Source organism: Lactuca virosa, chromosome 9 (genome assembly GCF_052849685.1).
Source record: "Lactuca virosa cultivar CGN04683 chromosome 9, Lactuca_virosa_CGN04683_v6, whole genome shotgun sequence".
Lineage (NCBI taxonomy): Eukaryota > Viridiplantae > Streptophyta > Magnoliopsida > Asterales > Asteraceae > Lactuca > Lactuca virosa.
Window position 1 is genome coordinate 4606359 of NC_136434.1, and position 72089 is coordinate 4678447.

Here is a 72089-nt window from a genome sequence, read left to right on the forward strand (position 1 = left end):
TTGAGTGTTTTGTAACGAGAGTAGATTAGGTGGTTTGTAGTGAGGTTTGATCTGTATGTTCTTGAAAACCACCTGTTTCTTTGTCCTTAAATGATATGAGAAATGGTGATGTTGGGAAAGTTTATCTTGTATGTTTCAACATGGTATCAGAGCTCTAAGGCTCGTGTTTTTTGATCCTGACGTCTCGTTTCGTGTTCGTTAATCTCCTGTTGTTGACGATCTGTTGAAAGGTATTTCGTCTTCTTCCTCTTTCTACAGTTTTTTGTTCATTTGGTTAGACGATTGAGAGTTTTAGGGTTTTTTTGGTTATTTACCCTAAAACTTGATTCTATTTGTTAAGATCCTGGTATTGCGAAGTTTTTTGTTCTTGATCTTTCAGGTTTGGTGAGGATCGGATTCTTAACCAAGCACTGCTGTTGAGAAATCAAGCTTTCGTGGTGTAATCGATCAATCCCTTAAATCTGAAATAATCCTCTTGGGGTCGGATTTTATCACCGATAAACCCTTGAAGGAAACAGATTCATGGAGTCGGTTCTGTTAATCGGTTCTAGCCTATTGCGCTGTGAGGTTTTCTTGTTCTCTTCTTTCTTTTTCCTAGCTGTAGATGTGGGAGATCCTGGTGTCTTGAGTACACCAGTTACTTGTTGGTTGTTTTTTTTACACTGTGTTGATTTTCTTGGGCCCCGACATACTGTGGTGACCATCTGGACTTTAAGTCAACACAGGTGTGTGTGATTTCTGATTTCTTGGTTGATCTGTTTGCTATTTGTTTTTTTCCTGTGTGTTATTTTTTCTGTGATCTATTATGGCTGGTGTTACTTCAGAAGGAAGTGGTAGTGCTAAAGATAATCCAGTTGATTTTGATGATCCTTTTGATAATACTGTAACTTCTATTATAACAATTAAGTTGACTGGTAATGAAAATTATCGTCTGTGGCGTAGTGCTATGTCTAGAGGTCTTAAGGCTAGAAAAAACTGAAGCATCTAAAGCATCTAAGTGGGAACGTGTTAATGCTGTTGTTTGTAATTGGATCTTAGGGTCAATTTCTGAAACTATATATGCTAGTCATGTATATTCTGATAAAGCTAAAGATATTTGGGATGAATTATTTGAGACTTATAATAAGGCTGATGGGTCTGTCATTTTTAATATTCATCAACAAATTAACAACTAAAGCAAAATGGTTTTTCTCTTTCTCATTATTACAATAAGCTAGATTCATTATGGTCAAGTTCGGTTCGGGTTGTAACTGTGATTGATATCCAGGATATAAAAGAAGAGAGAGAAGACTGTTCGAGATATTATTCATCTCAGATCAGTTTAGGGTTTTCTCTCTGTTCTCTCGTTGATTCTTTCGTTCATTTGTTCATCTTCATCTGTATAGACTAGGATAATTTGTACAAGAGTCTTATTGATTAGTTCTTGATCATGATGTCTTGGTTGATATAGATTAGGTTGAGTGTTTTGTAACGAGAGTAGATTAGGTGGTTTGTAGTGAGGTTTGATCTGTAAGTTCTTGAAAACCATCTGTTTCTTTGTCCTTAAATGATATGAGAAATGGTGATGTTGGGAAAGTTTATCTTGTATGTTTCAACAATATATATATATATATATATATATATATATATATATATATATATATATATATATACACTTGACGTAATCATGCACGTTGCACATGAATACAATTATACAATTAAAACTATCGCGGGTAAATGTTTATGTGGCTAACAAAACAAACTTAGACTATCATATTCTGATTAAAAAAAATATGAAATGTATTATATGTTTATGTGAGATTGCGATAAAACCTCCATGGACGATGTTTCAGTAGAGAGAGAAAGAGGAAGTGAAATTCATCATCGTCATCAAATTCCCTCGTCTTTAATCTTCCGTAAAACTGGCGACATTGTTAATGACGACCTGACATTCAACGTTTGAGATTGTAATTTGATATTGGTGTATGCTTGTGATTCAAAAGATGTTTTCTTTAATGGCAGGCATTTTGGATCCCAAAAAACTCGATGACAAAAGCAGAGTGAGAAAGCGAGCCCTAAATTCTTCCGTAGAACGATTGACTAAAATCAATGTTTGTAACGAAACGTTAGGTTTACTTAAAATCGTTGGAAAATATGACCATAAATTTGTGCATGTGTTTGTGGATAGAGGAAGGGGAGTGTTGATGGAGGCGGTGGTGTATTGGGAATTACACTATATGGATGCAATATTTTGTGGAAGCGGTTGGAAAACCATACGGAAGGTCAATGGTAAGGAACGTTGTGTCGGTCAGTACGTGACATATAGTTGGAAGGGGGTTAAATTTGATATAGAAGGAACAAAGTAAAAGTGTTTATATATATATATATATATATATATATATATATATATATATATATATATATATATATATATATATATAGCGGGAAGATCAATAGAAAATGCATAAACCTAAAAAAACCTTAGATACCAAAAAAAAACTAATAAAAATACATAAAAAATACTTTGAAATATCTAATTTTTTTATTGACTTTATAAATAAAAAAATCACATATATAGCTATATTTTCGCTGAAAAAAAAATTAAAAAAGAAGATTTTTTTTCTAATTTTTTTAGAAAGAATTTTTTTTCAAAATTATTTTCAGCTATATATATATATATATATATATATATATATATATATGTGTGTGTGTGTGTGTGTGTGTGTGTGTGTGTGCGCGCGCGCGTTTGTGTGTGTGTGCGATTTTAATGTTCATAAAGTTCAAAGAAAGATTAAATATCTCAAAGTATATTTTCTATATATTTCTATTGATTTTTTAGGTTTTAGGGTTTTTAAAGGTGTATGCATTTTCTATTGATCTTTCCATTATATATATATATATATATATATATATATATATATATATATATATATATATATATATATATATATATATAAAAGTAAAAGTTCAAATGAGAACCCTTAAAGATTTAGAAGTCTAAGAACCACTTATTTTTAATTTATATTTGTTTTCTTTTAATTGTTTTTTGATCAATGCCAAAACCAATAGGGTTAATACGGTCATTCTAAAACCTTAACATTAAAACAACAACATCATTTATAAAAGTAAGATCTGGAGATTTCTTCCCCTCAAACTTTCTTTCAAACTTCCACAAACTTATATCAAAACTCTACCACTGTCTCCTCCAACTACCACCATCGTCCACCTTGTCGTCGCCTCTTGCCACCGTAGTTGGTTACCATCGTCATTACTGCCACTCCAATGCCTCCTACCGTCAGCCAAAATCGCCACCAACGACCTCCGATCTACGAATCCTAACCTCCAAAAAGATCTAAGCTCTAGCATGTCAATCTCAGATCTAAAACTTTTGGCGACTCTAAGCTAGATCTAGCCTTTTACATCTTCAAATCTGGAACTTCCGGTGACTGTAAGATAGATCTGACCTTATTGGGATTAGAACCCTAATTGTGATTTGATGAACAAGATGCGGAAAATAAGAACAAACACAAATAAAGAAGATATGTCGAATGATCACTCGATTTATTCAAAACATGAGGAATAAATTACACTTTCAGCATAGACTAAAGAATCTAACACTACATAAGAAACCTCAAAAGTGGCGACTATATTTTGCCTCACTCTTAACCCTAATAATGAATAATACATGACTATTTATAGGGAAAAGACAAGTCTTGGGCTTTTAACCTACACTTCATCAAGGGGCCCATTGCCATCATCCATGGAGTGCTTTGAAACCCTACAATCTCCCCCTCAAAGTATGGAATGGATGACAATGCTTCAACTTCCAAAACAAACATCTAGCAAATAAGAAATGATCTTGCAACGAGGAATATTTGAAGCAATCCACGAATCTTGATTCTTCAATAGTCTTCAAAAACGGGCTCTAGGATATATAAACAAGGCATTGAAGTAATGTCTTTAAACTTCATTTTCGAATGTAATCCCAAAGATCTTCAATAAAGCCAAACCCGCCATAAAAACCCATTTCAGAACAAAGAAACCAAATCACTTCTCGTCTTTGAAGAGCTCCCCCTCCAAGTCACAATGATGTACAAATAACCTAATGATATAAGCCACCAAAAATTATCATGTAACAACCCAAATTTTAAGATTCGTAACGCCACTTGATCGAGAAAATACTAGAAGTCGGAGATGTAAAAAGTCCTTAGATGAGCTCGATGAAGAACTTCTACTGTAAAGGATACTTCTCTGTAAAAGCTTTAGCAGAGCTCGATGAAGAACTTCTACTGTAAAAGCTACCTTCATAATTCTACCACAAGCTTTATAAAAAATCTTCAACTTTGGAAAGTCACAAATCCAATTTCGAATGGCCATATCAAATTCTCCCCCGATTTATAATAAAAAATGTGATTATAAAGCCTTTAAATGGTCGTGAGAATGATCTTGAATGGATAAATAATTATCGTGCTCCCCCGTGACAAAATGATATACACAATGAAGTATAAAATCTGAAAAAGTCGTGAAAATTTGACATTATCACAAAAAACGACTTTCCGAACTGCCAAGACTTGATGGAATCTTTAATTTTTCTGTTCACGAAAAAATATGTGCGTTAAAAAATCCAAAACTGTTCACCGACCCTTAAATTTGTAAACTTTTGTGAATATAGGGCATAAACTGTCACTTGCTGAAAGACAGGGGCTGGAATGGTAATTCAGCATCAATATACCCCTTTATTTGTAACAAAATCTGGAAATGGTCCAAAACTACCAAGGCATGAAAAGTATAGGGACCAGATCGTCAAATTCTTGAAGTTGCAGGGACCAAGTGGGAAACTTTGAGTTATCTTCTTCCCCACAGCGACTGATACAAGAAGAAATCATACCACCACGATTTGTTCATTCAGTCCGAGCACAAGCAGCCGAAACCAAGTTCGGTCCAAGATTGTTGATACAAAAACCATGTTCGGTCCGAAATCCAACTTCATGACAAGCGAAACCTTAGCCAAACCGAATCACAGGTTCGCTTTCCCCTCTTTCGTTCCAAGGCAACAGCCAAACCCAATCATAGATTCGCTAACGAATCAAACGATTTTAGGAGAAGAACGAGCGCGAACCCAGAATCACAATCACCGAACCCTTGATCTTTCGCTCTTGTTCACTCGGTTGAGTCACGATTCAGATTTCATCCATTCTCAGGTAACGCCTTTTCTGACCAGTTTAGACTTGGCAAAGCGAACTCAATTTCATTTGAACCAATGTATTAAGCCCCGAATGTAAAACCCATTAGGCGATTGAGAACCTGATTCCAATTTGATTCCAGATCAACAACCCATTTTCAATCAAATCCAATATCATATTCAACTGTTCTTCACCTGTTCTTCACCTGTTCATCATAAGTCGACTATATTGGCATTCAACAAGCACCCAATCGCCACTTGCAAAAATCAATTTCCAGATTAAACTTGTTGGACAAAGTTGATACGATCAATAATCATCACCATAGTTATCTGTTCTTGATGTTCGTCAAATCACACACGATCAAAGATTCACGAAAATTGGTTCTCAAACAACTCGATTGAAACAAATCGGTCATTCAACCACAAGATCGTACAAGAAATAACACGATCGAACAAATATTGATTGCAGAATGAATCCAAACAGGAAATACGCTATAACACAAACTCCATTATCAAGAGGATTAAATCGATTGAAGGAGTTTGTAATCGAAACTATGGAAAACACAAAATTATTTTTGAATCGATCAAAATACATGAACACTTAATTGTCATATAGATAACGCATCATTTGAATAATGAATTTTGATTTGTGAATCCAGAACTTGCGACATCGACACCAATATATTTTCTAAACGATGAACAGTGGACGAAAAAGTGGGCTTATTGAGTGAAACGAATGAACAGTAAAGAACCAGATCTATGGTCCAAAACGAATGAACTTGATCACGAAGCAAACAATTGATTTTGGACTAAGCAATGATCAGATCCAACTATGAGAATGAATAAAAAATACGAGATGGATTAAAAAAAATACCCAGATGAACAGAGAAATACACCATAAGTCTTTATGAACAGTAAGTTGAACAGAAATCTTGAATCCATACCGCCAAAACACCAATAATCTTTAATATATGTGCAGAAAATCACCAAATCAAGAACCGATACTTCAAAAATCAATAGATCTTCAAAGACCCGCTCTGATACCACTTGTTGGGATTAGAACCCTAATTGTGATTTGATGAACAAGATCCGAAAAATAAGAACAAACACAAATAAAGAAGATATGTCGAATGATCACTCGATTTATTCAAAACATGAGGAATAAATTACACTTTCAACATAGACTAAAGAATCTAACACTACATAAGAAACCTCACAACATGGCGACTACATTTTGCCTCACTCTTAACCCTAATAATGAATAATACATGACTATTTATAGGGAAAAGACAAGTCTTGGGCTTTTAACCTATACTTCATCAAGGGGCCCATTTCCATCATACATGGAGTGATTTGAAACCCTACAGACCTTCTACACCTTCATATCTATTATGAACCACAACTATCACCGCCAAAATACCCGATCTGTCCTTCTACACCTTCAGATCTGTTATTTGTGCTTTGTCTATGACGTCCGTGCTTGCCAAAACACCAAAAAGCGTCGCCTATCGTCGTTTTTTGTTTTATCTGGTGCTCTAACACCGACGATCGCCTTTCTCTAGATCTATAACTCAGGCGAGCGATGCGGATCTGCCAAACTCGCCTCCATATAGATCTGAATTGTCTCTGGTTCCTTTGGATCTACTTTTCTCTGACCATCTCCAACTATCTTGTTCATCTTTGACGACCAAGGGACTTTATATTTCACAACTTATGCTCAGATCGATATCTTTCCCACTGTTTTCGTCGATGCACGTACTCTCAACCTCTCCTGATCTGAAATTATGTCCTTGGCAACGAGCATTCTTTAAATCCAATGGAGTTTCACTCAAAGCGAGGTAATATGACTTCATATTGGTTTTGTTCTTGAAGTTTTTGTGTTCTGATTCATATTTTGAACATAGAGTTATGATTTTTCTTTACCTGTGGTTTTATGTATCAGGATATACCTTTAGCGAAATAATATATTTTTTCCCATGGAAATGTGTCAAGTTGTTTTGATTTTTAGGAATTGTTTGTGTATCATATTTCTATGATGCACGTTTTTTTTTGATTTTTTGTTTTTGTTTTTTTCTTTCTGTTAAAGTGTGAGTTTGATGTTTTAATCTCTCATTTGTTGTCTACTTTTGTTAATCTTAGTTTTAACTGTTTTTTAAGTTGTGAATGTAGATTGGTTTTGAATTAAACTGTGAATTTTGTGTATTAATGTAGTAAGAGTTTTAATTTGATAATATGGCTATGAATGCATGTTATTTTGTGTAGTAAATTGTGAATTTATTGTCTTAAGCTATGAATTTTGTATATTAAGATGTGATTTTTGTGTTTTAAATTGTAAATTTATTGCATTAAGTTGTGACTTTTCTGTTTAAACTGTGAATTTTGTGTATTAAACTGTGAATTTATTTTATTAAGTTGTGAATTTCGCGTATTAAACTGTGAATAATGATATTAAGAGTTTTAAGTTGATAATATGTGTAACACCATGAATCCCGAAGGCTAATTAAGAAAAGAAAATTTTCAATAAGAAGCCAACTCGTCAAGTTCAAGGATGAAAACTCGACGTTTTGGAATGCTGGACCGCGCAATTTGGAAGACCAACTCGACGAGTTGGACTGGGTTTGGAAAACCCTAAAACCGGGACTTTGCACCCTATTTAAACACCTTAACCTCCAAAGGCTGGCCTCATTTCCAGCCTCCAAGTCCCAAAACCTAGATCTCGAAACCCTAATGCATTGTGTGAGCTTGTCAGCCATTTTTGAGAGAGATCTTGTGTATGTGAAGCTTAAGGAAGAATGAGAAGCTTGATAACTCAAGAAGGAGATTATAGATCCAGAAACTCCACTCCATTTGCAGCATTTTCTGGTGAGCAAGCCTCAAACTTGCTTAATGATTACTTAGATCTATTCACTTTCACTTTTATTGGGTTTTGGTCCAAGAAGCATGGTCCTTGGGAAATGGACGTCCCAAGTGAGTATATATCCAGATCTAGGACCTTAAAGGGCTTTCATGGCATAAAGGTGCAAACTTTATGGCCATAGAAGACTGATGCAAGCTTTAGGATGTCATTTTGGCCTTTTAAGCTCCAAAAGGCCATGCATGGAGAGAAAGTCAGAGGATTTACGTGTTCATGTAGTATCTAGGGTCTAGATCTCAGTTTGTATGCCTTAGCTTGAAGTATTAATGGCTTTTGGATACAGATCTAGGTCTTAAAGAGTTAGGTTTTGAGCTAAATCCATTAAGGAAGGGTATTAATGGGTAAATTTGGAAACTGTACCCTTAAAAGGACATTTTCAGTATGAATATGAATTATGGAGCTTAGATCTGAAGGATTGGAGCTTAATCCTTTAATAAGGGCTTAACAGACTGAAAAACTCGACGAGTCATGAAGGAACTCGACGAGTTGGAAAGATTTGTCCCGATCCTGTAAAGGGCAGGACTCGACGAGTCTGAGGAAGTACTCAACGAGTTGACTCGTTTTATCATAATTCTAAGAAGCATGGAAACTCGATGAGTTAGAAGATAACTCGACGAGTTGAGTCAACTCGGAGCGTTGACAATGACTTTGACTTGGATGTTGACTTTGACCTTGACTTGACTTTGACCAAGGTTGACCCCTGTAGGGTTATGAAGTACATAATGGGTTCTAAAGGGGTAGTTTCATGTAAGAGTTTAGGCCCAATTTGGAAAATTGGTCCATATGTTGGGCTTTGGTTCATTGCTTGACTTTTGGGCCTTTAGAGTGTGATTTTGGGCCTTGGATTTGAATCAAGCTAGGTTGGGGATAAAGTAGCCTTTTTACCCCAAGTATGGACTTATGGTTATGTATTGGAACCCAGTTATTAATTGGGTGTTGTTTTGATGTTGACAGTTCGGGAATATGTCATCCAGCAGCTAGAGTTTTGTCCCCGGGACTTCAGCAGTGTGAGGTGAGTTACCTTCCTATAGGAGTGGGTCTAAGGCACCAATGTTGGCCCACTAGTAGGAGTATAGAGTGGAGATGATTGTCTTTGTGATAATTGTCTGGTTTTCCACTATCTGATGTGGTTTATATGTTATATGCCATGTTATATGTGATAGTGGTAGGAGGGGTGGTTAGACCCCGTAACCGGTTGTAATAAACCGGAGGGTAGGTCGGGCACCCAGATATGCTTGGCAGTATGTTTACGATATGATATTATGTGGTAGTAATAGGGATGAAATAGTCCCCGTAACCGGTTGAGATAAACCGGAGGGTAGGTCGGGCACCCAGATATGTGTAACATCCCGACTCCCAGGTAAATTTAATTATATTATATTCATTTTGTTAGGGCAACTCGACAAGTTGGAGACCCCAACTCGCTGAGTAAAGATGGAGATGCCCGCGCGAGTTTTAGAGTCTACTCGACGAGTCGGTGGACCCAACTCGACAAGTAGGTGCTGAGTGAGAAAACCCTAATTTTCAGGGTTTGTGTCGTATTTAAAGGACCTTAAGCCCTCATTTCAGCCTCCCTTATCACTTTAACACCCTAAGAGAAACCCTAAACGAGCTAGTGTCATTTGTGAGAGAAAGAGAAAGAGGCTAAGAGAGTGTATCTTGGTGAAATCCTTGATGGAGATTGAGGAGCAAAAGGCTTGGAACAAGAAGGAGACCTTGGATCCAACATCTACACTGTTGTAGCAACCATCTAGAGGTAAAAAGTCGCCACCTTGATCACTTAGTTGTTAGATCTCTTCACTAGGAAGTTATGGCCATTATTAGCATTCTTTTTGAGCCTTTGGGTTGTTTGAGCATGCCATGAAGTTGAAACTTCAGATCTGGACTGTATAAGGTCCCTTGAGCATAAAGATACATGCTTTATTAAGCTATTGGCCAAGTTCCAAGCATTAAACCTCATATAGAGCTTTATTTTGGCATTTTGAGCCCTAGGTTCCATGCATGGACGTAAAGCTTGCAGCTTTACGTGGTAGTTCATTCTTGGGAGGCTAGATCTAGAGTTTGGGACATTATTTCTGCTTGGAATCGTCTGAATGAGAATTTGACTAGAGGGACTCGACGAGTGCATGATCAAACTCGATGAGTCGGTTAGGGTTTTCCCCTGATAGACTGGACGTGCTACAATTCGACGAGTTGAGTTGCAGTTTTCCCGATTTTTCTGAGAACAAGAGGAACTCGATGAGCGCATAGGTGCACTCGACGAGTTGGGTCAACATGGATTGTTGACTCGAGTGTTGACTTCCGTTGACTTTTAGGGTTTGGTCAAGTGATAGATTTGAAGACCATGGAAGGGTAAAATGGTCTTTTCACCCTTTTCAAGACTTAGTAAAGGGGTTAGCTTAATAAATTTAGAGTGTTTATTTCAAAGTGTTAATTAGAGATGGTTATGATATGTAGGCGGAGTCGAGACCGATCGTTGAGTACGAGACATATTTACTTTGCTTACGAGGTGAGTCTTCTCACTATACTTACCTGCGTGGTAATACTGTGCGACCAGAGGGTCTTATTTGAGTTATTGACCGGAGGGTCTTATGTGCTTATACTGAGTTATGTGATATTATGCATTTTGTCTGTGTGATTTATACTAAATATTATATATATGCTTTATTGAGTTAGGACCAGAGGGTCCAAACCGAGCTGTGAGACCGAAGGGTCCTCACTGAGATACCAGACTGGAGGGTCCGATCCAAGCTATGAGACCGGAGGGTCCTCACTGAGACACATGACCGGAGGGTCCTTATTGAGATTTAGCCATGAGAGGCTAATTGTTTGTGCATGGTATTTTGGGGAACTCACTAAGCTTCGTGCTTACAGTGTTGTGTGATATGTGTTTCAGGTACTTCTCAGGATTGCGGGAAGGCGCCGGCTTGATTGTACACACGAGTTGGATTTTATGTTTTTGAGGATTATGGGATATTATCAAACAATTGTTGACTTGTGTTTTGATAACTTATACATTGTGGTTTTTGAGAAATATGACTTGAGCTTTATGTGATTTTAAAAATGAAAAAATTTGTTTGAAAATTTAGAGTGTTACAAGTGATGGGTTATGAGCACTACATCATTCCTATGGTGTACATGCAAATCCTAAAGCTTTGGATCTAGTTTGTCTAATGAACATGCAATAATCATCCAAAGCCATAAACCCTAGATCTAGCATGTGATAATCAAATAACATATGAATTAGGGTTTAGATCTTACCTTGATTGTTATGTAGCAATAACAATCTATTCCTTCTTGTAATTGGCTTCTAAAAGCTTAGAGTCACAAATGTCACTCCTCTAATGGCTCACAAACACCAAGAGCAAGAGGATGAAGAAGGAGAAGAGGAGAGGCACTCAAAAGCGTCTAGAAACCCTAAGGAAACTCTTAGCCACGTTTTTGGTGCCCTAGGGGTCCTTAAATAGTGAGGCTATTAGGGTTATCTAACAAGTAAACCCTAATTTGACTGCTTAGGCCCTAAGCAGCCCATGGACTCCCTCCTTAGAGGCCTTGGACGATTTCTAATGGGTTTCCCCATAGAATTCGTCCACTCCTCTAATAAGGAGTCCATTAGCCCAATATTCAACTATCACACAATTGACAGTTCTAGTCCCCTAAGTTTAATTAATCTCATTTAGCCACAAAATTAATTCTCAATTAATTATTGGCTAATATTAATTAAACAATATGATTTCTCCTTTAATATATTATTCATATAATATATTAATAAATCATAATTAATCTCTTTCTCCATAAATCATCCTATCAAGTTGCTTTGGTGAAGGCAACCCAAAAGGACCATGCTTGCAATCGGGTCAAGTACATACCAAAATAGTTATGGACTTAGACACTAATCCAACAGTCTCCCACTTGGATAAGTCTAATAACTATTCTGCGTATGACTTCAGATCCTGATCCGCAATCGTAGCTTTCAAAAGCCGCTGTCAACTCTGATCTTATCGGATACGCGTCCTTTAGATAAGGGATCATATATTCCTCCATTCTAGATATCGTATAGACGTGAGACATGGATTAAAATCATTCTCTCAGTCTGTGTGTCATTTCTTGATTTCCGATTTATGACGACTGACTAATTGAACAAATCAAATCAGTCCTGGCCCGGCCGAGCACTTTCCTTTGTCATCACTAAATCATCGAGGGGCCCACATATATTTCTTTTATCCCACTTTGGGTAAAAGGAATGGATAAACTTCGACTCAATGCTCGCTTGTACTCACTCACCGAATCACACACAACAATACGTTTTATAACACCAAGTTACTGGTGCGTTTACATATTATCAATGTATAACCGACTCGCAAGATACAACTCACACATCTCGGTTTCAAGAATATAAGATATTATCGTCTCACCAATCACTCGTGATAAAATCCATGAAGCGATCCAAGTGAGCGTGGGTTTAATCCAATGCTCAAATCATATTCGTAAGCACTCATGAACGTTGTAGCAAACTTTTTCTATGTCTAATACACTTTAGACAATCTACACACCAATTCATGACAATCTTCTTTCATACCTACTCCCAAAGTATGAGCGACTGTGGAACGTTCAAATAATTCGATTATTCTCAAATAACTCAATTATTTAGGAAGTCAAAACATGCAAATTGAAACACAAGAATAATACTAATCTTATATGGCCCCAAACTTTTGAGTACAAATAAAACACTTTTATTTAATCACCATATTGATTACTCATTATTTGTTGTTTCGGGTAATCAACTTCTTACTTGAATTATAACAACAATTGTCCCATGCTCTTAGCATGCACACTATGTTTAGTTATGGTCCTTACTCTGTGAAATAGTATAATTGAATAACATTTTCAATCACACTCATTTTACAATTCCCAATCCTTACCACAAGTGTAAGAATACCAAATTCTTGCCACTTATAGAATATGTTAGATCCTAACACTTTATGCAACATTCCTTTCGTAATGTCATGGCACAAAAGTCATCAAGACTCGGCCAATGAAATTACAAAATGCTCTATTGGAGATTGTTACAAGACAATTCCATAGATGTGAAGTCTCATATTCAAAGTACATTCCTTTGAACATCCTTCTTGCATAAAAGTTTCTAATCTAGACATAAATTCTTAACGTTCAACTCCCAATATGGAAACATTTCCATATTTTCCATATGACAAATCATTCTAAATAGAATCATATCTATTTATAATAATGTCAATATGTTCCATCCATGACTATACTTCTAACTGTCCCCAAGTGACCAATCCTTGGCGAACCTTAGATTATCCTTAACAGTTGTTTAACTAATTCAGTCAAATCCGATTCTAGTCCTCTTTCCCTCTTAATGTCCTAGGCATTTGGAAAATTTTAGAACGGTCGAATATTACAACGACATGATACTTTACCAGTCTTTTGCTATAATATTTCTATTTGCCATGTTCTCACGATTCGAACTATGAAGAGGGATGTCGTAATCATAATCGAGTGTGAGAACGCAACAATTATTTCCATATATAGAATTCTCTTACGTTGAATCCGTTCAACATAACATTTATATATCTTTTTGACTAAATTTGTTCAAAATTTATTGATCTAAACCTTTAGATTTGAAACGAAGTATAATATTCTCTCCCTTAATTATAGCAAAACAACTTTTCAACCTATGCAACTTTGCAAAGTGAAACTTTTGTTTTCTATAATTAATATTGCTAACTTGCAATAATAATCATGCTCCCACTAACATGATGATTATATCCATACCAGCATAATCATGCTCCCACTAACATGATGATTATATCCATACCAGCATAACATTTATGCTCCCACTAGCTTTGACACGTATTCAGAAAACAGTTGGACTTCTAAAAGACAATACTTATTGACTTCCAAAGTTCATATTTCCAATACGATGTGCTTCGATAAGCCTTTATCTAAGCTTCTCAAATTCACACACCTTTCCTTAGATAGCTCACATGTGTGTCTAAACTAATTCAGAACTTATATTACTAAGTCCTAAATGTTCAGACTAACTGCCAAATCTCACAATTCGAACTATAAAGAGGGATGTCGTAATCATAATCGAATTTGAGAATGCAATTTACATAATCGCTATCTCCTTAAAATCTCTCTTAGTGAAAGCGTTTCCTCACAATCATTTTCATGAAGGAGAGAAACCTTATGACACTTAGATTTTATGGTGCATGTGTTCCTATCCATGCAAATTTGTCATAAGCATAATCGTAAGAAAATGTTTGTGACAAATTCAACCTCTTATGGACAGAACTTGTTCATTCTTAATTTCTTGCCATCAAGGGTCCCACCACTGCTTCCAAGTTATTTAGCAGCTCACCTATGCCAGTCAATGTACTTTCATTGATCAAGGTATTTGCCCTTATGCATTCAATTGAGAACTCGTAGAACTCATATGCATAATCACTCAACTGGATTGACACAGAAATAAAATTTTGCCAACACGATAGGTTACAATCCTCAAGTCGTGTGCTAGTGTTTATTAGTTTTACTTCTTGATTTGTTCTTGAAACTTTTCAAGATCTTTAGACTCCCACTGACCTCTTGACATATAAGATTCTCTTGTCAAGAAACATTTCTTGACAACCAAATACTCAAGAGTTAGTGTGTGTCTTTATCAAGACAAACCTACACACAATTTGGTACTAGTTGGTCTTTATCTTATCCAAGACATCACAACTTACCAAAATGTGCTAGTGTAAGAACATTCCCACTTTACAATTGATGAGTGTGTTAAATTTATTAAGATGATGTCACTCAAATCACAATTTTGGAGTACGACTCTAAAACTTGATTTTGGAACGAAGTACGATTCATCTTATTGACTTAAACCATTTTTGACAATTCTCGACTCCTCTTCTTAGCCATACTAGTGCACTAAGGTGTCCTTAGAGGATGAATTGTAATATGGTTCTTAAGACGATCATAAACATGATACAAAAGTACTCTCCCTTCTTCTTAGATTGGAGAAACTTTTATCTTTCTTGCCTAATTGATTCTTCTTATTCGTTCTGCCATTCATTGAAACTTTTCAATGATTCAGAATCATACTTAATCTTTTAAGTATAATCATATTTACTAATCTTTTAGCAAATCATGACGAACATTTTATCGTTCTTTGTGGTGGACTTGACTAGTGCACAACATTGTGTACCAGATCTCATTATCGTTCACTTGACTCACATACTTATGTGAACAAGGAATTAGTCTCAATTTTCCAAATACAAAGGTTCTCATTCGTCACACAATACCAGTTGCATCATTCCAAGTTTCTGTCCTATTGAAACTTGGGCGATGAGAATCTTTCTTCATTTGGTAAATTTCTAACATTACCACAAATAACATAACTAAGAATCAAATCCATTCACAATATTGCTAACAATAGAACCATTCAAACACCAATTTTCATAAAATCCATCGCAAGGAAACATAAATAAGATAAATCAAAATTTATTTTATTGCGGAAAAATATTGTCCTTACAATGCGATTAGAAATGAAAACTATGTAAATATTACTTAGCAATCTTTCCTAACTCTAAAGTAGTAGCTTTAATATCTGATCCTTGAATCATGCGATCGAAATCCATTTCTTCGCGATCAGACTCAGCTTGCTCCTTCCTCTAAGCTTCCTTTCCTTTCTTTGATCCTTCAAAACATCAAAATGTAATCTTATCATATCATGTATTAAGAATCTCCAAATAGGAACTTAATAGAGTTAGATAGTGGATTTTACCTAAAGCAGAGTCATACATCTTGACTCTCCCATCTCTTAGATCTCTCAGGTAGTTAGGGCAGCTTCGTAACCAATGCCCCTTCTTTTGCAGTAGAAACACATGGATTCTCATGGAATGATACACAAGACTATCTCAGACTCAACCTTTCTCTTGCGTAGAGAAAACTTTTCTGGACTTCCAATGTTACCATTGTCCATAGAGAGTTGGGATATTGATTTACCAGACAAATTTGTTGACCAGTGTGCCAAATCATTTCTGATTTAGCAGCAACAAGCAAATAAGTCAAATCAATAAGGGTCATGTCGTGGTCCATCATATAGTACTCTCTAACGAACTTACCATATGATTCGGGAATTGAATGAAGAACCAAGTCAACGGCCAACTTCCTTTAAACATCGACACCTAACAATCCCAATCTATCAATATGTAACCTTTTATCCAAGACATGAGCACATATAGACTTTCCATTTTCATGTATTTTTCCAATAGGGCTTGAGTGACCTTGAACTTTTCAAGTTTTCAAACACGTGGGTCAGGGAGAATTATTGGAGGAGGTGGAGAAAATGAAGCATGATTTCCATTTCCACAATGCAATCGTGGAACATCATCTTCACGTGGAAAACTTTTTCCAACGGATTTAGGAAGACCATAGTTGTCAGACTTTGACATCTATGAAAGGGGAGAAAATTCAAGTTTAGTTGATTGAATCCTTAATAAAACACCCAAATGAGATATTAAGGCTAGGACCCAACACAATGTCCTACAAATTGGAAGAGGGATGTCGTAATCCAACTCGCAGAACATTTGAAGGTAGGTAAATGACGATTTACCAATTTCCACCATGAAAAACGAAAAGAAGGTTAAGTTTTAAATGAATTGAAACTCCTAGATCTTTTGAGATTCATTGAACTTTTCAATGTCATGTTTAATCTCGATTATGCCCTTAATTTGTGACTGGGATGCCGAGGATCACAAATAAGGTGTGAATAACCATGCGAATGTACGTGGTGCCCTCAATGTTACATTCACCTAATCGACGTGCCGGTTAACCACACACGCTCCATCGATCTATGACAAACATTGAGTCACACTTCGCTACCAATGCCAAACCCAACTTGGTGTGCCGGTTAACCACACACGCTCCACTAATTGTCTCGACAAGGGTACAAAGTGTAATTCCATGGAATTGCATCGATTTCACTTTTTCCTAAAGTAACTAACATTGGGAATTTTGTAAAACATTTAGTTACTTTATTCATTATACTTTTAATGAGGAGAGGGTTTGCCCTATCCTACCCGTTCGGCTAACGACCCTCCACCAATCAAGGAAGCGGTGGGTGAGAGTGGACACCCATTAAACGGCCATTTTATAGGCCATAACCTTATACCCCCCTTATAGATCGGCTTCGTGAATGAGGCCTACTAACGGTAAGACTAGCACTTTAAGTTATACATATATAATATTAGACTTTTAATGTTATATAGTATAAGAGTGTATTTTACACTTTTAAAATACTAGGTGGTTTAATTTTATAAATTACACTTTTAATTTAATTAAAAATAAACCATATAATTATGGATTTATTAACTCTCTTTTAATTATACTTTTAATTAACTTAATAAAACCATAAGGGTGTAATTTGAATTTTTCAAAACTAGGGTTTTAGAATTTAAAATTTCAAAAATTAAACTTTTAATCAAAAATTTAAATTCCAAAACTTGAGGACAAGTTTTGAAACCTTTCAAAATATTAGGGTTCAACTATTTAAATTTCAAAACAAAACTTTTAAGGTTCAAATTTAAACTATAAAACCTAAGGGGGAAAAATTGAAACTTTTCAAATTTACTAGGTCAAATATTTGACTAATAATAATCCTATATTATCCATATTTAACCAAATCCATCAATTTTGATGAGGATAATCATTCCAAACTTAAAAATTCAGATTTTGGCAAGAAAAACGAGTTTTGGCAATTATCCTCAACAAAATTGTCACACCCCCAAACCTAGGATGGCGGAAACGTCTGGGGGTGGAGGACTTCATGTATAGTATCATAACAACAATTTCGATAGTGATCAAAGTAAACACAACCAACATAAATATAATTGAAAAAGTTACATCATAGTATATGTTTACATGTTTCCAAATCAATTACATTATGTTGACAAAAATGAAATGTTTGACGCCTTAACGTCCCATCCTCAAAAGCGCTTGTTTACCTGATTATTTATTCCCTGAGAATACAAGTAGTTTGAAAGAGTGTCAACAATTAAGTTGGTGAGTTCATAAGCTTTTGAATGTAGTGATGAAAACCTTTTCCTTTGTATAAGTAATGTTTGTTCCAAAAAATCTAATATTTTCCTTAGAGTGTAAATTGCAGCCTTAAATCCAAAGACCAAAATGTACAAGTAATTTTCAAAATTATAGTAAAACAATGCAAGTTTAAATTGACATAAACTCGTTTGATTCAATGAAATTCTCGTAAATTCCTATGAGTTGTTAATACTTTTAGTGAGTTATTATAACCATACTATGACCTAGATGGCCTGAAACGACGTTCTTCAGGCGTCGGAAATGTTATGACATCTGTCACCCGTAGACCTCGAGGCCCTACTGTAGCTAGCAGCAAGGTGTGGGGTGTCAATCCCAATATAGATCTATACACAACTATCACGCTCTCCCTCAAAGAGACTCTGGTTACAATACAAGACTTATAGTGAATTACTTGAAAAGTAACATGAAGCGAATGTCTCACAATTTAGTCATTAACGGATTTACGTGAAGTGAATGAAAAGCCCTTTTTGTGTAAATGAAGCCTTTAGTAATGAACTTGTTGTGTAGTGAATCATAAACTATACCTATTATATTTTATCCAATGATTGTAGTTGTAGTGAACCTAAACTATACTTACAATAGTTTATCAAAATGTTTGTATGCAATGGATATAAACTTTGTTTATTTTAATTAATCACCATCCTTGTGGAGGTAAAAATCCATTTGTTTTCTGTTTGTATGTCTATTTACCAAGACAAAATAACATATAATATAACACATATATGCACATAATGATACACACCTTGCTCAACAAGTTACAAGGTGTAAGTGAAATAGGTAACATTTTTCTAGTGTTAATATTTCTATTTCCTGATATTAGAAGATTTATAGATAAATCATCAAAAGTCCAAATCAGAATCTGTAAATTCTGAGAGTTTGGAAAATGTGTGTAGTTTGTTCATAAATTTTATTATGATTTTTAGTGACCTCTCACTTGTGTGAAAAAGTCCATATTCACAGACTGGTCCGGATTTGTTCTTGTAATGATAGGCAGTTTTGTAAAAATCACCATAACTTGTAGCAAAATCGTATGGAGATGTGCAAGTAGTCATTTTAAAGGTATGAACCTGAACTATTTGCATCTAATACAGTTTTGAAAACTAAAATGTTTAAGTTGACCAAAACAGTCCGTGAATGGAGTTAAACTTTTCTGATGAAAGATGTTGTTTGAGTTTAGTTAAGTTCTTGGTGTTTTAACTTGTATTCCCCCCTTTAAAACTTGAGAAAACTTGAAAAGATAGGGGTATGAACTCACCTTGTGTGATTTCAGTGGGTGGATGTTGAATAAAGGTAGTGTTCAACTCAAGAACACTTAGAAGATTGCTTGAAGATTCGAAGAACTAACACAAATATGATGAAGTTTGTGTAAGCAACCTATGATTTGAGTAGAAAGAGGTGGAATAATCATATGAAGGATAATAATACTTACCAAAAGTAGAATAAAAGATTGGAGAATAGCCTTGAATCTCGAAATTTAGAGAGAGAAAGTGAGAGAGAATGAAGTTTGTTCTTTGGTGGAAAATGAGAGAAATGTGAGGAGAGAGGGGAGTTTTCCAGCCGTTGATCAAGGATGTGGCTGGAAAAATGATGGAAAGAGTACAATGAAAGGACTAGGTATGGTGGAAGGACAAGGGCTGGTCATGGAGTGGGCATGGGTGGTTGCTTGTGACATACACTAAAGTAAGGTCAACACTCCACCTATAATATCCCACCCACTCTTCTTGGATAAGGATTATACCCCAAAAACGTGATTAATTATGAAGTATGGGGTTCTATATGTTAAAATATGATTTTGGGTGAAAATCCCGCGTTAAAATCACGAAAAACGGGCTTAAAACGCTAAAAATATTGAAAACCGGGCAAAAATTGCCAATTTCCGAAATTCAGGGCCGGAGGTTCGGTCCCAGCTCTTAGAACCGAAAGTGGATGGAGAACCGAGAGTAGGGTTTGGCTGAGTAGTGTCGCATCTCGGACCGAAGGTGCAGTCTCGGACCGAAGGTGGCCTCTCGGACCGAAGGTTACTTTCGGTTCAGGAGATTTCGGTTCCTAAGAAGGTTCGACTCCTAAGAAGGTTCGGTTCCTAAGAAGGTTCGGCTCCTTAGAAGGTTCGGTTCCTAAGAAGGTTCGGCTCCTTAAGAGGGTTTTTCGCGTAAATTTCCGTTTCCGAGCGGTTTTCGATTAAATTAAGGGTCGGGATGCCCCGGGTGATTATAAGAAGTTGAGAGAGATTTGGAGAGAGATTTCACATACTTGGAGAGATTTGGGAGAGATTTCACATACTTGGAGAGATTTCTCATTCAGAGAGAGATTTGGGACAAAGAGAGATAGAGTGAAAGAGATTGGGAGAGACTTCTTTTGTGACCTTATTGAGTGTTTGGCTTTGTAACGCAAGGTCCGTAAACCCCGTTTAGCCATGTTTAAGGGTCTTACACACCCCCGAAGGGTATGTAATAGTGTTTTATCGCTTTGCTACCCCACTTACCCCGATTAGGGTTCAAGAAATCTAAAAATACAAACTTTTCAAGTGATGATTTCTTATTAAAATAGTGAGTTGTACAGTAATTACATAAAGTAAACCCTAGTATATAAGGGTTAGTAGAGTTGACCGGTTTGACTTGTTGACTTTATTTGACTTTGACTTGACCAGAATTTGACGGTTGTTACAAAAATCAGGCAGAAAATTCGAAAATCCCGGCACCAGAGCCCTGGACTCGTCGAGTCCACAATGGAACTCGTCGAGTAGGACCTACTCGTCGAGTCCATTCATGGACTCGGCGATTCTGCCAGTCAGAACCCAAAAAATTCGATTTTTCAAGTAAGCAATGAACAATTAAGCATCAATTCATCAACAAACAGCCTAAGGCTCTGATACCACTGATGCGTTATGAGCACTACATCATTCCTATGGTGTACATGCAAACCCTAAAGCTTTGGATCTAGTTTGTCTAATGAACATGCAATAATCATCCAAAGCCATAAACCCTAGATCTAGCATGTGATAATCAAATAACATATGAATTAGGGTTTAGATCTTACCTTGATTGTTATGTAGCAATAACAATCTATTCCTTCTTGTAATTGGCTTCTAAAAGCTTAGAGTCACAAATGTCACTCCTCTAATGGCTCACAAACACCAAGAGCAAGAGGATGAAGAAGGAGAAGAGGAGAGGCACTCAAAAACGTCTAGAAACCCTAAGGAAACTCTTAGCCACGTTTTTGGTGCCCTAGGGGTCCTTAAATAGTGAGGCTATTAGGGTTATCTAACAAGTAAACCCTAATTTGACTGCTTTGGCCCTAAGCAGCCCATGGACTCCCTCCTTAGAGGCCTTGGACGATTTCTAATGGGTTTCCCCATAGAATTTGTCCACTCCTCTAATAAGGATTCCATTAGCCCAATATTCAACTATCACACAATTGACAGTTCTAGTCCCCTAAGTTTAATTAATCTCTTTTAGCCACAAAATTAATTCTCAATTAATTATTGGCTAATATTAATTAAACAATATGATTTCCCCTTTAATATATTATTCATATAATATATTAATAAATCATAATTAATCTCTTTCTCCATAAATCATCCTATCAAGTTGCTTTGGTGAAGGCAACCCAAAAGGACCATGCTTGCAAACGGGTCAAGTACATACCAAAATAGTTATGGACTTAGACACTAATCCAACAACAAGTTGGTATAAGAGCCTTGGTTTGAGGGATTCAGATTTACTCTCGGGTATGTTTGGACTCAAACTGAGGATTTGAGAAAATTTTCTAAAAAGAAATGATTTTTATAAAAACGAGTAAGAGCTTTTAAGAGATTGCGAGACAGAACAATGTGTACAATCAGCCATAGCCCGAACGGTGATTTCCCAAAATACCATTACTTATTTGTATCATGAGATATTTATGAGATATTAGAGCTTCATGCTAGAGGATAGGCTAGGTATTCCAGAATTTAGAGCTAGAGTTTCCTGATTCATGATGCCTTAGCCTAGGGTATGCTATTGATTGATCTTATCTGCTATTTTCTATGTGTATGTACTGAGTAGGGGAAACATAACAGGAATCTTTTAGAGAGAGTTTTGAATGATCTAGGAGAGATACCTAGATGACCATTGAGGAATCTACCGAGAGAGTAGTTTGATATCCGTGAGGGATAGAGTACTTTTGAGTTAGGATCCTTGGAGGAGGACTTAGGACGACTACAGGTTGGTGTGGAAGGTAGTATTGGGCTCGTACTACTGAAAGCACCGGATCTGTATGCGACCCAAGTAAGAACCTTAGGATACTAAGGAACATGTAGGGGTGGGTAATGGCGTGAGTGCTTGAGCTAGTCTCTGATGATTTTCGTGTTTGTGTTTCAGAGGCACTATGGTTGTTACCCGCAACAACCCCGGGGGCAGTGGTACCAGTGACGAGGAGATCTGCATGATCATTCATAAGGAGGTGGCCGTAAGTATCAGAGAGGCCATAACAGAGATGTTTAGGTCTATTAAGACCAAACTGATTGAGACATTTGATGAGTGATACACTGCTGTCACAGAGGATGCTGCTGTCACAGCCACCACAGCCCTAGCTGCTTTGAGGCCACAGGGGGGTGACTCATTGTTGTTTCGGGAGTTTAGAAACACGAAGCCACCAGATTTTGATGGGGCCCAGGACCCGATTATTTCCATGAGATGGATCTCCGACATTGAGGGGTGTTTCTATATGTGTTCATGCCCAGAGCATCTGATAGTTCGATTTGCGCTGAACCAGCTTCGCTTGGGAGCGAAGGACTGGTGGAAGTTTGTGACGATTGATTTTACCCCTGCAGATCATGGTGCAGTGAATTGGGAGAGTTTCACCAAGTTGTTCAGAGATGAGTATGTTACCCAGGTGGAGAGCGAACGTTTGGAACAAGAGTTTCTTTCTCTCAAGCAGAAGACAGATTCAGTGATAGAGATTACGAGGATGTTTCATGAGAGGGCGCTGTTCTGCCCTGAGCACGTGTCTACTGAGCAGGAACGTGTGAGCCAATATTTGAGCATCTTGAGGAGAGATATACGGGAGTTCATGGCGAACTCTTCATAGCGGACATTGGCCGATCTGCAGACCAATGCCAGGAAGAGAGAGATTGAGCTGGAGATTCAGACCAGAGAGGAGGGAGAGCAGCAGGGGAGAGATCGGAGACCAGTGCAGTCGCAGCCGGCGGCAAAGCGAGCCAAGCCCGGTGATCCGAGAGCGGGAGGCTAGAAGGGCCGGACTTAGGGAAAGTGCGACAAGAGCCACGATGGATCTTGCCGAGCGGGGACTTGCTACAAATATGGCAAGGAGGGGCACGTGGCGAGGGACTGCCCCAAGGGATTTTCGGTTTGCTTTCATAGCAAACAGATTGGACACAAGAAGGCCGAATGTCCTCAGCTCACTCAGGGATCAGCCTAGGCTTCTGCTCCTATTGCTTTACGTGTTACTAATGGTCGGTCGGGGAAGGCCGAAGCTCCGAGAGTTCGTGGGAGAGCATTTCAGCTCACTGCGGAGGAGGTCCGCGCAGCGCCTGATGTTGTTGTTGGTACGTATCTCCTTTATTCATGTTATTTTGAGATTTATTTATGCTTATACTGTGCTGCATATAGGCACTTTTCTTGTGAGTTCTGTGCATACCTTGGTGTTATTTGACTCGGGTGTGATTCGATCTTTTGTGTCTTTATCCTTTAGTTGTCACATTAGTGTTAGACGCGAGGCATTGAGTCGACCACTGACGGTTTCTATAGTCGATGAGCATACGGTTTTTGCCACTGATGTATTTCGAGGATGTGTTTTAGAGATCTTTGGTGTTGAGTTCCCGATAGATCTGGTACCGATAATGATGGGTGATTTTTGTGTCATAGTGGGCATGGATTGGTTGAGCCGGTTTGGAGCCGTGATTGACTGGGATTGTTAGATGGTGACCATACGAGACCCTAGTGGGGGAGTACTTACTGTGTATGGCGAAAGAACTAGATCGGGATCAGATTTCTGCTCTGACGCCAGGGCAAGGCAGAGTTTACAACAGGGATGCATTGGGTTTTTAGTGTACGTGATGGATACGCGAGTTTCCACTGAGAGGCCGAGTTCTATTTCCGATGTTCAGTAGTGTGTGAAGTCCCGGAGGTTTTCCCCGAGGAATTACCGGGTGTTCCTCCTGGGAGGTAGCTGGAGTTTCGGATCGATCTGATTCCGGGTGAGGCGCCTATTGCCAAGGCACCTTATCACCTTGCACCGCCGGAGATGCAGGAGTTGTCCTCGCAGCTCCAGGAGCTGTTGGGGAAGGGTTTTATTAGACCGGGTAGCTCACCATGGGGAGCGCCGATCCTTTTTGTCAAGAAAAAGGATGGTTCACACCGGATGTGCATCAATTACCGGGAGTTGAACAAGCTGACGGTCAAGAACCGTTATCCACTACCGAGGATCGACGACTTGTTTGATCAGTTGCAGGGGGCGTCTTGGTTTTCCAAGATTGATTTGAGGTTTGGGTATCATCAGATGAGGGTCTGTGAGGAGGATATTCAGAAGACAACTTTCCGAACTCGTTATGGGAATTATGAGTTTGTGGTGATGCCTTTCGGGCTTACCAATGCAGCTGCAACGTTCACGGACCTCATGAACTGGGTGTGCAGGCCCATGTTGGATAGGTCGGTGATCATGTTCATCGACAAGATTTTGGTGTACTCGAGATCTAGGGAACAACATGAGGATCACCTGCAGGAGATTCTTGGAGTATTGAGGATAGAGAGGCTTTATGCCAAATTCTCCAAGTGTGATTTCTGGTTGCGAGAGGTCCAGTTCTTGGGTACCTCGTTAACCAGAATGGGATTTTGGTCGACTCGGCCAAGATTGAGGCAGCTATGCGATGGGAGGTGCCGAGATCCCCATCCGAGATCAGGAGATTTTTGGGGTTTGGCAGGTTACTATCGGAGGTTTATCAGAGATTTCTCCAAGATTGCCGTTCCTCCCACCAGATTGACCAGGAAGGGTGTTACTTTTGTCTGGGGGCCCGAGCAGCAGGCCTCATTTGAGACTCTTCGCCATAGATTGTGTGAAGCTCCAGTGTTAGCTCTTCTTGAGGGGGTAGAGGACTTCATAGTCTACTGTGATGCATCCATTTCCGGGTTGGGTGCCGTGTTGATACATAGGGGGCACGTGATAGCATATGCATCGAGGCAGTTGAAGCCTCACGAGAAGAGATATCCCACCCATGATTTGGAGTTGGGGCGGTGGTATTCGCCCTCAAGATTTGTCGCCCCTATCTTTATGGTGTCCGGTGTACCATATAAACGGACCATAAGAGCCTGAAGTACCTTATGGATCAGTCCAACCTGAAAATGAGACAGAGGAGGTGGTTGGATGTAATGAAAGACTATGACTGTGAGATTTTGTATCATCCTGGAAAGGCTAATGTGGTAGCCGATGCCCTGAGTCGTAGAGCAGTGAGTGCTCCGATACGAGACATGTGCATGGGGATGACGGTGATGACTCCAGTCTTAGATACCACCCAATAGGCCCAAGCGGTGGCCATAAGACCAGAGAACCGTAAGAGAGAGTGGGTGATCGGCCAGATTTCTGAGTTTGAGACTTATAGTCGTGGGCTTATGACCTATCATGGGCGGATATGGGTGCCATATTTGGGTGGAGCTCGACAGACTTTGATGGGGGAGGCCCATAAGTCGAGGTTTTTTATCCACCCTGGGGCCACTAAGATGTATCTGGACTTGAGAAGGGATTATTGGTGGCCCTGTATGAAGAGAGATGTGGCATGGGTAGTCGAGAGATGCTTGACCCATCGTCAGGTCAAGGCAGAGCACCAACGTCCTCATGATAAGTTGTAGCCTTTGTAGGTTCTTCTATGGAAGTGGGAGCAAATTTCCATGGATTTCATTACCAAGTTACCGAGGACCGCGCAAGGTGTTGATGCGATATGGGTGATTGTAGGCTAGTTGACGAAGAGTGCTCACTTCCTGGCTATAAGTGAGAGCTCTTCTGCGGAGAAATTGGCCGAGATCTACGTTCGAGAGGTTGTGGCATCGCATGGGGTGCCAACATCGATAGTGTCAGATCGGGATGTAAGTTTTACTTCCAGGTTCTGGAAGAAGTTTCACGAGGAGTTGGGTACTCGGTTGCATTTCAGCAACGCTTACCACCCACAGACCGACGGGCAGAGCGAGCGGACGATTCAGACGCTCGAGGAAATGCTACGTGCATGTGTTATGGACTTCGGTGGAAGTTGGGACACTTACTTGCCATTGACTGAGTTTTCGTACAACAACAACTATCACTCCAGTATCGGTATGCCTCCCTTTGAGCTTTTATACGGGAGGAGGTGTCGGACTCCCATATGTTGGGGAGAAGTAGGGCAGAGAGTTATGGGGAGCACTGAGATAGTGCTCAAGACGACAGAGTAGATCCAACAGGTCAGACAGAGGTTACTGACGGCCCATAGTCGTCAGAAGAATTATGCATACCGGCGACGTTCAGAGCTAGAGTTCCAGGTCGGGGATTATTTCCTCCTGAAGGTATCCCTATGGAATGGGGTGATCCGATTCAGGAAGCGGGGCAAGTTGGGCCCTAGATACATCGGTCCTTTCAGAGTGATCGCTCGAGTGGGTAAGGTAGCTTATCAGTTAGAGCTGTCTGCGGAGTTGAGTCAGATTCATAACACCTTCCATGTGTCCCAGCTGATGAAGTGTGTAGCCGATGAGATGACAGTGGTCCCCTTAGAGGACATACAGGTTGATGATCGCTTGAACTACATTGAGAAGCCGGTAGCGATCTTGGATAGGAAGGTGAAGGTCTTGAGGAATAAAGAGGTTTCAGTCTATGATTAAGGGAAATTAAGCTTGTTGCAATGGGTTTTAACCATGTAAGAAATTACCAAGTTTGTGATCGTTCTTCCTTGTTATTTAAGGCCGAAGATGTAACCTCATACAATTTACTTTCATTGATATGTCAATAATAGCAACCTACTTTCATGTTTAAATGTACGAACACTATGCATTGAAAATTCTACCAAAATATCCACATATTGAGGTTGCTATATGCAATTTTTATTGTGGTAACTTATACATGTAAATTACAATAAAAGCAACGTATTTTATCCTTTGTACCATTATAGACGTACTTTATTAGTTTTAACGCATAATAGCAATGCACTTATATTTGTTTACCAATAATAGCACTGTTGTTACATTTTTTTCAATCGATAGAATCAATATGGAAAAAAGTACATTGCTATTTGTTATATTTAACCTTATAAAATTTAAAAAAAAAGCGTTTCGATTTGCTTTGGGGATTGTTTCTCACTTGATTTTATGGTTTTTTCAAGAGTTACCAAAAATACACTTCAAGGGTCTTGCTTAGCATGGGCCTTAAACATGCCTAGTATATATATATATATATATATATATATATATATATATATATATATATATATATATATATATATATATATATATATATACACACGCATACACACACACAAACACACACACACACACACACATATATATATATATAGGGTTCAGTTCCTGTGATAACTCATTTTAAAGTGAGGACTCGTGAGGACACCTTAAAAAAATACAAATCATAAAATCGAGCATCGATCTATATCCGGGAGAAAAAAAATTGGAAATTTTTTTTTGCATCATTTAATCTGATCCATGATTCAATTTTAATTTTTTATTTTGCATCATTATGATCCATGATTCAATTTTAATGATCCAAATTTTTTTTCCCAGAAATAGATCTATGCTTGATTTTATGATTTGTATTTTTTTTAGATTTTTTTTCAATTTTTTAAAAGTGTCCTCACGAGTACTCACTTTAAAATGAATCCTCACCCGATCCTGTTTCTATATATATATATATATATATATATATATATATATATATATATATATATATATATATATATATATATATATATATATATATATATATATAGAAAAAACATCATAAATGGTCCCTGTGGTTTCCCAAAATCTGAAGTTTAGTCCCCGTGGTTTAAAAACGTCATAGATGGTCCCTGTGTTTTCAAAACTTTTGACGATTGGTCCTTATTGCTAACTCCGTTAAGTTCTGTCCGTTAACTAAAGGGCATTTTCGTCATTTCACCACCACAGGGACCATTTATGATGTTTTCTTATATATTTTTTTTAAAAGAAAAAATTAAATATGGAAAAGCTCTCTCTCTCTCTCTTTCTCTCTCTCTCTCTCTCTCTCTCTCTAGAGATCTGAAAAAGCTTTAACAGGTTATACGCTACAACCTAAACTTGTTCTTGCTTACAAAAAATTAGAAATTTGAGTTCTTGAGTTCAGATTTTGTATTTGTATGTGTTCATGTTCCATATTTTTTGTATGTGTTATTGTAATTTTGTGTGTGTTCCAAATCCATTTATTTGATGCTCCGATTTTCGAAAATTCGATCTGGAGATAAAACTACAACATGTATGTGTTCTTGTAATCTGAGAATCAAAAATCAATCAATACACTCCATCTCTCTCATACATACAACATTAAGAACACAGTAGAATCGATGATTTCATGAACAAAAACATTTCTATGTGTGTGTTTTCTAACCCGATTCCAGCAACATAAAACATTTTTTAGAACTTAAGAACCCAAAAAATCTGCGGATCGATGAAAAAATTTGAAGCAGAAAACACTAACTGAAGAATGAAGACGAAAACCCTAATTGAAGACGAAGCCGTCATCGATATCTGAACATCTCCTTACGAAGAATCAAGAAGAATAACCGAATCGGAAGCAACAACAGGGGTAGATCGATGGTGGTTGAGGAATCACGATGAAGGGGAGCCCATTTTTCCAGCAATCCTCTTGGCCTCTTCGAACTCGTCTCCGGCAGCAATTGAACCGAAAAAGGAAGCAATAGCAACAGTCGACCAATGGAGAGCACCATCGATGCTAGATTTGACTGAAAAAAAGAAGGACAACGAAAACGACAGTAGGTGGGCGTTTCGTGGGATTTCTCAGCAGCCGGAGGAGGGGTGGCTGGAATGGAGGCAACAACCCACTTCCTTCTGTTTCGTTTTTCCGGTGAGTCAAGGAAGAAAAGAGGAAGAGGGGAATCGGGTATAGAAACTACTAAGGGTGTTTGGGTGGTGCTTCGACAGGAGGAGGGTGAAAATTTGTGAAATCGTCGGTTCCTCATTCCCTTCCATCACCGGAGGTCAAAACGAGATTGAGAGAGAGAGAGAGAGAGAGAGAGAAAAGAGATTATATTTAATTTTTTCTTTTTTGAAAAAATATATAAGAAAACATCATAAATGGTCCCTGTGGTGGTGAAATGACGAAAATGCCCTTTAGCTAACGGACAGATTTTTAACGGAGTTAGCAATAAGGACCAATCGTCAAAAGTTTTGAAAGCACAGGGACCATCTATGACGTTTTTAAACCATGGGGACTAAACTTCAGATTTTGGGAAAACACAGGGACCATTTATGATGTTTTTTCATATATATATATATATATATATATATATATATATATATATATATATATATATATATATATATATATATATGGGAGCGTTCAATCGAGAACATTTTTTATTGTGAGAACATTTGAGAACAAAATTAAAAAACTCACTAACCAATATCACTCATCACGCAAACAATGTCATCCACCACCACCACCACCCGTCACCTCCACCACCCAACATCATCACCACCACCCGCCACTACCAACCCCACCCACCACCATCACCACCATTCACCACAACCACCAACCACCCACAACATCCATCCACCTCCACCACCCATCACTACCACCCACCCATCACTACCACCCACCCACCACTATGACCACCACCCATCACCACCATCCACCACTCATCACCACCAACCACCACTACCGGCCACCATCACCCCTACCCACCACCCACCACAACAACCACCCATCCATCACTACCACCACCCACCACAACAACCACCACCTGCCACTACCACCAACCACCACCCACCACCCATTACCACCACCGGCCACCATCACCCCTACCCACCACCCACCACAACAACCACCCACCCATCACTACCACTCACCCACTACCCACCATTATGACCACCATCCACCATTACCACCACCCACCACCCACTACCCACCACCACCGACCACAACCACTCATCACCACCACCCACCACAACCACCCATCACCACCGACCACCATCACTCCCACCCACCACCATCACCACCACCCATCACCACCACCAGCCTCCACAACCCATCACCACCACACACCACCCATCACCATCACCGACCACCACCACCTATCACCACTACCCACCAAAACCACCCGCCACCACCACCCCACCCATCACCCACCAAAACCACCATACACCACCACCACCCACCCACCCACCACCACCACCTATCACTATCACCCATCTCTACCACCCATCATCATCACCCACCATCGTCACCTGCCACCCACTATAATCACCACACCTATCACCACCCACCACCCTACATGTCACCCCCACCACCCTTTACCACCACCACCACTTACCACTTACCACCAACAAATATCACTAAACACCACCACCACCCGTGATTATGTGTATATAATCACATGTGATTATGTGTATTTCATCACATATGATTTATATAGACAATATTCTTTTTTGTCCATATAAATCATGTGATTAGATACATATAATCACATGTGATTAGATATATTTAATTAAATGTTATTAGATATATTTAATCGCATATATCATTATTGCTCTCTTGATTCAATAATTATTTTTTTGTCAACTTTAATCATATGTGATTAGATACATAAAATCACATGTGATTATATGTATCCAATCACATATGATTTATATGAACGATATTCATTTTTGAGTTTTCGTTTCAATAATTTTTCTCCTATATTTAATCATATGTGATTATAAGTATTTAATCACATATGATTAACGTGGATACAAATTTGTTTTAATGTTCTTGATTCAATAGTTGTTCTCGTGTATATAATTACATGCTATTATATATATTTCATCACATATGATTTATTGAATCAAGAACGTGAAAACATATATTTTTCACATAAATCATATGTGATTAAATACACGAGACCAACTATTGAATTAAAAAGCAAAAATGAATATTGTTGACATAAATCATATGTGATAAAATACATATAATCGCATGTAATTATATGTACCTAATCACATATGATTTATACGGACAAGATTCATTATTTCTTTCTCAATTCAATAGTTGTACTCATGTACTTAATCACATGTGATTATATGTATCAAATCACATATGATTTATATTGATACTATTCATTTTCGCATTTTTGATTCAATATTTTATCTCATTATTTAATCATATGTGATTGTATGTATTTAATCACATATGATTAATGTGGAAAAAGAAAACTATTGAATCGAAAACACAAAAATGAATCTTGTATACATAAATCATATGTGACTAAATGTACAAGAACAAATATTGAACAGGAATGCAAAAACGAATATTGTCCATATTAATCATATCTGATTAAATACATATAACCTCATGTAATTAAATACACAATAATAACAATTGAATAGAGAACGCGAAAATTAATATTTTCCACATAAATTCTATGTGACTAGATACATATAATCACATGTGATTATATGCGTTTAATCACATATGATATATGTGAACAATATTTATCTTTGTGTCTCGATTCAATAGTTGTTCTCGTGTATATAATCATATATGATTATATGTATCTAATCACATATGATTTATATAGACATCATTGTTTTTTATCCATATAAATCATATGTGATTAGATACATATAATCACATGTTATTAGATGTATTTAATCACATATGATTAAAGTTGATAAAGAACAATTACTGAATCGAGAACGCGATAATGAAGCTTGTCCACATAAATCATATGTGATTCAATAGTTAGTTCTGTTTATTTAAATACATATACTCACATAAATCATATGTCATTATATGTATTTAATCAAATAAATCATATGTGATTAAATATATATAATCACATGTGATTACATGTACCTAATCACATATTATTTATATAGACAATCTTTGTTTTCGATTTTTCGATTCAATAATTTTATCATGTTTGTAATCATGCGTGATTATATGTATTTAGTCACATATAACTAAGATGGAAAAAGAATTTTTTTTGAATCAATAACGATAAAACAATTTTTGCACACATTGTGTGTTGATACATATAATCCCATGTGATTAAATACACGAGAGCAAATATTGAATCGAAAAGATAAAATAAATACTATTCATATAAATCATATGTGATTATATACATATAATCTAATCATATGTGATTAAACAATGAAAAACAAGTATTAAATCGAGAAAGCAAAAATGAATAGTGTCCTCATAAATCATATGTGATTAGATACATATAATAACATTTGATTACATATATTTAATCACATATGATTAAGACTAATAACAATTATTGAATCGAAAACATGATACTGAATCTTGTCCACATAAATCATATGTGATTGTATACATATAATCACATGTGATTATATGTATTTAATAAAATATGATTTTGTGGATAATATTTATTTTTATGGTTTTGATTTAATAATTGGTCTCGTGTATTTAATCACATGTGATTATATGTACTTAACAACATATGATTTATGTAGACAAGATTTCTTTTCACGTTCTTGATTCAATAGTTGTTGTTTTGTGTATAGAATCACATGTGATTATATGTATTCAATCACATATGATTTATATAGACAATATTTGTTTTTTCAAAATAAAATAATATGTGATTAGATACATATAATCAAATGTGATTAATTGTATTTAAATCACATATTATTAAAGTGAACAAAGAACAATTATTGAATCGAAAATGCGAAAATGAAACTTGTCCATATAAATCATATGTGATTAGATACATATAATCACATGTGATTATATGTATCTAATCACATGTGATTTATGACGACAATATTCATTTTTGTGTTCTTGGTTCAATAGTCATGATCGTGTACTTAATCATATTTGATTATATTTATCCGATCAAATATGATTTACATGTGATTAAATGTATATAATTAAATATGATTAAAGCGGACAATGAACAAAAATTGAGTTAAGAAACTGAAAATGGAATTTTTGTAGATAAATCATTATGATTAAATACATACAATCTCATGTGATTATGTGTATTTAATCACATATGATTTATATGGACAAAATTCATTTTCGAGTTTTCAATTCAATAATTTTTCTCATATATTTAATCACATGTGATTATATGTATCTAATTACATATCATTTATATGGATAAAAACGAATCGATATTGTCCACATAAATCATATATGATTACATACATATATGAACATATGATTAAATATATGAGAACAACTATTGAATTGAGAACACAAAAATGAATATTTTCCACATAAATCATATATGATTAGACCGGTTGTAGAACCACTATGGGGACAATAATGCTACCTAAAAGCACGAAAAAAAACAAGCACAGTAATACAAACAAGTAATTACAATTTGCCAACCGTTGGAATTCACAAACTCTCCTTCATTGTTATCCATTAAACAATCAAGATCATAATATTAGGGGTGTTTATTGGGTATAACTTTCGGGTTTCGGGTAGTTCAAGTTTTTTCTAATAAAAAAGTTAAACAATAACCAAACTATATTAAATTCGGGTATAGGTAATTCAGATATTAGGTCGGATTCGGATATATCGGGTACTACCCGAAAAAATATAAAATATTAGGAAAAAATATTTGACATGTTATCTAAACTGTAAGGACCAATTGTATAACTGTATTTTAATTAACAAAAAGAAACAATAAGAATGATGCATTCACCAATTTGAAAACATGTAGTGCAGTAGGATAACCATTTATATACATGATGCAGTGACCACTTTTTTATTGTGAAAAAGTAGCATATAATTGTGAGAATTTAGCAAGAATCAAACTGTCACATATAATCATATATAATATTTATATATTATTTTTAAATTAACTAAAATCAATCTCCTCATTAACAAAAGATAATAGTAAATTGAGTAAATCATGTGAAGAAAGTCGGTAAGAGTAAGAGATGCATGCTCCTGTGCACATATTAAACAAATGAGTTTTTTTTTTTTTTTTTTTTTTTTTTGTGAAAAAACTAGTTATTAAGGAAATACTCGAAACCCAATATACATACTTTATAATTGAACTTATATAAAATTGGGATAACCTAGTACCCAAAGCAAGAATAACTCGACCTAATATACCCGAATTCAGAACGGTTCGGTCCATTATTTTGGGTATTTTTATTTCAACATGCCTACATAATATGAATCAAAACATTATAGTTACCTTATTGTATGCTAACTTCCTAACACAAAGGAAACATACCCGATACGAGGAATATAGCCAACCCAGTAGAACTAGTAGGAGTAGGAACACTGTTGTCCAAGCGTACTAGCAAGTGGTGATGATAATACCAATTATTGTTATGTACATAGCAAGAGTCAGGTTCATCATAAAACGGAAGGAACACATGGATGTTTGTTTGATCCCTTGATGCCTGAAAGGATTGAACAAATAAGCGTAAGAATAGTTTGTGTACATGTTAACAGTTAGTCCAACAAAAAGTTACCTGTAATAGAATGTAATTAAGAAACTTTACCCTATTAAGAATCATTCCTGAAGGTGTAGTGTCAAAAATGACATTGGAGCATGAAGTATGTTGTGAAGTATTTGTTTAAAGAAACTATATGAGGTTTTTATGGGTAACATCAATGTTATAGGTCTAATGTTAATTAGTTAGTGAAGAATGCAAGATTCTTTGGTATGTTGATGACAACAGAATTAGATCAGAATCAATATGGGAAGATCCATGAGTGGATATGTCTTCAAATTTAATGAATTTACAGTAACCTAGAAAGCTTCATTATAGTTTGTGGTGTGACACTATCAGTTACTGAACCTGTGAAAACTAAGTTTCTCAAAGGCTTGGTGTAGAACTTGGTGTGAATATTAAAAAGGACAATAAAGTGTGATAACCAAAAACACCAGTAATGGTTGTGGCAATATGTCGAACACCTGGGGTGCATAATCCTTGTTGTTGCTTTTTTTAAGATGACACAGAACATTGAAAAACCAAATTTGATCACTGAAGTGGTGATATCCTGTGATGGATTTGAGATGTAAATACCAACATTTGCTTGTGTTTAAAGTGATGAAAATAGGTGAAAATATTTGAACCTGGTTATATTAGGGGTAACGCACCAAATGCTTGTTGAAATGTCTCATGCAACTTCTTCAAAATCGCTGTCAAGGAGTTAGTTCATAATGAAACCCACAACCAATATTTGGATTTGATCTTGTCTGGTTGTAATTGTCCATAGGATTGAGCTGCTTTTGTGATCGTGATGAAATTGAACTATCAACTAGAGGACTGAGATGTTGAGCTTCGACTCTAGTAATTGCTGATTTGGCCAAATCGTGACACAACCCTCGAAACAGTATGTATACTTGCTGAGATTTGTGTATATCGGGACTGAGCTTCTTGAATCCCTAAAAACGAATTAGCATTAAGGAGGAAGTATTTTTCAACGAACGATGAGATGGTGCTTGAGTTTGAGGTTTAGGGATTTTGAATTGACAATAAGCATGCATATGGAATCGATCATTAGCAAGATTTGAACTTGTAATCGATCCAAATAGTTGATAACTACGCTCACTTCTCATTTCGTCGATCTAACGAGCTTGAGAGAGAGAGAGAGAGAGAGAGAGAGAGAGAGAGAGAGAGAATTATAGTACCTTCAGATGGATCAGATTGCCGAGTTTAGGCATTGGATTTCTGGAGCAAGTATCGAGAATATGTGAAAAGAGTGTAGGAAGCAGAAAAGCACAAGGTGAGATCGTTGGATGAGGGGCATAGCGGTAAGGAGGCGGTGCTGGGCGGAGGGCATATCGGAGTGAGGTGTCGTTGATTTTCTGCGTGATGAAGCACAACACAGGGAATCGTTATGTTAAAGTACACATAGACCCCTCTAATTATTAGAACTTAAAGGACGCGCGTGTTGAACCAAATTTGTTCTCAATTGTTCTCATTATAAAAAATGTTCTCATTTGAACATATATATATATATATATATATATATATATAGAGAGAGAGAGAGAGAGAGAGGTATGTTCAAATGAGAACATTTGAGAACATTTTTTAATTAGACTAATACAAAAGCCCCCACCCCACTATGTTGTCGGCAGTTTCTAATTCCTTACTTTCCTTCACTTATTTTTTGTCTAATTTCTCTGTTAATTTTTCTAGGTGATAACATCCACATTTCTGCTTTCTCCCCGATCTCTCCGATACTGTAAGATTTTCACATGCAGAATCTGCATTCACCTTCTATCACTCGACTTCTATTCTATATAAAATCAATTTCTTGATTTTGATCCAAATCCAAATCAAATAATGTGCTAAGCTATATCTATGTCGGCATACTGATAAGTGATCTGAAGCAACTTCGATCTTTTTCTCTGTCTTCAGGTTTAATGACTAGCAAGATAGATCATGATTATGATTACTTACTCAAGATCATGTTAATTGGTAACTCCGCCATCGGGAAAACCAACATTCTGTCACAGTTTACCAGGAACAAGTTCTTTCTCGAGTCCAGAGCCACCATTGTCGTCTAATTTGCTACCAGAACTCTTTGGGTTTCAATTCTTTCGCAGATCTACAATCACAAACACAATCATTATAACTTATATAAGACTTGTAACCATGATTTGATCTTAGGTTAAGGGAAAAACAATAAAGGCACAAATGAGAACATTTGCACACCAACTGTTTGACGAAAGTCCTCTTAGAATTTTTTAGTAAGTAGGGGCTGATTTGACAATGACAAAAAGCTTTGCAATGTCCTGTTTAAAAAAGTGCTTAATTTTGGATGAATTACATTTTGCTTGCCAAAGAGTGGCCAGTGGCATCACATATCTATGTAGGTATCTTTTATTCTTTTTGTTATTCGTTTTGCATCAATTAGACTTGAACTAATGCTACTTTCTCAAAAAAAATGGTGACGGATAAATACTAGAAGATAAAAATAAATCAGTTTTTTTTTGTTGGTCCATCTTATAGAAGTTTCTCTAATTGCTATGGAGGAGGAACTAATCTACTAAATAGCTTATGTTCACAAAATAAAGGATGTATATAAATATGCATGCATTAAGGCCATTAGGTTAAATTTAATTTCACATCTCAATACCTTAATAAGTAACCACCAATCATATAAAAAGTGATAAATGTGACATCCCCATATTTCTCGGCCAGAAAAGACCGATTTAATTTATGCTTTTAAACTAAAATCAGAGTAATCTTTTTAAAAGATGTTGCGGAATTTGTCCCCAAAACAAAACATGATAAAAATTTATCAAAACATTTCTTAAAGAAATATATATTTTCATTTTATATCAAAACCTCGGGATGTCATGTTCCAATACAGATGAAAAGCATAAACAGTACATTATAAGCCTTACAACAGTTATTTACAACTACTGGCCTATAATCCAAAAATCTCTCATCATCATTCGACTATGCTCGGGGTCCACTACCTGTATAAAAAGCTGAGTGGGTCAGGCTTGGGAGCCTGGTGAGCATATAGGGTTTTCAACCCACAAATAATAATAAATTTATTAAATTCATCAACCAAAAATAAATTTATTAATTTCATCAACCAACAATAACCCTGATTACCCATTCCCGTTATCCTCACTTTACGTCCCTAAACACCTATTATGAGGGACCTAGTCTAAGGATTTTCATCGGGGTGACAACACTGCTTTAGGGATTCCTCTGCAATTTATGTCAAATAGGCAACCATGACGGGGATGGAGTACACCAATGAACATATAGTTCACCAACACCTACAGGTCGCGAACCTGCTAGCGTTCCACTGAACTGTCTAGAAAGGTCCGTGGTCGTCATCTATACTCCGCTAGATGACAACAACAACAACAACAACAAAAACATCGAGGCCTCTCATCATTTTAACACACATCAACTATTTCGTCTACCCATGTTTTACCCAACATATTTGTAGATAAAAATACATATACAGTTTAAAACTTGTATAAAACATCTATTCAACAATCATCTCAAATAAACAATCAATATAATTACACATAGCACGTATTTTATAGAAAATACTTCATATCTATGTGTAAGATGAAAGTGACTATACACTCACTGGATTTAACGATAATTGGGCAGCACTTCGTTTCCTAAAACGATCGTTTTCGATGAAACCGGGAGTTTTAATGAAAAACCGGGCCTTACGAGGGTTGGGCTTCAAATCGAAAAGATAAATTTCTCGGGCTCTTCGGGAACTCCGGAACGTGTTTTGGGTGTTGGGTATAATATCGGGGCTTCGGGGGATTGAAATTGGCTTAAAATAGGCTTTAGAGTGAAAAAGTATGCAAAATTCCAACAAAATCCGGGACAGGAAAATCCGTTAAAAATTCATAACTTCTTCATCCGACGTCCGTTTTCGTTTGTCTTTTTACCGTTGTACTACTATTGACGAGACCTTCGATTCTCGTTTAGGTTGTGTCGGCTAAAAATCACTCGATCTAAAATTCTAGTTTTTAGGTGTCTACTGCTAAGCTGAAACTTAGAAAAATCATAACTTCCTCATACGAAGTCAGATTTGGGCGTTCTTTTTATGAAAATTCTCGGTTTAACGAACTCTACGACTTTCATTTAGATTACTAAGGCTAAAAATCGTTCTATCATAAATTCACTATTTACGTCACGCAGTGGCGTATCGGTTTTGTCGAGAAAATTCGACATGTCATAACTTCTTCGTTATAACTCGGATTTCGGCATTCTTTATATATCCGAAATCCTTGTCACGACCACTACAACTTCCTTCATAGATATTGGGTTTATCTAATATTTATTTCCGACGCTTATTTTTATTCTTAATTAATTAAATCCTAATAATTAAGCATAAAACACATAATTCACATAATAATCACATAATTCCTCTTTATTTCTTCAAAATGAGTTACAAAGGTTGACCTAGACTATTACATCATTATTAATGCCAATCCTAAAAACACGGGCGTTACAATTCTCCCCCCTTAGGATGATTCCGTCCCCGGAATCATACATCAGCAAACAAATGCGGATAACGACTCATCATATCACTCTCCGTTTCCCAGGTGAGATTTGACCCATTAGTATGTTTCCATCGCAAAAGCACTAAATCGACCATCTTGCGTTGTAATTTCTTAGTCTTACGGTCAACGATTGCCTCTGGTTCTTCAATTAACCTCTTGTTTTAATCCAACCTTAATTTAGAAATTGGAATTATGTCGGGTACATCTCCCGTGAACTTCCTCAAACAACACACATGGAAGGTGTTATGAATACCATCTAGTTCTTCTGGTAATTCTAGCTTGTAAGCTTGATTCCCGATCCTCTTAAGAACTTTAAATGGTCCAATAAACATTGGAGTCAACTTTCCCCTTTTACCAAATCTTATAAGTCCCTTCCACGGTGAGACTTTAAGTAAAACCGAATCTCCAACTTCGAATGTTATCGGTTGTCTTTTCTTGTCAGCATAGCTCTTTTGACGATCTTGAGCAGCTAACATCCTTTCCCTAATCACTTTCAACTTTTCAGCAGTCTGATGGACTATTTCAGGTCCCATAAACTGCTTTTCCCTAGCTTCCAGCCAACACGACGGCGTTCGACATTTTTCTCCATACAAATCTTGGTAAGGTGCCATCTTGATGCTTGAGTGGAAACTATTATTATAGGAAAATTCTACCAGAGGTAAATGTTCATCCCAATTACCTTGGAATTTCAGGGTACATGCTCTTAGCATATCCTTCAACGTTTGAATTGTTCGTTCGCTATGACCATTTGTCTGCGGATGGTAAGCAGTACTCAAACACAACTTGGTACCCAATTCCTCTTGTAGACTCCTCCAAAACCTTGAGGTAAAACGGCTGTCACGATCTGATACAATCGTTAATGTAACACCGTGAAGCCTCACAATTTCCTTCACGTAAGAATCCGCAAGCTTATCCATAGACCATTTCTCGTTGGCTGCTATGAAATGCGCACTCTTAGTGAAGCGATCAACAACCACCCAAATCATGTCGTGACCGTTCTTTGTTCTGGATAGTTTAGTCACGAAATCCATGGTGATGTCTTCTCATTTACCCATGGGTACAGGTAAATGTTCTAAACTCCCATATGGTTTCTGATGTTGTGCCTTAACCCTCGCACATGTCACACACTCGGCCACATACTTAGCAACATCGAGCTTCATCTTCGGCCACCAGTAGTAGGGTTTCAGATCCCTATACATTTTTGTGCTTCTAGGATGAATCGAGTACATGGTCTTGTAAGCTTCTTCCATAAGAAGATCTCTTATTCCTCCCGTCTTAGGTACCCAAATCCTATCTTGGAATACCTTCAGTCCTTGACCGTTTGTATCAAACACTAATGTTTTTCCCAAACGTTCTTCCTTTCGGTCATTTTTCTCTAAAGCTTCTATCTGAGCTTTCTTTATGCTTTCCACAATTATCGAGACAACTTCAATTGTCAACGCTCTTGGCCTTTTCTTTTCAAGGTTTACCTTCCGACTGAGAGCATCAGCGACAACATTTGCTTTACCAGGGTGGTAAAGTATCTCACAGTCGTAGGCCTTGAGTAACTCCAGCCAACGTCGTTGCCTCGTGTTCAATTCCTTCTGATTAAAGAGATATTGAAGACTCTTATGATCAGTGAAAAGTTTTCACTTTGTGCCATAAAGATAATGCATCCATATCTTTAGGGAAAATACTACCGCTGCCAACTCCAGATCATGAGTGGGGTAGTTCTTTTCATGCTCTTTCAATTGCCTTGATGCATATGCTATCACTTTATCCCTTTGGGTCAGAACACAACCTAACCCAACTCCAGATGCATAGCTATAAACTGCGAAGTCATCAACTCCTTCAGGCAAAGAAAGAATCGGTGCTTCACACAATTTCTTCTTTAACTTCTCAAAATCTTCCTTATGCTTCTCATTCCAAGTATAAGTAGCTCCGTTGTGGGTCAAAGCTGTTAATGGAGTAGCGATCGAAGAAAAGCCTTGGATAAACCTTCGGTAATATCCAACTAATCCTAAAAAGCTTCAGATAGTAGGAATTTTCGGTTGTTCCCACTTCATCACAGCTTCAATCTTCACTGGGTCAACCATTATCCCTTCTTGGTTAACCACATGACCCAAAAATTGGACTTCTTGAATCCAAAATTCACATTTGGAGAACTTTGCATACAACTTCTCCTTTTTCAGAATTTCTAGCACTTCACGCAGATGCTTGTCATGCTCCTGCTTGCTTTTTGAATAAATCAACATATCATCTATGAACACTATCACAGATTTATCGAGGAATGGTTTACAAACCCTATTCATCAAATCCATGAAAGCCGCTGGAGCATTGGTTAGTCCAAACGACATAACCAAGAACTCATAGTGTCCATATCTTGTTCTGAACGCAGTCTTCTAAATATCATGCTCTCTCACCTTTAGCTGATGATATCCTGACCTATGATCGATCTTCGAGAAATAGCTCGAACCTTGCAGCTGATCGAACAGGTCATCAATCCTTGGCAACGGGTACTTTTTCTTTATTATTGTAACACCAGTCAAAATAGGTCAATAGACAATCACATGTGATTATACCAATCATGTAATGTGATTTTGTAAACTAGTAAGGTGATAAACATACTATGTAGTTCATGATAAATTCTAATACAAATATGAACTTTCTTTATGATACAACTCAAAGTATACGTCCATACGATTCCAAAAATATAGAGAACGTCTGAATCTGACTTCGCATGAAGAAGTTATGATAAACTGAACACTATAAATCTCTATAATAAGAGGAATTTAGAATAGACTTAGAATTAGCTATTGGAGTCTAAAAGAGAGTTGTAGTACTCGTAAATACCTACGCGTGCATATAAAGAACGTCAAAAACGAAGTTCGTATGCAAAAGTTACGGCCTTCCGAAGTTGCAGCTGTCTGAGAGCATGACACGTGGCAGGAAACCCTAGCTGTCTGGATTCACGACGTGAACCTTAAATTCACGACGTGAAAGTAGTCCATGACACATTTTGGGGCTAGAAAACACGTGCGAAGTCTACGGGAGTGAGGTGTTGAATCCCCACGACGTGAACATAAAGTTCACGACGTGAATTTAGAATCGTGACACCTTCCGAAGCTAGGACGCAAATGGCAAGTCTACGAGGTGAGAAGGCTTGGTTCACGACGTGAATTTTATAAATTCACGATGTGAAAGGCCAAAAACCTTCCTATAAATAGCAGGTCCGACTTCAGCTATTCCTACACTTGAACTTCTTTCCTTTCTCTCATTTGCTGAAGCCCTCTTGCATCCCGAGCCCCGACGACCTCGTACCACTCACCGTTTCCGCTTAGATTACATAAAATCAAGCTACTAGGGTGAGTTTCACGGCCCCACTTTCTAATATTTTGGGGGAAAACGCATGCTAAATATTGTATATACATTACTATTATGTCTATATGATAGTATATTAGTATCAACGTAGATAGTTATAATAACCGGGGTATAGTTGTTCTAAATATAATATTTTGAATATATACACCTATTATCAACTTGTTAGCATGTTATTATACTAATGAAGATCTTGAGTTATACTTAGGATTCTATATATATATATATATATATATATATATATATATATATATATATATATATATATATATGTTGTGTGCGATATAGTTTCGAAGTTATATTCGGAAGTTCTATATGTTAATTTATAAAGTATGTTGCTATTATTCGTTTTATGTCAAGATAAAACTTAGTATGCTATATGTTGTTATTGTTAGTTTTATGACAAGATAAAACTTGGTATGTTATATGTTGTTGTTGTTATTGGTTTTATGTTAAGATAAAACCTGGTTTTACTTCAAGTTATAGTTGTTATACTGCCTAAATGTTATCAAGTTAGGAGTAATGTTTAAAAGCATAGTCTAGTAACTTAGGGTTTTTGACATGAAAATGCTTTTGTTGTTAGAGCTATAGGAAGTCGTCGAAGTCTACATGAGTAATTGTATTCATCAACTAACATTAGGGATCTTAGCGGAAATCCTCTGAACTGTAACTGTTAATCCCGTGTGAGCGAGGAAGTCGTGTATAATTAGTATACGGGTTGACCACCCCACTTGTGATTGTTAGCTACAGTCAACCATAAGCGAGTGACGAACTATCCTTTTACTTGTTATTGTTCCGGCGTCGATGAAGCGTACGGTGTTGTTTCTCATGGAAATCATGAGTGTGTTGTTTCTCATGGTAAATCATGAGTGTGTTTTATCAGAGGTATTATGTCATAGCAGCGGTTACAGGCTCATGGTAGCAAATTGTTAGAAACATTATACTTTGTCGTATACAAGTATTAATGTTAAGTATAAGTTCCCCCTACTTATACCCTAGGTTCAAGGAACGTTTAGGTATAACACTTATTTGATAAGTAAACTATTATACCTAATATATTTACTAAATGTTGGAGCGTCAAAATCATACTTTCAAAACTATACTTTTGAACTTGGAAAATGTATTATTTTCATATGGAGACAAAACCTGTGGACTCACCAACTTTATGTTGACGTATTTTTAATGCATGTGTTTTCAGGAAATTGAAAAGCTGGTATGTATTCGAATAGGAGAAGTTTTACTATTACCTTTCTGTTCATTAAGAAGTATGCCATAGTCGGATATTATGTAATAAGTACTAGGAAAACAATAATGTAACTTTCAATCATCAATAAAGGTATGTATTTTCTTTAGTACTGGTCATTGTATGTTATATAACTGTGAGATGAAGAATAACGTTACACCACCTGGTGTTTCCACCGACGGCTGGGGGTGTGACAGAGATTGGTATCAGAGCTATTAAGTATAGTGAACTAGTACTTTATTAGGAAAGCACGTCTATAGTTTAGGGCTTACTCTATTAGGTTTAGGTATATCCCTTAGCCTATATTAAAAATTATTATTAATTATTCTACTGAAGGACTACTTACGGGAGCGGTGACAAGGATAGACATGTCGATTTGGGTTGCTGGATTCCAGAATGGCTATATGCTAAAATGATCCTGCCCTTTCGACTGTCCTGACTGGCCGGAGCCTTATCAGATAGACCTGAAGTAACAAACAATAGTTAAAGCGTGAATACAATAAATAAGAATATAGAGTCATATATAAAGACTTAGACCCGCGATGAGAATACACCTTAATACCCGAAATGTTTTTGATCTCAAGGATTTAGATCAAATATTCCAACTAAAGTTTATATGTGTGTAGATCCTATCACAACTAGGTGCAGGTGTGCAATTACATTTTATTATGATCAGATCATATGAACTATTTAATTTGGGAGTAATATTTGATAGACTAAACTCTTGGTGATCCAAAATGTATAGGAATTCGACATGGCACATTCACGAGAATGGATAATCATCGAGGATACGGATGAAGAAGAGGAAGTTTCATTCCCCATGATGGTTGGCGATCCTTACTACCCTATAAATCTAACCACCTTTCATCCAATACCTTCTGACGATGGAGCATCTTTACCTTCCAATGAATGGGAAGAGAGTGAACCAATGGAGGAGACAGAATTGGTGGCATCATCTTTACCACCAATGAACACTCTTTACCGTAAAGTTCTAGGAGGAGTAAAGATGAAACGCACGGCACGTAAATCCATACCAATATGGAAAAGGATTAAGAAGAATCAGAAGGCGACATCTTCAGGAAGTCATAGAGTTCAAGATGAACCTGCACGGATCGCACAAACCGTTGATAGGTGGGTGGTAGAAGAAAGAGCTGCTAAGATGTATGAGACCGGTCAATCATCTCAACCACATCCCCCACATTCTTCTGAAGTTAACACTTTATCTCAATTGTTTGAGAAAAAGGTGAAAATTGAAGATAAGATGGAAATTGTCGAAGGAAGGGCTACTCATCTCTCCGAAAGCTTACGAAGGCTAGAAGGACAAAGGACGCGAGATCAGGAATCAGTGATGGATGTGTTGGATTAATGTCTAAGTCCATAACTATATTTGGTATGTACTTGACCCGACCCGACATGGTCCATTTGGGTTGCACTTCACCGGCACAATTTATATGGATAGTCTTTTGAGAATAGTATATTTATGATTTATATTAATATATTATAAGTTCTAATATATTAAGATGGAATCATATTATTTAATTAGTATTGATCAAGAATTAATTTAGAATTAATTAAGTGATCAAAAAGAACTAATTAAATATGGACTCTTATATATATGGAATGGGACAAGTTCATTTAGGTTGGGCTAAGCTTTCATGGATGGTCCATGGAGCTTTTAACCCATGGATCCTATGTAAATGAAAGGTCATGGGTATTAGGGTTTACATGGATGTAACCCTAATCCTCCATAATATATAAAGGGGTCCTTGGCTCACAAAATTGGCACAAGTGTGTGAAAATAAGAGTGGGCCGATTTTAGTGTGCATACATATTCTCTCAAGTTCTTCCAAGGTGTTTTGGTGATTTGTGATTCCATTTGAGGCTTCCACACTATTGGGGCTAAGCTCTTAAATCTTGAAGACATCAAGCTACATCAAAAGGTATGTCATCTAACTAGAACTTTGTAGTATAGGTGCTTCATAATATGCTAGTTAGGATGAAACCTTGGAATAGTTAATATTTGCATGTATAATAGAGAAAACATAGATCCAAGGTTTATAGGGTTGCATGTACACCATAGGAGTGTTAGAATGCTCAAAAACCCAACAGTGGTATCAGAGCCATGAGTTGTTTTCTGTTATATTGATGCAAATGTTTTATTTTCAAAGTTGGAAAAAAAGGAAAAAAACATGACGTTTGTCAAATTTTAAGATAATTACTTGTTTTTGTGAAAAACTAATTATTTGTAAAATTTGAATCATTTGCTGTATGAGTTGAATTAGGTCAAATTTAGTAAAAGATAAAATGATATGATTATTTTATTAGTTTTAAAAGTTTGATCTAAAGAGTTTTTTGAAACCTCCATAAGTTATGGATATGAAAAGGTTTTTAAAAAAATTGATTCAAAGTTTTTTATGGAGTTACAAAACTTAGTCTTAATGTTTTAAAGAATACCATAACTTGTTCTTAAGTTATGGAACATGAAAAGTTTCATCATAAAACAAGTATTTAACTCCATAAGTTATGGAATCCAAAAGTTTTCAAGAGTTACAAAACTTGCCCTTAAGTTTTGGAATTTGGAAAAAGCTTTTTTATGATAAAAAAAGAATTGAATTCTAAAACTCTTGGGTTCATAACTTAAACAATTAATTAAATGGTTTTAATTTTGAATTTAATAATTTGAATTATGATGTTTTTATTGAATAATTCAATTAACTCTTATGGACTTTATTAATAGATAATTAAAGTGTTTAATTAAAGGAGAATTAATAATTCCATAATGACATGGTTTAAATTTAATTAAATTAAGAGTATAGTTTAACTAATAGATTAAACCACCAAGTATTTTAAATGTCTAAAATACACCCTTATATTATTATAATATTAAAAGTTTAATATATTATATGTATAAGAGCAAGTCGTCTTACCATTAGTAGGCCTCATTCACGAAGCTGGTCTATAAGGGGGGTATAAGGTTACTGCCTATAAAATGGCAGTTTAATGGGTGTCCACTCTCACCCACCGCTTCCTTGACTGATGGAGGGTCGTTAGCCGAACAGGTAGGACAAGGACTATAATTCTCCCTTCCTTAAAAGTATTAATGATAAATACTAAGTAACTAAACCTTTTATAAATTCCCAATCTTAGTTACTTAGGAAAATGTGAATAAGGTGCTAATCCATGAAATTACACTTTGCACTTTGTTTAAGCTGTTAGTGGAGCGTGTGTGGTTAACCGGCACACTAACCTGGACTTAACAAGGTAAGCAAAGGGTAACTTAATGTTTATCATAGTATCGTTGGAGCGTGTGTGGTTAACCGGCACATCGATTGAGGGGTAAATATTAAGGGTACCAAGTATATTTGCATGGTTACTTCACACCTTGTTTTGTGATCCTCGGCATCCCAGTCACAAAACCTGAAGGGCACACTCGAGATTGAAACATGTCATTGAAAAGTTCAATGAATCTCAAAAGAATCTAGGAGTTTCAAAACCAATTAAAACCTAATAATACATTTCGTTTATCTTGGTGAAAATTGGTGAATCGTCATTCACCTACCTTCAAATATTTTATAGCTTGGATTACGGCATCCCTCTTCCAAGTTATAAAATAGTTTGTTGGGTCCTAGCCTTAATATATCATATTGGGTGTTATATTAAGGACTTAAATCAACTTTACGTGAATTTCTCGCATTGTTGATGTCTGGTTTAGACAACAATGATCTTCCCAAACCAAGCTTTCCTAATGAATATGACTTCCCGAGTTTGGCTCATGGAAGTCATACTTCTCTTCCTCCACCTCCTCCAATTATTCTCCCTAACCCACAAGTTCAAGGTCACTCAAGCCCTAATGGCAAGCAAGGTCTATGTGTGATCACATCTTAGAGATGAAGTCACATATTGACAAGCCGGGAGAGTTGGGTGTCAAAGTCTTGAGAAAGTTGGATGTTCAATCACTTTCTAAGTCACATAGTGAGTTCCTTTGGGACTACTATGAAACAGACTATGACATGAACCTTAATGATCATATCTATTTGCTTGGTGCTGCTGAATCAGCAATGATTTGGAACGATAGTAAAACAAATTTGATTAGAAGATCAACTTCCCAAAAACTTTATGGACAGTGACAATGGTGACACTGGAAATCCAGAAAAAGCATTCTCTTCCCAATGGAAAGGGACTGACCATAGTCAACCCGGTTGACCAAATGGTAAAGAGAAAGGCTAAGTCTGAGATAGTCCCATTACCAAAGGGTCCATATGTTTATTTTGCCAAAGGAAGGGGCGTTGATTGCAAAGCTGCCAAATTTACCTAAGGATGTTAAAGTCAATAAGTTTGACTCTACATCAGGTAGAGCCCATTATCTAACTCTGTTAAGTTCTATTCTGAGATCCTCATTACATGATGTGACTGGGTCACATGTTGATGTTTTAAGAATCAAAGAATAGAGAGAAATCTTAAAGGAAGTATATGTTGATTCTGATCGCAAAGGTGGATTTCGATCGCATCAGAATTTTAAGCAGTTGCTTAAGAAGTTATGATATATTGCTAAGGAATAGATAACAACAATTTTCCATGTGGATTGTAAGGATAAGTTTTTCCACAAAGTTTTAAAATAAAAGAAAATTGTTTAATTTTATTTATTTGAAGTATCCTTACAATGGTATTTGTGGAAAATTGTTGCTTATATGATTCCACTGACAGCAATATTGGAAAATGGATTTGATTCTTTCATTTGTGGTAGTGTCTAAATTTACCAAATCAGGAAAGTTCCTCATCACCCAAGTTTCAATGGGACCGAAACTTGGAATCATGCAAGTTGAATAGTATGATGAATGAGAACTTTCAAGCATTGGAAAATCAAGACTAATTACTTGTTCACATGGATATGTGAGTCAAGTGAAGGACTAAAGGGATCGAGTACACATTCTTGTGCACTGGTCATGTCCACCACAAAGCTCGTTAAGACTATTTGATTTACTAAAGTTTAGTAAATATGGTTATACTTACAAGTTTAAGTATAATTCTGAAACATTGGAAAAGTCTCAATGTATGGCAGAACGAATGGGAAGAATCAAATTAGGCAGAAAGATAAAAGTTTCTCAAATCTGAAAAGATAGGAGAGTACTTTAGTATCATGTTTGTGATCATCTTAATGATTTAGAAATCATATCACAATTAGTCCTCTAAAGGTCATCTTAGTGCATTATTATGACTAAGAAGAGGAGTCATGAATTGTTGAAATGGTTAGATCAGGAAGATGAGTCATACTTCGTTCCAAAACAATTCTTAGAGTCATACTCCAAGCTTGTAACTTGAGTGACATATCTTAAAGAAAGGTTTAAAACACTTGTCAAATGTAAGAGTAAAAGTGTCCTACTCTTGTACATTTGAAATTGGTAAGTTGTGATGTTTTGGATAAAACAAAGACCAACTAAGGCCAATTGTGTGAAGTGTTTGTCTTGATAAAGAATCCGCACTATCTCTTGAATATTTGGCAAGATAGTCTTATATGTCAAGAGGATAGTGGGAGTCTTAAAGATCCTAAAACGAATTTCAAGAACTAATCAAGAATAAAACCTGAGGTTCTTCACTAGCACACGACTTGAGGTTTATAACCTATCGTGTTGACATATTCTGTGCCCATTCCAGTTAAAGTTGGCTTTGCATAGGAGTTCTGAAAGTTCTCAATTGGTTGCATAACAACTTGGAAGCAATGGCAGGCCCTGTACTACCAGGTGGCAAGAAGTTAAGAATGCATAAGTTCAGTCCATATGAGTTTGGATTTGTCATTATCCTTGTCTTGTGACTATGGTTTTGACGATTCACATGGATAAGAACACATACACCATAAAATCTAAGGGTCATAAGGTTTCTCTCCGATTCATGAAAATGATGGTGAGGAAACACTTCCACCAAGTAGATTTGAAGCAGATGGCAAAAGGTCTAAACAATTGAGACTATGATTACGGCATCCCTTTTCATAGTTCTGAAATTGTTTAGACACACATGCATGCTATCTAAGGAAAGGTGTATGATTTTGATAAAGTTTTATCAAAGCATATCGTATCAGAAATCTGAACTTTGGTAAGAAAGTCAATAAAGTATTGATTTCTAGAAGTCCAGCTGATTTCTGAGTACATGTCAAAGCTAGTGGGAGCATAAGTGTTATGCTAATAATCATCATGTTAGTGGGAGCATGATAATTATTGTTAGTGTTGCAAGTTAGCAATGTTAATTATAGAAAACAAAAGTTTCAATTCGTGAGGCTGCAGGGATTGAAAAAGTTGTTTTGCTATAATTAAGGGAGAGGATATACTTCATTTCAGTTCTAAAGGCTTAGATTGAGACCTTAATCATCCTTAGTCAAGAATATATATATGAATTTCATGTTGGATTGGTTCAACTTAAGGAAATTCTATATATTGCGTTCTCAAAATTCGATTATGATTACGGCATCCCTCTTCATAGTCAAATTTTGAAAACATGGCAAATAAATATATTGTAGCAAAAGACTGGTCTAGAATCATGTCTTTATGTAAGACATCATGAATCGTGTACCATTTGCTTTGGGTACAGGATCGATTGCATGTGCTATAATATTTTTCATTTCTAAATTTTTCCAAATGCCCAGAGGCATTAAGAAGGGAAAAGGTCTAGACTTGGATATGACTAAAATGATTAAACAATTGTCGAGGACAATCTGAGGTTTACCAAAGATTGGTTGCTCAGGGACAGTTGGAAGTATAGTGCTAATTTTGGAAGGACCATATTGACATATTCTGAAAAGAGGCATCTCTTATTCAGAAGTGATAGTCAAAATGAGAATATGGAGTTTTCTCCATAGGTGGAAGTTATCTGTGTAAGATTAGAAAACTTAATGCAAGAAGCATGTCCAAAGCAATGTACTTTGAATATGAGACTTAGTTTCCATGGAGTTGATCTCCATTGGAATACTTTATAATGACTGTTGACAAGTCTTTGTGACTTTGTACATATTCATTACAGGAGGGTCAGTGCATATAAGTTTAAAATCTAAACAGATTTCGATAAATGATAGGAATTTGAAATTCTCACATTTTTCGATAAGGATTTGGGAGTGTGAAATTAGAATCATTGAAATTATGTTCAATTGGTTTATTTCACAAAGTAAGGATCATAGACAAACATAGAGTGCATACTTGGTGTATGGCAAAGCTATTGTTTAAGAAAAACATAGTGTACATGCTTGGAGCATGGGACAACTAGTGTTTTTAATTCAAGTATAAAGTTGATAAAACCGAAACAATGAATAATGAGTAATCAGTATGGTGATAAATAAAAGTGTTTATTTATATTCATAGGGTTTGATACCATATTTGATTCATTTATTCTTGTGTTTCACTTTGCATGTTTTGACTTCCAGAATAACTAAGTCGCTCTTCCTGAATGATTAAGTTATTCAAACCATCCACAGTCGGTCATATGTTGGAAGTAGATATGAATCAAGACTGTCATGGGTTGGTTTGTAGAGGTCCAAGTTGGTGGACAAAGTGGTGCTACAACACTCATGAGTGCTCATAAGTTCTGAGTATTGGATTCAACCCGCGCTCATTTGAATCACTTCATGGATTTTATCACGAGTGATCATGAGACGATAATATCTTATATTCTTCAAACCTAGAGATATGAGTTGTTACTATGAATTGGTTATACATTGATTGCACGAAGTTTATCCATTCCTTTTACCTTCGGGATAAAAGCGATATCTGTGGGCCCCTCGATGATTTAGCGATGACACATGTGAGTGCTTGGCCAAGCCAGGACTGATTTGATTTGTTCAATCAGTCAGTCATCATAAATCGAAAATCGGTAAACAACAAATGGACAGAGAGAATGATTATAATCCATGTCTTAGTCCATATGATATCTAGAATGGAGGAATATATGATCCCTTATCTAATGGACAAGTCATTGACAAGGTCAGAGTTCGAAAGCAGCTTTAAGAGCTACGATTGCCAGTTAGGTTTTGAAGTCATACTCAATAATAGTTTTAGACTTATCCAAGTGGGAGACTGTTGGATTAATGTCTAAGTCCATAACTATATTTGGTATGTACTTGACCCGACCCGGCATGGTCCATTTGGGTTGCACTTCACCGGCACAATTTATATGGATAGTCTTTTGAGAATAGTATATTTATGATTTATATTAATATATTATAAGTTCTAATATATTAATATGGAATCATATTATTTAATTAGTATTGATCAAGAATTAATTTAGAATTAATTAAGTGATCAAAAAGAACTAATTAAATATGGACTCTTATATATATGGAATGGGCCAAGTTCATTTAGGTTGGGCTAAGCTTTCATGGATGGTCCATGGAGCTTTTAACCCATGGATCCTATGTAAATGAAAGGTCATGGGTATTAGGGTTTACATGGATGTAACCCTAATCCTCCATAATATATAAAGGGGTCCTTGGCTCACAAAATTGGCACAAGTGTGTGAAAATAAGAGTGAGCCGATTTTAGTGTGCATATATATTCTCTCAAGTTCTTCCAAGGTGTTTTGGTGATTTGTGATTCCATTTGAGGCTTCCACACTATTGGGGCTAAGCTCTTAAATCTTGAAGACATCAAGTTACATCAAAAGGTATGTCATCTAACTAGAACTTTGTAGTATAGGTGCTTCATAATATGCTAGTTAGGATGAAACCTTGGAATAGTTAATATTTGCATGTATAATAGAGAAAACATAGATCCAAGGTTTATAGGGTTGCATGTACACCATAGGAGTGTTAGAATGCTCAAAAACCCAACAGGATGTCCATCATCGTATAAATTTCGCTTATAATGACATGATTACTCACGATGCAAGGATTCCAGAGTTAGAGCTCTACAATCAAACCTCAAGAAATGAAGAACGCACGGGAAGTCTTGAGCTGAGAACTCAAGCACTGGAGGAGCAAGTGGTTAATGTCACTGGCGTGCTAGGTCATCACTTAGGTTTCTGGTAGATAAGTTAAAACTAGTGGTTGTGTAAATATAGAGGCCAGACTAGTTAAGGCAAGAAGAGTAAAGTTTATAGCAAGGATGTAGAAAACCTTGCAAATTTTGCAATGTTTATAGAAACTTTTCTCTTATAAGCCTAAATAAACTGATGTAACCGCTGGTAATAATATGAAGCATATATTACAGTAATCATTGTGTTATCCATTATGTTTTACACTTTGAAGAATAATTGAAGTACGAGTACTCGTGTAGTAAATGACTAATTCTTCATGAAACTTATAAAATTCTTATTATTTATAATAGGAACTAAAACAAAATGCCTAGAAGGAGTAGTGCTCGGCTAAACCCTAACCAACGATCAGCACCACAACAACAACCACCAGAACCAAAACCCCCAATAAGTACATCAGAACTTGAAGAAATCATAGCTCAAAGAATTGATGCGGCTCTATCTAATGTCACAAGAGGTGGAGTTAGAAACGAAGGCAATATAGGGACCGCTAGAATATGTACCTACAAAGACTTTATGAACTGCAGGCCAAAGAGCTTTCATGGAAATGAAGGGGTTGTTAATTTTACTAGATGGATAGAAAAGACAGAGTCTATCTTTCAAATAAGCTTCTGTCCAAACGATTGTAAAGTACGATTTGCAGCATGTACTTTCGCTGATGCAACACTCACATGGTGGAACAACCATGTGAATACAATGGGAATTGATACTGCAAATTCCATGAAATAGGAAGATCTAAAAATGATGCTAGTAGAGGAGTATTGTCCTAGGGAGGAAATACATAAGCTGGAACAAGAATTGTGGACCCTAACCATGAAGGGTTCAGAGATCAAAGCTTATACCGCTAGATTTAATGATCTTTTAGTAATGTGTCCAACACTTGTAACCCCTGAATATAAGAAAATTGAGCGATATATCTGGGGTTTAGCATCGCAAATAAAAGGCATGGTGATCGCATCAAAGCCTACAACCTATGACAACACCAAGAGAATAGCTCATCAGCTAACTCTCATAGAGATCCAAGGAGCAGTAGTGGTTTCAAAGGCTGAGTCTCCCAAATCTGGAACAAACAAGCGCAAGTTTAATGGGAAGAATCCCAGACAATCATCTGAGAAAAGACAAGAAGTGGCAACCAATTATGCAGCCACGACGGCAGTAACCACTCAACCAAATTCTGCATGGTGCAATCGGTGCAACCGTCATCACCCAGGTGACTATTTTGTTTGCACGAATTGCAAGAAGAAAGGGCATACTGCTAGTTATTGCAGGAGCGCAACACCTGCAACAGTGAATCAGGGAGCAAATACTGGAGCAGTCCATGGTGAAGGAAGAAAGTGTTTTGCGTGTGGCGAGGTTGGACACATCAAGAGAGAATGTCCAAAGTTAAGGAATCAATGAGGCATAGGGCGTGGCAGGGCATTCGTGATCGGAAGCAGAGAAGCTATCCAGGACCCTTCGGTCGTATCTGATACGTTTCTCATAGATAATTCATATGCTACCATACTCTTCGACTCTGGAGCAGATAGAAGTTTTATAACTCCGACGTTTAGAAAATTGTTAAGTCATGACTCTAGCAAATTAAAAGAAATCTATGAAGTAGAAATCGCTAACGGTCAAACCGAGAAAACACATGAAATCCTAGAAAACTGTCTGTTAACTCTTAATAACTACCTTTTTCACGTCAACCTCATGCCAATGCCTATCGGTAGTTTTGATGTCATAATTGGCATGGATTGGTTATCTTCACACCACGCCGAAATTTTATGTTATGAGAAAGCTATACAACTACCCTTACCAAACGGCGAAGCCCTGATTATCTATCGTGATAAATCTGGGAAGAACCTCAAAGTCATCTCTTGTACCAAGACCCAGAAATATCTACATAAGAAATGTAGCGCATTCTTAGCCCACATTGTAGATAAGAAGAGAAAGACAAAAGAAATCAATGACATACCTAAAGTATGTGACTTCCCCGACGTGTTTCCTGAAGATCTACCTGGAATACCTCCTGTCCTACAAGTCGAGTTTTGAATCGACTTAATTCCAAGAGCAGCACCAGTAGCGAAATATCCTTATTGGTTGGCTCCATCCGAAATGCAAGAATTGTCTAGCCAACTACAAGAACTTCTTGACAAAGGCTTTATCCGACCAAGTTTTTCACCTTGGGGAGCACCAATCTTGTTTGTCAAGAAGAAGGACAGATCCTTTCGAATGTGTATTGATTATCAGGAGCTGAATAAGCTAACGATCAAGAATCATTACCCGCTTCCAAGAATTGATGATCTATTCGATCAACTGCAAGGATCCAGCTACTACTCAAAGATAGATCTCAAATCAGGATACCATCAACTCAGAGTACAAGAAGATGATATTCCAAAAACAGCATTTAGAACTCGTTATGGTCATTATGAGTTCTTAGTTATGTCTTTTGGATTGACCAATGCCCCAGCAGTGCTTATGGATCTCATAAATCATGTTTGCAAACCATACTTGGATAAATTTGTGATCGTATTTATCGATGATATATTGATATATTCACGAACTAAGGCAGAACATGGTCAACACTTACAAATAATCTTGGAGCTACTGAGAAAAGAAAAGTTGTATGCCAAATTCTCCAAATGTGAGTTTTGGATTAGGGAAGTACAATTTTTAGGCCATGTAGTTAGCAATTAGGAATTAGGAAGCACCAAAGATGCCAACAGAAGTGCGTCAATTCCTAGGACTTGCTGGCTATTACCGCGGATTCATAGAGAATTTCTCCAAAATAGCCAAGTCGCTTACAACACTAACCCAGAAGGATACGAAGTTCAACTGGGAAGACAAACAAGAAGCTGCTTTTCAGAAAATGAAGCAAATGTTGTGTAGTGCACCAATCCTATCCCTTCCAGGTGAGACAGAAGATTTCGTCGTATACTGCGACGCATCAAATCAAGGATTGGGATGTGTGTTGATGCAAAGAGGAAAAGTTATCGCCTATGCATCACGACAACTTAAGGTGCATGAGAATAATTACGCTACCCATGATCTTGAATTGGGAGTTGTAGTTTTTGCACTAAAAATATGGAGACATTACTTATACGGTACTAAGTGTACTATTTTTACCAACTACAAGAGTCTCCAGCACATCTTCAACCAAAAAGATCTTAATATGAGACAACGAAGATGGGTCGAATTGTTGAATGATTACGAATGTGAGATTCATTATCATCCCGGAAAGGAAAACGTGGTAGCAGATGCCTTGAGCCGGAAAGAATATATTAAACCCCGTCGGGTACGAGCATTAATTATAACTATCCATTCTAACTTTACCGCACAAAATAGAGAAGCTCAACTTGAGGCTTTAAAAGAAGAAAACATCAAGAACGAAGCTTTGCGAGGAATGGAAAAGCAACTTATACAAAAAGATGACGGAACGCAACACTTTATGAACCGAATTTGGACGCCTAAGTTCGGTGGAGTCAGGGACTTGGTCTTAGAAGAAGCCCACAAGTCCAGATATTCCGTGCATCCAGGTTCTGACAAAATGTACTTACATTTAAATGTACATTATTGGTGGCCAAACATGAAGGCAGAAATTGCTACTTATGTGAGCAAATGCTTGACTTGTTCTAGAGTAAAGGCAGAACATCAAAAGCCTTCAGGTTTACTTCAACAACTGGAAACACCTGAATGGAAATGGGAACACATATCAATAGACTTCATCATTAAGTTACCTACAACTCCTAGTGGGTTCGGCACTATTTGGGTAATAGCCGATAGATTGACTAAGTCTGCCCACTTCATACCAATTAAGGAGAACGACAAGATGGAGAAGCTGACTAGAGTTTATCTTAAGGAAATTGTCAGATTGCATGGAGTTCCAAATTCTATTATTTCTGACCGAGATAGTAGATTCACTTCACGATTTTGGCAATCTCTACAAAAATCCTTAGGAACACGTCTAGATATGAGTACGGCTTACCATCCACAGACTGATGGTTAGAGTGAGAGAACCATTCAGACTTTAGAAGATATGTTCCGAGCCTGTGAAATAGACTTTGGAAATGCGTCGGATACTCATTTACCTTTAATTGAGTTTTCCTACAACAATAGTCATCACACCAGCATCAAGGCTGCACCGTTTGAGGCTCTTTATGGATGAAAATGTCGTTCCCCAATATGTTGGGCAGAAGTTGGAGATATGCAGATGGCCAGAGAACGTACAGGCGATACCTTACGTACTGAACCAGAAATAATCCACGAGACAACTGAAAAGATCGTGCAAATTAAGGATCGATTAAAGGTTGCACGTGATCGTCAAAAGAGCTATGCGGACGTAAGACGTAAGCCTTTAGAATTCCAAGTTGGAGATAAAGTAATGTTGAAGGTATCTCCTTGGAAAGGCATAATTCGATTCGGGAAACGAGGCAAACTAAACCCACGGTATATAGGACCTTCTGAAATTCTAGCAAGAATTGGTTTTGTCGCATAACAACTCAAGTTGCCTCAAGAACTAAGTAATGTACACGATGTTTTTCACATATCAAATCTCAAAAGATGTCTATCCGATGACACTCTTGTTATACCTCTCGACGAGATAAAAGTCAATATGAAACTCAACTTTGTAGAAGAACCTGTCGAGATCATAGATCGAGAAGTCAAACGATTAAAGCAAAGTCGTATTCCCATAGTGAAAGTTTGATGGAACTCTTTACGAGGACTTGAATTTACTTGGGAACGTGAAGATTAGATGAAAGAAAAATACCCCCAACTATTTGACAAAACCCCATCCATAAGATAAATTTCGAGTCAAAATTATTCTAACGGGGGGAGAATGTAACACCAGTCAAAATAGGTCAATAGACAATCACATGTGATTATACCAATCATGTAATGTGATTTTGTAAACTAGTAAGGTGATAAACATACTATTTAGTTCATGATAAATTCTAATACAAATATGAACTTTCTTTATTATATAACTTAAAGTATACGTCTATACGATTCCAAAAATATAGAGAACGTCTGAATCTGACTTCGCATGAAGAAGTTATGATAAACCGAACACTATAAATATCTATAATAAAAGGAATTTAAAATAGACTTAGAGTTAGCTATTGGAGTCTAAAAGAGAGTAGTAGTACTCGTAAATACCTACGTGTGCATATAAAGAACGTCAAAAACGGAGTTCGTATGCAAAAGTTACGGCCTTCCGAAGTTGCAGCTGTCTGAGAGCATGACACGTGGCAGGAAACCCTAGCTGTCTGGATTCACGACGTGAACCTTAAATTCACGACGTGAAAGTAGTCCAGGACACATTTCGGGGCTAGAAAACACGTGCGAAGTCTACGGGAGTGAGGTGTTGAATCCCCACGACGTGAACATAAAGTTCACGACGTGAGTTTAGAATCGTGACACCTTCCGAAGCTAGGACGCAAATGGCAAGTCTATGAGGTGAGCAGACTTTGTTCACGACGTGAATTTTATAAATTCACGATGTTAAAGGCCAAAAACCTTCCTATAAATAGCAGCTCCGACTTCAGCTATTCCTACACCTGAACTTCTTTCCTTTCTCTCATTTGTTGAAGCCCTCTTGCATCCCGAGCCCCGACGACCTCGTACCGATGACCGTTTCTGCTTAGATTACATAAAATCACGCTACTAGGGTGAGTTTCACGGCCCCACTTTCTAATATTTTGGGGGAAAACGCATGCTAAATATTGTATATACATTACTATTATGTCTATATGATAGTATATTAGTATCAACGTAGATAGTTATAATAATCGGGGTATAGTTGTTCTAAATATAATATTTTGAATATATGCAACTATTATCAACTTGTTATCATGTTATTATACTAATGTAGATCTTGAGTTATACTTAGGATTCTATATATATGTTGTGTGCGATATAGTTTCGAAGTTATATTCGGAAGTTCTATATGTTAATTTATAAAGTATGTTGCTATTCTTGGTTTTATGTCAAGATAAAACTTGGTATGCTATATGTTGTTATTGTTAGTTTTATGACAAGATAAAACTTGGTATGTTATATGTTGTTGTTGTTATTGGGTTTATGTTAAGATAAAACCTGGTTTTACTTCAAGTTATAGCTGTTATACTGCCTACATGTTATCAAGTTAGGAGTAATGTTTAAGAGCATAGTCTAGTAACTTAGGGTTTTAGACATGAAAATGCTTTTGTTGTTAGAGCTATAGGAAGCCGTCGAAGTCTACATGAGTAATTGTATTCATCAACTAAGATTGGGGATCTTAGCGGAAATCCTCTGAACTGTAACTGTTAATCCCGTGTGAGCGAGGAAGTCGTGTATAATTAGTATACGGGTTGACCACCCCACTTTTGATTGTTAGCTACAGTCAACCATAAGCGAGTGACGAACTATCCTTTTACTTGTTATTGTTCCGGCGTCGATGAAGCGTACGGTGTTGTTTCTCATGGAAATCATGAGTGTGTTGTTTCTCATGGTAAATCATGAGTGTGTTTTATCAGAGGTATTATGTCATAGCAGAGGTTACAGGCTCATGGTAGCAAATTGTTAGAAACATTATACTTTGTCGTATACAAGTATTAATGTTAAGTATAAGTTCCCCCTACTTATACCCTAGGTTCAAGGAACGTTTAGGTATAACACTTATTTGATAAGTAAACTATTATACCTAATATATTTACTAAATGTTGGAGCGTCAAAATGATACTTTCACAACTATACTTTTGAACTTGGAAAATGTATTATTTTCATATGGAGTCAAAACCTGTGGACTCACCAACTTTATGTTGATGTATTTTAAATGCATGTGTTTTCAGGAAATTGGAAAGCTGGTATGTATTTGAACAGGAGAAGTTTTACTATTACCTTTCTGTTCATTAAGAAGTATGCCATAGTCGGATATTATTTAATAAGTACTAGGAAAACTATAACGCCCGCAGATCCAGGCTAGTCAATTTAGAGACGATGAGCATCAAAAATGAGTTTTTGTGTAACGACGTAAATTTTTAAAACAATTTTTCATTTTTCAAACATAATAAAACTCATATAATATTCTCAAAATCTCATATATCAATGTCATCACCATAAAACATATCCCAGAATCTCAACACTTAATCTTCTGCCAGTGTGTACAAATCATGTCGGCGCCTTCCCGCGACTCTCGCTGGTACCTGAAACACATATCACATAACACGGTAAGCATAAATGCTTAGTGAGTTCCCCAAAATACCACATAGAACACATATTAGCCACTCGAGGCTATAACTCTGTGGACCCTCCGGTCCTAACTCTGTGGACCCTCCGGTCCTAACTCTGTGAACCTTCCGGTTCTATCTCTGTAACTCTGGAACATACACGGCATGAATCACATAGAAATAATGCAGTGTATCACAATCACATAAATAGCATACAAGATACTCTGTCACATAACTCTAATTACCACTCTAGGTAAAGTATAGTGAGAAGACTCACCTCGGGTAACTCGGTAATCCCGAACTCGGTAAAATCTGGTCTAGCCTCCGCCTAATCATATGAAATAAACACTCTAAATCAATACATCTCTCAAGGCTAGACTATTCCCTCTCTTAGTACTCTCAGAAGGGTAAAAGACCATTTTACCCCTCTCATGGCTCAAAGACCCTAAAGTTGACCAAACCCTAAAAGTCAACAAAAGTCAACTCTCCGGGTTACACTGCGCGTACCAAACATGTACGCTGGGCGTACCCGGCGTCCTCACAGAAACGGGGTGTGCGACCCCTTACGCCGCACGTACTTGGATTACGCCCCGCGTAACTCCCAGTTTCAGACCCTAAGCTCTTGAGGTCTTAAACTGTTAAGACCCACGTCCAACTTCTAGATCTGACCATTTCTAAGCCTCTTAATCCATAAAGTTGGTGACTTTAAGCCTTTGCATGGCTGGACAAGTCACTAACACCCATAACATTCCATTTCCCAACTCTAGAAAGCTCATAATTCAAGCATGACCTCATAACAACGACCAAGATGGAATTTTTATGGATCTATAACACAAATATCACTGAAATGGGACAGATCTAGGTCCATGGAGTCCCTTATGCTCATAAAGTCTCCACCTTTGGGACTTTATCCCTAGAAATGGTCCATACAACACCAAACCAAAATAAAGAGGAAAGTTCTGAGCTTTTTACCTCTAAATGAAGCTCCTCCCTCTGAAGAACTCAGATCCAAACTTGCACTTCAACTTCTAGCCTCCACAAGAACCTCCTTTTCTTCTTCACTAACACACAAAGGCACTTTCTAGCTCAAGAACTCACACACACACTAGCTTTAGAACGATAATATTGCTCTCCTACGGTTTCTCTCTGAGGGATGGTGGCTGGGGACAAGACCATCTCATTCCTTTTATAGCCCTCAAGCCACAATTAGGGTTTTGCACCTGGGCCAACTACGCCCAGCGTAACCCTGGGTACGCCCAGCGTACCTAGGCGAGTCCGCGTACAAAATAAGCGCATGAGTACGCGCAGCGTACTCATTTGCTACAATTTCCACTCAAGGGCTAATCTTGACAACTTGACAAAAGAGAAGGGTTAAATAGGCGTTCCTGAATTCCGGGATGTTACAATTCTCCCCCACTTGAAATAGATTTCGCCCTCGAAATCGCTCCTCAACCACATAGATAGAAACCAACCACTCGAAAAGCACCACTGAAAGGTTCTCACATCAAAACGATATCTTTCTCCATGAATACCTGGATCCGACCAGGAACTCCAAATTTGGAACAAAACCGACCCCTCTGTCGCTAAATTACCCCTTTCTGACCTTCCCAGAATCGGGAAACTCTAGTGGCCTGGCCTGCCGCCAGACCGCCCACTCACGCTATCACCATGATACTCGTTCTTCGAACATCAAACCCTGATAACTCACTGCTCCTCTGATTCTCATGAGACAAATCCGTCAATCGGCTACCGATCACTCATACCAACGTACCAAAACAATCCGAATCACACCCCAAGGGACGAAAGGGTTCACATCCCACCAGGGCTCATCCACTGAACTACTATCAGGATCCATCCGAACAATAAACCCTCAACATCCTGTTCTCTGACACAAGAGAATCATGCTCGCTCAGAAGTCCTCAAACATCTAAAATCATAAGCCTCAGCTGCATCCCTCGTATCCCTTTTCAATACTGAGCACCAGATCAATTCATGAGTCCACCGATGAACCTCCAAAGTTCACCCATAACATGTCCCGAAATGTCTCACTGACTCCTTCCCTACAACCACTATCTCAGCCCAGTGACACACAAGTCACGAAGTTCGCTTAACCCAAGCGAATGCTACCTTCCCAACTGGAGATCGACTCAACCCTGACCCCTATCATCTGTTACTCATCGTTCCATGCAACTTACGGTACCTCCCGTACCCGAGTACTGACCAACACAGGTCTAAGACATCATATAACAAACAATACTCCTCAACATGGAACCCACCTCAGAATCCAGAATCTCATCTTGCCTATCTAACGCACCACCAGAGCCAAACTCAGCTCGAGAGTTTGGTCCGACCAAGAGTTGGAACCACTCGTCCCAACGATGCACTCAACTCAGAACTCATTTCCCGCAACCCATGCGTACCTCACTTATCCCATTATTTCGGACTGCGACAACCACTACTCATTTCAGTATATAACGACTCCCGACAAGTATGGAGACCCCAGTCTCGCCCCTGGTTCGACCCCAGGCTTCCACAAACTCAAATATTAGGGCTACCCAAGCCTAAAATTCTTCTGCGTCAAGCTCTGATCAGAGAGCACTTCATCACAACATTCCCTTGCTGACTAGTAGGTACCACGGCTCCCCGCAGTATCACAACGACCTCTCACTGAATAGTAAATACTACGGCTCCCCGTAGCATCACCACACCCCTCACTGAATGGTGAGTACTACGGCTCCCCGTAGCATCACCACAACCTCTCACTGAATAGTGAGTACTACGGCTTCCCGTAGCATCACCACACCTCTCACTGAATAGTGAGTACTACGGCTCCCCGTAGCATCACAACAACCTCTAACTAGTGAGTACTACGGCTTCCCGTAGCATCACAACAACCTCTGACAAGTGAGTACTACGGCTTCCCATAGCATCACAACAACCTCTGACTAGTGAGTACTACGGCTTCCCGTAGCATCACTATATCTGGCGGCAATCGCCATAACAAAACACCCTTCCCCAGCAGCTCCTGACACTACGAGGATAACTCCTGCATCTCTGGCGGCGCAAGGCGATAAGGCGCCTTGACAATAGGCGCTGCCCCCGGAATCAAATCAATGCGAAACTCCACCTGCCTCTCGGGAGGCACACCCGACAACTCCTCGGGAAACACATCTGGGAACTCACGCACTATCGGCACATCATCAATCGAACTTGGCCCCTCGGCGACCCCTCGTGAATCCATCACATATGCCACAAACCCGCTACAGCCCTGCTGTAGACTCCGCCTCGCTCTAGCAGCCGAACAAAATGCTGACCCAGAACGGGTACCCTCGCCGTACACCGTAAGAACTTCCCCACTAGGATCTCGTATTGTCACCAACTGTCGCTCGCAGTCTATAACAGCCCCAAAACGGCTCAACCAATCCATGCCCACTATGACACACACATCCCCCATCGCAATCGGGACCAGATCTATCGGGAACTCAACACCGAAGATCTCGAGTACACAACCTTGAATCATATCTGTAGCATATACCACTCGTTCGTCAGCTATGGAAACCCGTAGCGGTCGACTCAACGCCTCCCGCTGGATACTGATGTGCTGACTAAACGCTAAAGACACAAATGACCGACTCGCACCCGAGTCAAATAACACCAAAGCAGGTACATAACTCACATGAAAAGTACCAGCCATGACATCGGGCGCTGCGCGGACCTCCTCCGCTGTCAACTGGAAGGCTCTCCCGCGAGCCTTTGGTGCCTCGGCCTTTGCTGGCCTGGTCTTGGTAGCTCTACCAGCAGGTGCGGATCCCCTCAATAAAATACCCGGTCCTTCCCCACTTAGGGTTCGAACGATCCCCAATTGGCGTACCAGCAATCTATCACATCGAATGTTTCCACCAGTAATCATCGCACCTACTCTTGGAAGGTGATACACAATGCTCTATGACCTCCCGATGGAAGTCAAGCAATCCCAAATTCCCCGAATCTCCGATGAAATCCTCATAAACTTCTCATCATGACTACCTCTAGTCATTCAGAAACTCATACCATCCCACTACCGGACATCTCAACTGTCCAGTCGTAACCCTGACTCTCAGTCTGAAAATAACGAACTAATATATTCCTCATCCTCGACTCTTCAACCAACGTTCCATCACGTGGGTTGTAGTAAGAGTGGAGTCCCCATTACCACACTCGATACTCATCATAGACAATAAGAGCCACCGCCCCAATGTCCTCTTCTTGATCGTCTGCCGCTGCAGCTAATACATGCCCTACTATGCTCAAATAGGGTGTATCTTTGTCCTTAACCATCTCAGTCCCCGCTGACAACCTGCTCAGGCTCTAACATCACCTCTCGGCAGACATACTGCCCAAATACTCTGATGAAAGATCGTAACCAAAGCTACCCCACAGGGCTCGCCCCCAACTTTGGAAACCGAAAATCTCAATACCTCTCATGTTTCCCACAGGAACAGAAATAGCACCGCTCAGGTCACAGAAAATGACATCTCCACCATCGGCCGGTTGCTCAGCCCAGACCGTATTCTCCCATAACGCACCATCTCTACTCATCCCTGAGTCTTGCGACTCCAACTGGCATCTCACCAACACTCCCTTGGAGCTAACTCGATTTCCCTTTTAAAGGATGCTCGTTCATCATGGCCCTCCGCCCTCCCCCCCCCCATTCTTTCACATATGATCTCAGTCTAGATAATCACAACGGAATAACTGGTAGAACCAGTAACACTAACTGTCACGGGTCATGGTACTCGAACCATGTGGCCACCTCTCGATCTGCTACAAATCATGGTACTCGAACCATGAAATGACCTCTCGACCTGCTACAAATCATGGTACTCGAACCATGAAATCACCTCTCGACCTGCTACCAATCATGGTACTCGAACCATGACATCACCCCTCGACCTGCTACCAATCATGGTACTCGAACCATGACATCACTTCTCAATATGCTACCAATCATGGTACTCGAACCATGACATCACTTCTCAATCTGCTACCAATCATGGTACTCGAACCATGACATCACTTCTCATTCTGCTACCAATCATGGTACTCGAACCATGACATCACTTCTCAATCTGCTACTTAGAATCCTTCGGTATGCCCCCTGCATCGAGTATGGGTCCTATGCTTTCAGTAGTACGGGCCCATACTACTTGCCACATCTACCCATACTTTCCACACGAACCATCCCAGAGTTCCTAAGTAGCTGCTCAACCTTCTCGATTATAAATCTTTTTACGTGTGCTCGCTTCCCAGCGAAATGCTCTACTCTGTCAGCGCACTCATCCGACCATGATCACCCCCTAGGCTCTTCCTAGGTCCTCACACTTCTCCGCCATCAGCTGCTGAAAAACTCCTAATGATGCCAGCCATCTACCTCCTGAATATCGTCATATTCACTTAGTAGCTGACTCCCATCATCGAGAGTCCCACAAAGCACAAAGCAAGCAGCATTCGGGCATCGAATAGTCTCCACTAGCACATAAAACCTCTTCAGGTCATGATCCCACTTGCTCTCCTCATACTCGGAGGATATCACCGAACTCATGCAACTCCGCCCCATGCGGCCATCTGTCTACTCTCTCTGTAGACTCCACACGGGCTCATCTAGGTATCTCCCCTAGATTACTCCTCTACTCAGATCCCTCTCTAAAAGGATTCCTGCTGGATACTCATACTCAGCACATACTCGAAGGCACATCGCATATAACAACAACTCCTAGGCTAAGGCATCACAAATCAGGCCACTCTAGTCCTAAAATATGAAGTACCTAGCCTATCTCTAGCATGCATAGCATATCACATAATATCTCATAGCACATAATGTATGGGTATTTTGGGAAATCACCGTTCGGGCGCTGGCTGATCGTACACACTGCTCCATTCTGATTTTCTCAAAAATCTTTCTCTTTTAGAAAAAAATTGTTTCTTTTATGAAAATTTCCTCAAATCCTCAGTTTGAGTTCAGATACGCCCGAAGGTGCATCCGAATCCCTCAAACCAAGGCTCTGATACCAACTTGTAACGACGTAAATTTTTAAAACAATTTTTCATTTTTCAAACATAATAAAACTCATATAATATTCTCAAAATCTCATATATCAATGTCATCACCATAAAACATATCCCAGAATCTCAACACTTAATCTTCTGCCAGTGTGTACAAATCATGTCGGCGCCTTCCCGCGACTCTCGCTGGTACCTGAAACACATATCACATAACACGGTAAGCATAAATGCTTAGTGAGTTCCCCAAAATACCACATAGAACACATATTAGCCACTCGAGGCTATAACTCTGTGGACCCTCCGGTCCTAACTCTGTGGACCCTCCGGTCCTAACTCTGTGGACCCTCCGGTCCTAACTCTGTGAACCTTCCGGTTTTAACTCTGTAACTCTGGAACATACACGGCATGAATCACATAGAAATAATGCAGTGTATCACAATCACATAAATAGCATACAAGATACTCTGTCACATAACTCTAATTACCACTCTAGGTAAAGTATAGTGAGAAGACTCACCTCGGGTAACTCGGTAATCCCGAACTCGGTAAAATCTGGTCTAGCCTCCGCCTAATCATATGAAATAAACACTCTAAATCAATACATCTCTCAAGGCTAGACTATTCCCTCTCTTAGTACTCTCAGAAGGGTAAAAGACCATTTTACCCCTCTCATGGCTCAAAGACCCTAAAGTTGACCAAACCCTAAAAGTCAACAAAAGTCAACTCTCCGGGTTACGCTGCGCGTACCAAACATGTACGCTGGGCGTACCCGGCGTCCTCACAGAAACGGGGTGCGCGACCCCTTACGCCGCGCGTACTGGGATTACGCCCCGAACTCCCAGTTTCAGACTCTAAGCTCTTGAGGTCTTAAACAGTTAAGACCCACGTCCAACTTCTAGATCTGACCATTTCTAAGCCTCTTAATCCATAAAGTTGGTGACTTTAAGCCTTTGCATGGCTGGACAAGTCACTAACACCCATAACATTCCATTTCCCAACTCTAGAAAGCTCATAATTCAAGAATGACCTCATAACAACGACCAAGATGGAATTTTTATGGATCTATAACACAAATATCACTGAAATGGGACAGATCTATGTCCATGGAGTCCCTTATGCTCATAAAGTCTCCACCTTTGGGACTTTATCCCTAGAAATGGTCCGTGCAACACCAAACCAAAATAAAGAGGAAAGTTCTGAGCTTTTTACCTCTAAATGAAGCTCCTCCCTCTGAAGAACTCAGATCCAAACTTGCACTTCAACTTCTAGCCTCCACAAGAACCTCCTCTTCTTCTTCACTAACACACAAAGGCACTTTCTAGCTCAAGAACTCACACACACACTAGCTTTAGAACGATAATATTGCTCTCCTAGGGTTTCTCTCTGAGGGATGGTGGCTGGGGACAAGACCATCTCATTCCTTCTATAGCCCTCAAGCCACAATTAGGGTTTTGCACCTGGGCCAACTACGCCCAGCGTAACCCTGGGTACGCCCAGCGTACCTAGGCGAGTCCGCGTACAAAATAAGCGCATGAGTACGCGCAGCGTACTCTTGAGTACGCCCAGCGTACTCATTTGCTACAATTTCCACTCAAGGGCTAATCTTGACAACTTGACAAAAGAGAAGGGTTAAATAGGCGTTCCTGAATTCCGGGATGTTACATTTTGATGGAAGATTATTTAGAAGGATTAATCTTAAACAAGTTGTAGTATATGTTACAAGGGTTCCGTACATATAAAGAACGCCAAAATCCGAGTTACAACGAAGAAGTTATGGCCCGTCGAAGTTTTACGGCAAAACCGGCACGGCACCGGGAAGCGTAAATAGTGAATTTACGATAGATCGAATTTTAGCCTTAGTGATCTAAACAAAAATTGTAGAATACGTTAAACTGAGAACATACAAAAAAGAACGCCCAAATCTGACTTCATATGAGGAATTTATGAATTTTATAAGATTTGGCATAACAGTGCACGACCCGAAACTCGAATTTTAGTTCGAGCGGTTTTTGGCTTACGCGACCTAAATGAGATTTGAAGATCTCATTAATAGGAACTCAACGGTAAAAAGACAGACGAAAACGGAGTCCGTATGTAGAAGTTATGAATTTTACGCGGATATTAAATTTAATATCTTACACATAGATATTAAGTATTTTATATAAACTACGCGCTATGTGTGCATATTATTTGTATACTTGCTATCTATGTTGGATGAACAATTTTATACAAGTTTTATATGATTTAAATTGTATATGTATTTATATCTACATAATATGTTGGGTAAAATATGGGTAGATGAAATATGAGTTGGATGATGAGTTTAGAGGTGATATAGACCATGAGGTAAGGGTAAGAGGTGTACGATGTGAGAAGACTTGTTCCCAAATGCTGGCCCCGTCATCTAGCAGAGTATGGATGACAACCACAGACTATTCTAGACAGTCCAGTGGAACACTAGCAGGCTCGCAACCTGTAGGTGTTGTGAACGATGTGTTCACCCGGTGTACTCTAAACCCTGGTGATCATGCAGACTTGGTGCCTAAATCTTGGTCAGCATGCAGACTTGGTGCCAAAACCTTGGCGACTATGTGGACTTAGTGTCTGTTGTATAAACCCTGGCGACTATGCAGACTTAGTGACTAAAACCCTGGCGACTATGCGGACTTAGTGACTGTTGTATAAATCCTGGCGACTATGCAGACTTAGTGCCTAAACCCCGGTGATGATGGACTTCGTGCCGATTCCTTAGGATGATCCTTAGCTATCTGGTCTGCCTCCAAAGTAAGTGCCTGACGCACTGGTACTGCATACTCCCATGGAAGTCCCTTTGTGCACCTGTCTATTTTTGTTAGCTCACCTGGGACAATACGCAAAGCAAAGTCCATTTTGTCTGTGAAGTTATTGGTATATTCATCAATGGACATATTTCCCTTCTTCAAAGTTAGAAATTGGTTTTCTAGTTCAAGCACATTTTGGGCCGAGCAGTACTTGCGCTTGAATTGCACCAAGAACTCTGCCCAAGTCAGTTGCAATGGCTCATTAGGGCTCAGGGTTTTCCCCAGAGTATTCCACCAGCGAACAACGCTACCTATGAATTGACGCACCGCAAATGTGGTTTGTAACTTTCCTTGGCAACCACATGTCATGAAAGCCAATTTCATTTTCGAGATCCAATCCATTACTCCGACGGGATCTTCTTTTCCAGTGAAAGTTGATGGCTTGCAAGTCATAAAGTCTTTATAGTTGCATCCATTTCTCTCCACTCCATCCTCGTGGTTATTTCTCCTAACCACAAGCGGTTCACTTTGACCAACAGATCTACTGTAGTTTCCTTCCCCGGACTGAATTTTATTTAATTCAGGTTGTTCAATAGGAATTGAAGGTTCACTCCTGTTGTTCAGCAATATTTGCCTCACTTCCTCCCTTTGTTCAGCCATCATTGTCTGAATCATGGCTTGTACTCCAGCCATTGTGATGGGTTCTAGTGCAGCTTCTACTATTGGCACCTGTTCCATCACTTGGGGTTGAGGTTGCTGATTTCTATCTGCATTTCCAGCTCCATTTCGGGTTCTTAACATTTTGATCTATATACTAAATAAGGCGAATTTAGATCTTTATTCACGATATATATTTAAACTCTCATTATCACTCCGAAACGTTTACATGCTAGTTCTAATATCGTAATCGTACGCTAAGAATCCTAAACACATAAGGTTTCCAGATCCGGTCGGCAACAGACCATAGATCCGAACAAATAATGGCATATATGGCAAACATATAGCATTTAGCACATAAAAACATTTTAGGCATCTTTCCTAAAATATACTAGTGCTCGTGTCTAAAATATGCAAGACACTCATCTCACGATCATCACTTAGCGTTCTGAGTTTAAGTCTAGAAATCCTATAAATTCTTAGTTCGCTTAAACTAATGCTCTGATACCAACTGTGACATCCCCAAATTTCTCGGCCAGAAAAGACCGATTTAATTTATGCTTTTAAAATAAAATCAGAGTAATCTTTTTAAAAGATGTTGCGGAATTTGTCCCCAAAACAAAACATGATAAAAATTTATCAAAACATTTCTTAAAGAAATATATATTTTCATTTTATATCAAAACCTCGGGATGTCATGTTCCGATACAGATCAAAAGCATAAACAGTACATTATAAGCCTTACAACAGTTATTTACAACTACTGACCTATAATCCAAAAATCTCTCATCATCATTCGACTATGCTCGGGGTCCACTACCTGTAATATAAAAAGCTGAGTGGGTCAGGCTTGGGAGCCTGGTGAGCATATAGGGTTTTCAACCCACAAATAATAATAAATTTATTAAATTCATCAACCAAAAATAAATTTATTAATTTCATCAACCAACAATAACCCTGATTACCCATTCCCGTTATCTTCACTTTACGTCCCTAAACACCTATCATGAGGGGCTTAGTCTAAGGATTTTCATCGGGGTGAAAACACTGCTTTAGGGATTCCTCTGCAATTTATGTCAAATAGGCAACCATGAGGGGGATGGAGTACACCAATGAACATATAGTTCACCAACACCTACAGGTTGTGAACCTGCTAGCGTTCCACTGGACTGTCTAGAAAGGTCTGTGGTCGTCATCTATACTCCGCTAGATGACAACAACAACAACAACAACAACATCGAGGCCTCTCATCATTTTAACACACATCAACTATTTCGTCTACCCATGTTTTACCCAACATATTTGTAGATAAAAATACATATACAGTTTAAAACTTGTATAAAACATCTATTCAACAGTCATCTCAAATAAACAATCAATATAATTACACATAGCACGTATTTTATAGAAAATACTTCATATCTATGTGTAATATGAAAGTGACTATACACTCACTTGATTTAACGATAATTGGGCAGCACTTCGTTTCCTAAAACGATCGTTTCCGATGAAACCGAGAGTTTTAATGAAAAACCGGGCCTTGCGAGGGTTGGGCTTCAAATCGAAAATATAAATTTCTCGGGCTCTTCGGGTACTCCGGAACGTGTTTCGGGTGTTGGGTATAATACTTCGGGGGATTGAAATTGGCTTAAAATAGGCTTTAGAGTGAAAAAGTATGCAAAATTCCAACAAAAACCGGGACAGGAAAATCCGTTAAAAATTCATAACTTCTTCATTCGACGTCCGTTTTCGTCTGTTTTTTTACCGTTGTACTACAATTGACGAGACCTTCGATTCTCGTTTAGGTTGTGTCGGCTAAAAATCACTCGATCTAAAATTCTAGTTTTTAGCTGTCTACTGCAAAGCTGAAACTTAGAAAAATCATAACTTCCTCATACGAAGTTAGATTTGGGCGTTCTTTTTATGAAAATTCTCGGTTTAACGAACTCTACGACTTTCATTTAGATTACTAAGGCTAAAAATCGTTCTATCATAAATTCACTATTTACGTCACGCAGTGGCGTACCGGTTCTGTCGAGAAACTTCGACAGGTCATAACTTCGTCGTTATAACTCGGATTTCGGCATTCTTTAAATATCTGGAATCCTTGTCACGACCACTACAACTTGCTTCATAGATATTGGGTTTATCTAATATTTATTTCTGACGCTTATTTTTATTCTTAACTAATTAAATCCTAATAATTAAGCATAAAACACATAATTCACATAATAATCATATAATTCATCTTTATTTCTTCAAAATGAGTTACACAGGTTGACCTAGACTATTACATCATCATTAATGCCAATCCTAGAAACACGGGCGTTACAATAAACTTTAGGCTTAACCATAAAGTCCTTAATAGAACACCAAAAGTGATTTAAAAGCTATTATGAT